The sequence below is a fragment of the Cavia porcellus genome, unplaced genomic scaffold (assembly GCF_034190915.1).
Source record: "Cavia porcellus strain 051 isolate PalLab524CR breed Dunkin Hartley unplaced genomic scaffold, mCavPor4.1 scaffold_6, whole genome shotgun sequence".
Lineage (NCBI taxonomy): Eukaryota > Metazoa > Chordata > Mammalia > Rodentia > Caviidae > Cavia > Cavia porcellus.
Genome location: NW_026947489.1, coordinates 1,740,001 through 1,798,746, shown reverse-complemented (window position 1 = coordinate 1,798,746; position 58,746 = coordinate 1,740,001). Strand labels below are relative to the sequence as shown.

Sequence of the window (58,746 nt, the reverse complement as noted above, 5' to 3'; positions counted from 1 at the left end):
CTCATCTCAGATGCCCATTTTTGGACTGGGTCTTTGAATCCGGAGGGTCTGATTTTTTTCAGTTCTTTGTATGTTTCAAGTCCCTTTGTCAAAGATGAGGTGACTGTGTCCGGAGTTGTTTCTGCATCTTCTACTCCGTCCCATTGGTCCTCGCATCTGTGTGTTTTTGTTGTCGTCGTCTTGTTTTGTTGCCAGTACCATGCTAGTTTTAGCGCAGTAGCTCTGTAGTATGACTTCAAGTCAGGGATTGTGATGCCTCCTGATTTGCCTTTGTTGCCCAGAACTGTTTTTGATATTCCAGGTGTCTTTTGGTTCTAAATGAATTTGGGGAACGTTTTCTCCAGTTCTATGAGGTATGCTAATGGTATTTTGACAGGAATTGCATTGAATCTGTAAACCATTTTAAAAGTATGGCCATTTTCACTGTGTTGGTTTTTTTCTACCCAAGAGCAGGGACACCTTTCCATTTCCTGATATCCTCTTAGCTCTCCTTTTTCATAGTACTATACTTTTCAGTGTAGAGGTCTTTTAATTCCTTTGTTAGATTAAGTATTTCTGTCTCTGTCTCTCTTTTTTTTTGTATTTTTTTGCGAGGGGTACTTGGGATCGAACTCATGACCTCCTGCTTGGCAGGCAGGTGCTTATGCCGCTAAGCTAAATCCCCAGCCCTCCCTTTTTGATGCTATTGTGAAAAGTGTAGTTTCCCTAATTTCTCTCTCAGTGAGTCTGTTATTTGTGTACAGGAATGCTGTTAAATTTTGAGTGTGCTGTTAAATTTTTGCATCCAGCTATGCTACTGAACCAGGTTATTAAATGTACAAGTCTTTTGGCGGAGTACATGGAGTAAGGAGATGGGGAGGAAGCTGTGTAAACGTGACAGCCAGCAGGCACAAGGAGGGGAGACCTAGGGCCAAGCTCAGGGAGTATGATAACTGGGTGGCCCAAGGTTAAGCATGCAATCTCTATCTACTAAGGCCCGGTAGGAAGCCCAGAGCTGCCTCTCAGAAGGAGAGTAGCTGGAAGTGGTGGTGCAGGCCTGTAATCCCAGCACCGGGGAGGCTGAGGCAAGAGGGTCACTGCCGGACTGAGGTCAACCTGGGCTCCAAAGTGAGTTCAAGGCCAGTCTGCACTGCATAGTGAAATCTTTTCTCAAAACAAAACAAAACAAAACAAAACAAAACAAAACAAAACAACACAATAACAACCAAAAGGGAGAGCAGTTCTCCTAGGCGGCTCCAAGGCTTTGCTTACGCACCCTAAAGGCTTGTACTGTGGTGCACCTTCAGGGCCTGGGAAGGCTCAGAAGCCCCCTCCAGCTGCTGGTGCTGGCTCGGCCGGCTCACGCTCCCAAGTGTGGAGCAGCTCACACAGCACCCTGGACTGTGGCAGGGCCTTTTCTTACGGATGCCAACCAAACTCGAGCTGGCTGTGGTTACTGGTCAGCGGGGCTGGAGCAGCAAACACTGGAGGAACAGTGGCCTCCAAAGGTCAGAGGCCCATGGGGCACAGTGCCGGCTCTGCTGACAGCCACCTTCAGAGGACTGGGATGGCGGGTCTCTGAGCGCCAGCTGAAGCGCACTTTCTCACTTCTGGTCAGTCTTCTGATCTGAACTTCTGGCTCAGAAAAGACATCTTAACATGCCTGGATTTCTAGACCTGCGACGTCTTGCTGGGGAGTAGCAGGTCCCTGCGTTTTCATGAGTCCTTTCCTACCTCTGACATATGAGCGTCTTACCGTGAGTCTGGAGTGGTTCTTCTTCCTCCCCAGCAGGACTAAGCAGCACAACAGCCTTATACAGCAGACTAGAGCAGCACAGTGTCTTACGGAAGGCAGAGGTAAATCACGTCACAGGGCTCAGCCTGAGGAAGGCAGGGAAGGTGTCACGGCCTCGCCAGACAAAGGCCAGTGGCTTCTGTGGGCCTATAGAAGAAGAGAGACATTTGCCAGATTAACAGGTGCACACCAGGTACCAGAGGATGCGGTCATTTGTTTAAGCAGCCCAATTTTACGTCACAGCAGCTACATCTGGTTAAGATTTCAATAATCTACTCATCTCCCAACAGCCATCCACAAAGCAAGTGGAATTAAGGATGCGGTGGGAATCACCACCCGTGTATCTTTTTTGTTGCTGCTGTAGATGGTTTTGAGACAGGATTTTTTTTTTTTTTTTTTTTGTCTTTTTTATCGGTACCCGGGATCGAACTCACGACCACCTGCTTGCAAGGCAGGTGCTTATGCCGCTGAGCTAAATCCCCAGCCCTTGAGACAGGATCTTGCTTGTAGCTCAGGCTGGCCTTGACTTCATGGCGATCATCCTGCTGCTGCCTCCTGAGTGCCTGAATTACCCATCTTGGTAAGTGCCCATGGTATGTGCCATGACGCCCATCTTTATCTCTGAAGTTCTGGGTGATGGCAGCATAGCTGCAGTGCCCCCGAAAGGTATGATTGCTTTAATACTCTTCTCCTATGCAGAGGCACTGCCAGTGTCCTCCACTTGGTCTTCCTCAGGGTAATGGCCCCGCTCCCTAGTGAGGGACTAGTGTGGGGATTCTGTGCATGCTGGAGCTGGAGAGGTAACTAGAAGACAGGTACAGAGGCTCAGGCCTCCGCCGTGAGCGGACGTGGCCAATGCCCGCTGACCACTGACTTCCACATTGCCAGCAGAAGTTCACCTCTCCCTGGAGTCTCTAGTCCAGCGCGTGCTTTTGGCTCCGTCCCATGCATGTACTGAGGTCCCGTGTGGCAGAACCACAGGGCCTCACCGCCAGCGGGGCTGTGTCTTCATCTGCTGGTGCTACAGCATTTTCTTCTGAACTCTTTTCTGCTTAGTGATTAATAGGTGCTTACTGTGAAAAGCTCCGGGAAAAGACACTGCCGATCTCTGTGGCAACTGCTGTACCCCAACTCCTCCCTCTTGGCTGGACCTGTGCCCAGGTGCCCGCTGGAAGCCTTTTCCTGCAGGCCTGACTCAGGTCAGGCACTCCCCAAGGCACTGCACTCCCAAACCAAACACATGGACCCAATGACGTAGCAGCTGCGTTCCTCGTACTCAGAACTGTGTTCACATGACACGTGTGCATGGACACTCACACCAGCTTTGTGCACAGCTGCCAAGTCCTGAGAGTGTATCCTGATAACGGAGTAGTGTTGGGCACTAGCAAGCCATGAAAAGACAAAGAAGCCCAGTGTGGTGGTACAAGCCAGTAATTCCAGTGCTCAGGAGGCTGAGGCAGGAGGGTCACTGCAAGTTTGAGCCCAACACAGGCTACCTAGGTAGTTCAAGGCCAGCCTGAACCACATAGGAATGCTGTCTCAAAACAAAGGAAAACAAAACAAAACAAAAAAGAAAAAAAAAAAAAGCCAGGGAAGAATCTTAAGTGCACATTACACATTGAAAGAAGGCCATTTGAAAGGACTCCCAGACTGCCAAGGCCTGGGAACTCGCACAGGGCCCGTGTGTGAAGGAGGCTGGTCCCCGGCCTGGGCCCTGCCCTGAGGAGGTGGCAGGGGCAGGCAGGAAAGCCACGGGGACTGGCGGCGGGCCTGGGCCTGGGCCTGGGCCTGGGCCTTCCCTCCCACCTCCCACCAGCATGTGCTGCCTGCCAAGAGGCTTCTGCCTCAGCAAAGGCGGAGCAACCAGAGCAGGGTGGGCGCCTGGGAACTCACTCGGGAGCCGGGAGCCCACATAAACCTTTCCTCTCCCAGCTGTCCCACTCAGGTGTTTGGTGACTGAGAATCGAATGACTTCAGTTAGGCAAAGCACAGGGACCGTGCGAAGATCACAGTCACCAGGGCTTGGGTGGAGGGAGGTGAGGCACAGGGAATATTTTAGGGCCACGAAAACATTCTCCCTATTCTGTCACGGTGGGTGTGATCATACACCTCCCCAAATCCACTAAATATGTAACACTCTTTTATTCTACAGAAATTAAATTAACAATCTGAACTAAATTGTTACAGGTTATAATGCTAACTGTAATCCCTAACAAGCACTAAAAACCTCCTCAAAATACACAGAAAAAGAATCAGTGAAATAAAAAACATGTTTTTTACACAAATGCAGCAGGGCAGACACAAAGATACATAAATAGGACTTTCAGAAAACAAGAGTAGCAAACAAAGCCTATCTTATCAGTAATTATACATATTTCTTATAGTAAATATAAACAAACTTTACAACTGAAAAGCACAGACACCTACAGATTTGCAGACATTAAGAAATTCCAACTGCTTGCTCCCCCACCAGACCCATTTTCCTTTATTTTGTCTTCTGAGACGAGGTCTTCCTGTGGCTGGCCTTGGACTCACCCACGCTCCTCCTGCCGCAGCCTCCCTAGTGCTGACATTACAAGTGTCCACCACCACACCCCGCAGTAGATACTCTACATTTGAAGCCACAAACGGGCTGGAGGTGTAGCTCAGGGGTAGAACTTTTGCAAGCATGTATGAGGCCTTGTGTTCAGTCCTTGGTACTGGAGAACAAAGATAAAAACAAAACAAAATCCTGTGATACAAGTAGGCTGAACCTAGAAAGATGGAGGGGAAAAAATAAAAAAATACAGCATGAAAGAGAAAGTAAAGGAAAATAGAAGTGGCGATACTATTATACAAAACAGACTTAGAGATGGAAAATTTTAGGGGAAACTAGAGACAGAATATGTGGTGATAATTAAGTCATTAACTCATCTGTAAGCTACACCAAGTATAAACATGTATCTAACTAACACAGAGCTCTAAAATACATTATACAAAACTTACAGAACAGGAGATTAAACAGACAATTCAGCAGTGATAGTTGGAGGCTTAAGAAAAAATGTCAACAACGTATAAACTAGACAAAGACTGAACAATTCCTTAAATCAACTAGATTATAAGAAATCTATACTAGTCAACAACAGGAAAACACGTATTTTCTCATGTACAACAGAAGATCCTCTAAAACAGACCATATGCCATTTCACTGACATTCTAAAAATATTTAAATTGCCAGGTATGGTGGCACACACCTGTAATCTCCTCGCCTGGGAGGCTGAGGCAGGGATTGTTGTGAAGTTTCAGAGTAGCCTGGCTACAAAGTGAGCTTGAGGCCAGCCTGAACTGCATAGAGAGACCCCATCTTACATACACACAAGGGGCCGGGGATTTAGCTCAACAGCACAACTGCCTGCCTGGCAAGTGCTAGGTCGTGAGTTTGATTCCTGGTACCCAATAAAACAAACACACACACACACACAAATTAAGTCATACAGAGTACACTCTTTGGTCAAAATGAATGAAATCTGAAATCAGGGACAGACGTTTGAGAACCTCACTCATACATGGAAATTTAAAAGCATTTCCCTAAACACCAGTGGGCTGCTGTGGTTTGGATGTGGTCAAGTGTTCTCTGGGGTCACTTGCTGGGGGCCCTTTGGAGGAGGTTAAGGTATTGCTCGGAGACCTCTGAGCTCTATACAGAGTGAGCCCAGCCCCTGTAACTCTCTCTTTTGTCTTTTTATCGGTACCGGGGATCGAACTCACGACTGCCTGCTTGCAAGGCAGGTGCTTATGCCGCTGAGCTAAATCCCCAGCCCCAACTCTCTCTTTTTTTAAGAGCAGAATATATTTACTGAGAGAAAAAGCTTCTGAGAGAGACAGAAGGGGTCCCAAGTGGCTTGCTGAAGACTGACTTTTCTGGGGTAAAACCGCCAAGTGAGGCAGGACTGGGGTCGGGGAAACATGGGAACTTGCAAGGTGGGCATGAGGGGGACAGAAACTTTGGCAGCAAAATCTGAAGCATTAAAGATCTGTTACCTAAACAAGTTTCAGTCCAGAGTCTATGAAACGAACCCTCACCTTCATCCAGTGATCTCGGTGGGAGACCTACAGGAACAGAACTCCCCATCTCTGGTACGAATTTATGCTCTAAAATTGAAGAATGAATTTTAGAAACAACAGAGGTTAAGGGCAAGAATGTATTTACTGGGAGAAAGCAAGCTTCTGACTGAGACACAGAAGGGCCCGAGCGGCTGCCTGCCTTTGTTCTCTGGTGATCGCTTCTTCATGCCCGTGCTCTTCCCGCCCACCAGTGGATCTCCACTGAAACCAGAAGCAAAAGGCAGAGGTGAGAAGTCTGTAGTTTCATCAGAAAGGAAGTGTCTGCAAAGTTGGAGCCACGTACAGCACGGTGGAAAATATCATTAAAAAGAAGCCAAGGACTTTGCATCAGGACAACAGGAAAGACTTTGAAGACATCTCAGGCAGGAATCAGTAGGATCCCACATTTGCAAGACACAAGGGTATGAAACTACAAAGCTGCTAGGGAAGAGCTGCGAGGGAATTTGCTCCCTGGGATTTTATTCACAGCACACAGCTATCCAGACACTCAGGCCTCTGCAGCCATGACCCAAGGGAGTCTGTCTAGTGTTCAAGGTACCGCTGACCTTGGTGTCATCGACATGGTCCTGGTTTTACAAGTTAGGGAGCTGTGGGAGCTTCCATTCACTGTTCAGAAGGCCTGGGAGGCCAGGCAGTCCGCCCCTGAGCAGGCAGTGCTGGAGCTAAGTGGGCAGAGAGGCCACGGAAGCTGCAGCTGGCAGTGCTGTGCAGTGGCCACCCAGCCCTTCGGCATCCGCGTCTCAGACTTGCCCCAGGTGTTGGTTATGGAGCTGAGGGTTTCGGGTCTACCCAGGTGGGTTTCTGTCTTGCTTTGGTCCCATTCATTTCTATTTGGAATTGAAATGTTAACTCTGTGACAGTATATGTTTACAGAGGGGCTCACAACTGTAACTGCCTTGATTCTAGGAGACTTCAGCAATGCGTGAGCTGTTAGCACTCTGCTGACCCTAGAGACGTACTAAATACATTTTATATGAGGTTGGCAGGCGGCTTTTGGGGGCCAGAGCCAGAAGGGTACAGCTGACAGGGTACAGGAAGGGACCGTGTGGTGAGGGGGGCACAGGCCACGGCCGGAGGGGTGAGCTCTTGGCCTGGCAGCTGCCCCTCCTTCTGTGCGTGCGGTCACGTGTGGAACACCGTCTCCCCCGCCAGGCCCCCTGCCCACCCTTTCTGCTGGAGCCAGCCAGCCCCGAGTAAAGCTGTGAGGCAAACAAATCCCCCTCCTTGAAGCTGTGTAGCAGCTTTTGTTTGTGACAGGAAAGTAGCTAATGCAAAGGTGCAACTGAAGATGACCAGGGACAGGGACTTGGGGCTGTTTCAGGAAGTGGGCAGCACATCCCCACTTACAGTACTCACCTGTTCTTGCAGTGGTGTCCACCAACAACTGCACACCAAAAATACACAAAGAAAAGGTCGAAAAACTGAATGGTAAACATAATTTATTATGAGACATAACTGGTTAGCTCACAGAAGTTTCTCAGAAATGCTGAACAATAGTACTTTGCACTGAGCATACTTGGCTATATACATTGCACGGTGTGGTATTTTCCATTTTGGGAATGTCCCCTGACATAAAAATATAAACACTTCCAGGTCAAATCTGAAACAACTTTTAGGGAAGATGAAGTACAAAACTCTACATAAAAAAAAGTCCTGTGATCAAGGTGCAGCAGAAACAGAAGAATAAAAAGAATTTTAAGAGCATTAACTTGCTAGTCCTGGAGGCCACACCTGTTATCCCAGCATTTGGGAGGCTGAGGCAGGAGGATCACTGTGAGCCTGAGGCCAGCCTGGGCTACATAGTGCATCCAAGGCCAGTAACATTACACAGTAATGTGACATTACAAAGTGAGACCCTGTCTCAAAAAAACAAAACAAAACAAAAAAGTATTAACTTACATTTAATATTGATAATTATATTCTTAAAAGGTATATAATTTTTAAAGGTACCAATGTTATAAATCTATAGCTTACAACAGAAAATGCAAGAGTAAACAGCCTTTATACACTGGCATTATGTACACAATCTTATTTACACACCTCTTTCCAGAGGAAACAGAAACTTGAGACATGGTTTCCCTGTGCAGCTCTGGTCTGCTCTGCTCACTGTCACCCAGGCTGGCCTCCCACTCGTGATGACCCTCCTGCCTCAGGCGGCTAAGTGCTAGAATCACAGGCCTGAGTCACCACACCCAGCTACTGTCTCTGAAGATGAACCAAAATAAAAGCCATCTCCTTCTCAGCTACGTGTGCTAGAAATGTCTGTGCATGAGGGTGGCATTTCAGGTGTGTACACTGCAGACACTTAATTCTGTTCCATGCCAGCCATCAGTGACAGAGCCAGAGATTCCACTGTGGGAAGAAAAGAAATAAAGGTTAAAAAAATAGGCTTATGGGTATTAAAATGTGTGCATATGGCTATAGCAAATTCAAAACTGAAAGTATGTATGTGATTTTTTTTTGAGACAGGGTCTTGCTATGCAGTTCAGGCTGGCCTGGAACACAGGGCAGCCCTCCTGCCTCAGCTTCCAGAGTGCTGGGATTGCAGGGGTGTGCCACCACACCCGGTGACACTCGCAAGTTTTTAAACATGTGTTTAAACATGTGTTAACTACAGGTGCTTTTTAAATGTATCATAAAGATGACTGTCTACTTTGCTAAATATAAACAGAAAAAGTCAGTATGACTCATTTCTATTTCACACAGCTTTAATTTTGCAAACAGAAATTCTAGCTATTTTCCTGAATGAATTTCCACATAAAATCATAACCTCTGGACCCAGCACTCAGGCAGGTGAGTCCTACACTGCACAATGCGTCCCCCCGCATGGCCGCCCCAGCACAAACTGCTGACCGTCTCAAGGTCTCCTCTCACGTGGTGGGAACATGGGGCATTTCAGGCTCTAACTACAAGGGGAGTTTCAACCTCATGTACTTCTTCACCAAAAGCCCGGGCAGAGTGCTCGCTCTGGCAGCACATATACTAATTGGAACGATACAGAGAAGATTAGCATGGCCTCTGTGCAAGGACAACATACAAATTCATGAAACATTCTGTATTTTTTTGAGATATTTATAAATAAATGGATGAAACTTGAGACCACACTCATAAGCGAAATAAATCAAACTCACATATATAAATATCAGATACTCTCCCTAGTGTAAGAAATGGTGAGAGGGGCTGGGGATTTAGCTCAGCGGCATAAGCACCTGCCTTGCAAGCTTGTGGTTATGAGTTCGATCCCTGGTACTCGTAAAAATCCAAAAAAAAAAAAAAAAAAAGAAATGGTAAGAATACGTAAGAGTTTATGGTTATCATGATTCCCCATTACATTGCTCTGAAGCCTTACGATGTGTGCATTCATTGGTTGGCATGGTTTTATTCAGTTTGTTTGATTTATTATGTGTGATGATATGAACAGCGATTTTGAAGAAAACAAGACATTATGGGCGCCAGTGCGGATTTAATATCATCTTGCTTTGAAGTCCTACCATGCTTTTGTTCTTCTGTTTCCATTGGTTCTATCATGTTGTATCTTATTGGATTTTAATATGTGAAAGTATAAACAAATTTTTTATGGAAAAGAGATATTGTTGTTTTCTGTTATTTGGTTCTGAATGCCCTGTAACACTGTCATTCATTCTCTTGAATGGTTTTATACTATTTTGTTATGTTTGATACTATTGTATGTGAAGGTATGTTCAACTATTTCAAAGAAAGACATTATGGTGGCTACTGTTATATTGGGTTGTCTTGTGGTGAAGTATGGTGTTGCTTACATAGTTTTGTTCTGTCCTCTTTTGTCTTAATCTCTTTAAAATAAAATTAAAAAAAAAAAAAGCCTGGGCGGGGTATCGCGCAGTCTTCCTTTGCACAGCCCGAGCGCGCCCTCTGCTCCGAAGGCCCTGGGAGCTCTCCACCCGCACAGGCCAAGAACGCGTGGCTGCGCGGCCTAGTGGTAAGCGGCAGCTTCAGGCTTTCACAGAGCTGTCCTCGGGAAGGGAAGGGAGTCCCAGAGGCCAGCGTGGCGGCAGCGGCCAGTCTACTCTGCCAGCTGTTCTGTTCCTTCTGGTTACAAAGCCGCTGAAGTAACAAATGGTAGCACGGAGAGCAAGACCTCTAGTGCTAGTGATTTCTGTTTTGTAATCATTTACCTCCCAGCAGTTCTGAGAAAACAAAGACTAGCACAACTGCTAAGAGGCTTTTCAGTTGGAAAATGGTGAGAAATTTAAATTTTTCATGTGATAAGTAAAACAGTGACTTAGCGAAGACTACAGGGTTAGCTACAAGAAAGCCCACAAGCAGCAACACTGAAACGTGGTGTACTCACAATGGGGAAAAGATCCTCTGCAGACAGCTTTGTTTAAAATAGTTACAAGAAACATGTGGCAATTCTTAAAATCGGACTCCATTTTCTCTATAGACTCCATTCTAGGAAAGAAAGTAAATTTCAGATTATACAAGTGCACAGAGTCTAATAGGTTAGCTATACAACAGCCTTGGAGTAATTTCAAATATATAAAGTATATACTTTATAATCATTTAAAATTCTAAATCTGAAGATTATAAAAACATAAATATAAAATATCCTGCTTTATTTTATGATAAAAGGTTCAGTCCGATAGAAAACTATGTTTTTTTCAGACAGTGTTTACTTCTGGATCTATTCTGTTTTCCTTCATACAGCTCTGTATTTTTATTTCTTACAAGCATATATTCTATGAAATAAAGAACTTTACATTAAGGACATGAAATTTTTAAATTTACAATTATAAAATTAAAAAAAAATTTTTTTTGCAGCACTAAACATTAAATCCCAGAGACTCTACACTCCTGGCCCTTTAAAACTTTTTAAACTTTTAGATAGAGGCTAAATTGTCCAGGCTAGCCTCAAACTTGCAATCCTCCTGTCTCAGCCTTCCAAGCAGTTTGGATGAGAAGTGTGTTTTTATTTTTAATTTTTATTTTGGTGGCACTGGGGATTGAACTCAAGGCTTCTGCACTGAGCTTTACCCCATTCCTTTTGGTATTTATTCTTGCTAAGTTCTTAGGCTGGGCTTAAACCCAGAACCCTCCCGTCACAGTGCTGGACGTGTACTGAAGGGGAAGGTCCAGCCCACACAGACAGAATGACAGCAGGGCCGCCCTCCCTTCGGCAGGGCCCCTCGCCAGCCAGGCTGCTGACACCTGTCAGCCCTCACAGTGTTCAGGAGAAGTCTGAGACGTCAGAGAGTTTTAGTCACAAACACACACTGTAAGTAAACACACTTGTGAAATCAGCCGTTCCACCCTGCCTGGAAATGTGTCACCACTGTTCCATACAGAGGACCGTGGTCAGCAGGTGCCCAGCGAACTGCACTCTGCTGCTCATTCCCTGTCCTGCTTCACGTGGGCCCGGGACCAGTGGGCGCCCACCCGCCCCGGCAGCTGGGGAGGAAACCGAACCAGCGCGAGCTCCGCAGAGCACATTCAGCAGCAGTTTCTCTTCCCCTCCGTGGTGACGGGAAGAGAGGAAGGGGTTCCGCACTGGGGGCCTGCAGTGGTACAGGAAGACTTTAGTTTCTCTCCCGGCAGTGTGATCTGGGCCATCTCAGCCCTTCGGAGAGCAGCCCTGGTTCAGGTGTGAAGGACACCAGCGCGAGCGGGGGAGACAGGACACAGGGCGCGTCGTCACGGGGACTCCTGAAGCAGGGCGCACACGCTGGGTGTTCTGTTCTACTTGTGCGTGTGTGTGTGTGAATATGTCTGTAATAAAAATATACAGAAATAGTAATAAAATCTTGTCCTAATTAACAGGCTTTGCATTCTTCTTACTATTCCACCTCTCTTAAAAGAAATGCAGGGGCTGGGGATTTAGCTCAGCGGCATAAGCGCCTGCCTTGCAAGCAGCCAGTCGTGAGTTCGATCCCTGGTACTGATAAAAAGGAAGAAGACCAAAAAAAAAAAAAAAAAAAAAAAAAAAAAAATGCAGCTGGGTGTGGTGGCGCACACCTGGAGCCCCAGCACGGGGAGGCTGAGACAGGAGGATCTCTGTGAGTTTGAGGCCAGCCTGGGCTACAAAGTGAGTTCAAGAGCATCCTGAACTGTGCAGCAAAACTCTCTCTAAAAAGAAAAAAAAGCCAGGTAAAAGGAGAAGTGGACATGGTCAGCATCTTGGAGATTACCAGGGAAATACTCACTGCCAAGTGCCCAGGCCTGCCTGCCATCCTTCTGCAAACATGAGGGCCAGGTTCAACACCTTCATGATGGCTTCCTTCACAAAGCTGACCTGGAAGCAGAGTTGTGGCAGAACACGGCCCTGAAACTGTGCTGGGCAGAGACCACGCCCTTCCCCAGTGCAGCTATGTCACACAGAAAACGCTCAGCAGGGCGCAGACTGCCCTCCAAGTGTGACCAGCGGTGCCCAGAACATGGAGGACCGGCAGGACACAGGGTCACCAGGACAGCAGGGACAAGCAGCTCTGAGCAGCTGTAACACTGCTCAGTCCCGTGCAGCCATGCTGGGTTGGACATCTAGAATCTGTGAGGCAGACACCGCTCGCTAACTGACCAGTGGGGTGCACTGAGCGCCACAGCAGCAGCATGGCTGGCGGTCAGGCGCACACACGCAGCCTCACAGGCCTGGCCTTCGCGAGAGAAGCCCGCAGGGCAGTGACACATGGTCACAGGGCAGATGCTCCCACGTACCCTGCTCCCCGGCCCGCTGGAGACATGGTGACACTATGTACCTTTTCCCTCAGCAGACATCGGTCGTGAATGGTGGACAAGTACCGATAGTGAATTTTAATCAACTGATCCAAGTCCTTGGCTTCCTCCACTTGATGCTGAAACTCTAGCCCAGTACTGTGGAGAATCTTGAAGACAGAGACACAAAGCCTACTGAGAACACGTTTTCTGTGGGGTCTGTGCGATGCACTCAGCTTCCATGGCCTGTGCTGCTCCCCTCCAGTGCTTCCTGTGGTAGGCAAACCCTGCTCTCCAGGCGGCTGGGGGTCCTGGTTCTGGCTCCACGGCCTCGAAGGGCCGGTCCTCGGGACGGCCACGTGCACACGAAGGCCATGCCTAGGTCTGGAGCAGCAGGCTTCTTGGCAGGAAGGCACAAGTTCACCAAACTGCACAGGAAGCGCACAGAGCTACAACAATCACCAGGCTGATTTGCTGTAATGACCACTATCGTTTCCTTTTGTTTCAAGACAGGGTCTCATTGTGCAGTTCAGGCTGGCTTTCAGTTCACTGTGTAAGCCCAGGCTGGCCTTGAACTCACAGTGCCTCAGCCTCCTGCATGCTGGATTCGGCCTGCACCGGCCCCAGGCCTGGCTCTCATTGTATTTATTTATTTTTTGAGGCAGAGTCTCATTATATGGTGCAGGATGGCCTTGAACTCATGCCATTATCCTCCTCAGCCTCTCAAGGGCTGGGATTACAGGTGGGCACCACCACTCCCAGCTGTCCTTTTAGTAACACAAATAACTCAGGTGAATTTAGGGTTAGGGACAGCCATCTGAGGGTAGGGTGCTACGGCTCCTTTTTTACCTGCAAATATATATATATATATATATATATATGTATGTGTGTATTTTAACTTTTTTGAGACAGGGTCTTGCTACGTGGTACAGGCTGGCCTCAAACTTAAAGCAATCAACCTGCCTCTGCCTCCCAAGTGCCAGGACTATCGCGTGCACCACCATGCCGAGCTGTAAACACAGCGAATCATTCTCCACAAGTGCTGCCTACATAGTGACACCAACCCGCGTCATGATGTAGTTGTGCAAACTGTTCACGAAGTGCATGAGCTTCACGCGGAGGAGGAACATGCGATGGATCTGCTGTCTGGCTGGGGCCTTCTGGGATCCGAGCTGAGCACTCAGGTCCTGTTCACACACAAGGCCTCTTTTAGGCTCGGCTTTTTCAGCCGTGTTAGCCAGTTCTGCAAAAGACAGAAAGAGCACGCATTCAACCCACCGCCCCAGTGCAGAGGGAACGCAAGGCGAGGTGGGGGTGGAGGTGGAGGCGGAGGCGGCGGCATGGGGAGCCCTGACAGCTGCTCTGGAGGAGGGTCCACGGTGCCCAGTCACGGCGTCCTCACTGCACGAGACACAGCCAGGTCCCAGCAGCTGCCCCTTAAGCTTTTTTCTGTCAGTTAAGAACAGCTGTCGGGGCTGACCTGCCAGTACATTTTTGTGCTTCAGACTGACTGTTCCTATAGTTCCCTGCGACTTCAGAGAGCTGAGGTCTGCACAAGTGCTGCCGTAAACACGTATCTGCTATCTGTTCACCCTCACAAAATGCTTTTCAGGCTAAATTTACATATAATTTATCTGTTGAAAAGAGATCTTACCACCAAAGAGTAAGACATCCAGACTGTATTTTGCCCATTTTATTTGCAAAAGGAGAAGGAACACTTGGTTATAAATTTTTTGACATTCCAAACTTATAACAATGTCCACAGGCCAGGGCACCTATGAAAACAAAAACAAAATTGGAACAGAAAATCCCTGACTCCATGCACCTTTTAGTGTCTGTAAAAGGAACAGGACCATTTACCTTGTAGCTCAGGGTCAGGCCATCTAAGACATGAACAGGCAGTTTCTTCTTAGCCGTGTCGACATTTTCAAAAGATATGGATAACCTAAACAAAGACATGCAGTTTTAGCTTGGGACAGTGCTATGTCCACACAAAATTCTTAAATACACTGTACTTCATGAAATGCAGACATGCCCACCAACATATTTTACAGCACGTACTCCAGAAGAGGGAAGAGGGCTGGAGGGGGCGGCATATGCCTGCACTCCTAGCACTCTGGAGGCTGAAGCAGGAGGACCCCAGCGAATCTGAGGCCAGCTTGGCCTACACAGTGCCTCAACTACATGGCGAAACCCTGTCTCAAAAAAACAAGACACATACACATACACAAGAGAAAGGAGACCAGGAAGAGGCGCCAAGTTTTTAAATAATGAGCTTAATGAGCTATGAAAAAAATTCTTAGCAACGGTAGGAAGTTCATCAGGAATGGGCTGGGCCTGGACCGAGCAGCCCAGCAGGCAGCTGGAACCAGAGGAGGCCACACTGCGGGCAGGTCACCTGTGCAGGAGGAGCGAGGCCAGGACTTGGACGGTCCGGAGAGCTGGACAGTGCCGCCTGACCACCCTCTTTCATTTAGCGGGTGAGTCACTGAGCTCCTTCCCACCTCGATTTACCCTTTGCTTACTCTCCTCCCCCATCTCCATTCTGAGATAGACACAGGTCTTGTTATATTGTCCAGGAGGGCTTCAAACTCCTGAGCTCATGCAATTCTCCTGCCTCAGCCTCTCGTGTAGGTGGGAGGGTGGGCATGCCTACTACCATGCCCAAGTTTTTCTTATTTGTAAAATAATTAGTAAAAGATAAAATAGCGATAATGAGAGGATAAAATACTCACAGAGGACCTCCTGCCACACGATTTACTTAGATTACTTAAAATAAAGGTGCTCCTGTACCTTACCGTGAACCATCTTCAGGGTAACGCTGTCCGACGGCCTCTTGGAGCTGGACGTTGAGAAAAGACACATTCTGCCAGGGTTCCTTTTCTCTTATCTTGTCAAAAATTGATGTGTAGAAGTCATACATGGTGTCCCCGCCTTCCATGAGGAAGAAATTCCTCATGGCCTGCAAGTACTCCACCAACCTGCGTGGGCAGAGCGCACTGACAGGCCCGCACCGCACACGTCTGTGTTAGAAACAGTGACGCCTGGCGAGACTTTCCTCCCCCAACAGTAACAGCTTCATAACCAGAAAGCAGCGTCATCTCACCGTAACAGTACAGAAAACTGGGCAAAGTCACAGAATAAATCAAACCAACACCTATCTGTGTTCTACTGCCCACGGGGATTTACACATTTGGGAATACTTAGTTCAGTCTTTGTCTCTAAGCATTTAATGAATTTTCAGTTTCCACTGTATTATATCCATTACTTTTTAGCTATAAGAACAGTTTACATTATTTAAAACTCTGTGTCCACCTATTTCTATGAACTTCACAAAATTCACACGTGGATACAGACACAGCACACTTTAAAGAACTTGTCATCCATTATGAAGTAATTTTATGTTTGCCATTCTGAAATTAAACTTTCTACAGATATTCATTTTTTTTTTTTAATTGGTACCGGGGATCGAACTCACGACCGCACACTTGCAAGGCAGGCACTTACGCCGCTGAGCTAAATCCCCAGCCCCATCTTTTGAGATAGCTTTAGAAATAAAGACTCAGATTTCACAGCACAGTTAAGGAAAGTAGCGATGGCTAACAGCCTCTCAGAAGAAGGCTGTTTACTACGCACCCATTCCCTGTGTTAGGGCTCCGAGCTAACAGGTCCCCAACACCTCAAGGTTTGGAATCACAGGGGGTTCACACGCTCGTACCCCGAGGTGCTCAGCGCTCACTGTGCCGTGAGGAGGCACGACCTGCTTTGGGGGTCACGGGAGCAGGACCCAGAAGGGTGCATTCCCGACCCCGGCCACTCGTCACGCGGCCTCCTGGCGACACCATCATGTCGCAAGCAGCTTTCTGCTGCTGCCCCCTTCTGCCAGGCCAGTTGTCCCGGAGCAAGCTGACTAAGGGCCACAAGGCAAACTGCTCTTCCCGACAGACACAGCGATCAGGTATTTTGTCCCAGCAGTGGGACACAGGCTAGTACACCTACCTTACTAAAAAGCTAACTTAAATACAAACTTTAGTTTCAGGCCAGCCTAGACTACATAACAAGACCCTAGTTAACCAAAAAACCCACCTCCTCCTCCCCCAAAAGGTACATGTTTTAAAGGAATTTTATGTAAGGCAGTGGGTTCCACTTCCAGGATCAAAACAAACAACAAAACCCGTAAGAGACCAACCAACTGTTCACTCACAACCTTGTGCTCACCAGATAGATGCTTATGCCACTGAGCTAAATCCTTGGCCCTAACCAGTTGTTCTTAAAGTACACTTACTTAGAGATTACTTCCAACATGAAGTTACTCCTTCTTACCTGTAATCTCTTTTTAGGGTTTGCATGAGATTTCCACAGCAGTCTAGATACTGCTTCTCAATATGTGGATAGAGGCAAGACCTCAGCGTTAGCTCAAAAGTCTGGCATGTCACAGATTCTGATGATCTATCCATACATATGTCGCCACCAGCAAACTTCTCATGAAAGTCACTTTGCTCCAAATACAATCTTCAAGACAAAAATGTAAGCCATCTATTCTATGAATTGTCAACAGAATTCTTTTAACCCCCAAGTCCCATTTTTACTACCAATTATTGCAAAGAAGGAACCTTCCTTTCCAGCGTATCCCCCGCTCACCCCCCAGGATTGAACTCATGACCTCATGCTTGCCAGGCAGGCACTTACACCGCTGAGCTAGGTCCCTGGCTCCAGAGTACTGTTTCAGAGGCATGCACACAGCAAGCGCCAGCCATCAGACAATATGGCAGCACGTGGTCAGTAGTGCCCCACACCCCACAGCTTATGTCTGACAAACGCCCAGGATTTTGCAAGCATATTCCTGGGTGACCCACACACTCCCAGGGGCCTGGGGGCACACAGACAAGTTTTCATGGTGAGGTCTGTGCACATTCACATAGAGAGGAAGCCAAACTGTGTATCTACTGGGTGAACACGGTGTCTCTCTGGTCCTCAGAAAGGACAGGCTACAAGACTTAGGTTCTTAAGGCTGGAATGCCCTATCCGGCACAAATAAATAAGAGACTAAATATTGTACGGATGCCGACCCTTCAGCCACTGAGAGCCTTGCAGGTGTGTATCACCTTGCAAAGTTAATGGCCAGCAGGGGGTCATGAACGTCGTCCAGTTCCAGATGCCGCTCTGCGATGGTCTGCATCTTGATCAGGCTCTCCCTGGTCGCCTGCTGGTCAGAGAGGACCTGTGGAGTAGAATCTTCCCCACATCGCAGGCGTGACTGGACTGACTCCAGAAAGAGGGTGTACAGGCTTTTTCTTTCTGCATCTGGAACACGAGGAAATGCGTACCGAGTCATTTGATCTGAATGAATGAGCCCGGTATTTGTTTGGTCTAGGAAGACTGTCCCTGTTTCTTTTACCTTTTCAGTGTAGCAAAACTAAAAATTTTATATTTGCCGTTAAACTACGAAGTTCATAGTTACAGGTCACAACATATGTGCTGATTTTACTTGGAATGGGGTGATCCCTAAAGTAGGACAGCTAAAGGGAAGTTACTACCACAGTGCATAAAGCCATGGTAAGACATACAGGAGTCAACTCTCATTGGACAAAACATAGCTAACACTGGCCTGGAATGCTCATTAGAGCTTACTATCCAATCAGAAAGGAAATATTCCAAAGGTAAAGTATTATTTAAAGTAGATACAACAATGTGAAGTTATTAATTTAACAGAGGTGACTTATAAGCCAAATAAGGTTACGTGTGTATCTTTAAAGCCTTTTTAGCCAGCTGATAAACATTTAAATAAACTGCATCAAAAAAGAAAATTATATCGAGTTTTCTTATAAGCTATGATCAAGTTTGATGTGTTCATCAGCAAATCCCTAGGTGCTGTGCTGCTAGGAAATGGCAGATCACACCCCATAATCCCTGCACTCAGGATGCTGAGGCAGGAGGGTTGCTGTGAGTTTGAGGTCAGCCTAGGTGACACCATGAGTTTGAGGCCAGCTGAACCATGCAGTGAAACTGTTTTTTTTTTTTTTTTAAAAAAAGAGCAAGCCAGTGAACTCTGCCTGAGGGATCCAGGGTAAAACAGATGGACATTAGCCAGGTGTGACAGCACACCTCTTATCCCAGCCCTTGGGAGGCAGAGGGAGGAGGACCAACTCAAATTCACGACCAGCCTGGGCTAAATAGTGAGCTCAAAGCCAGCTGGACCTCCATAGGGAGATCCTGGCCAAAACAAAACAAAACAAAACGAACGGAAAAGGAGGATGCACAGGTTTTGGCTTCTTTCACTGCCTTTCCGCACAAAGTGGGGCTGGATGACCATCCACTCATTCACCGCGACCATCTGTACTGTATCAAAAGGCCCTGGAGGCTCTGGAGGAGGACGCGCGGCCAGGCCAGGCGGGGCGGCCTACCTGGGGCGGCCCCGGGGCTCCCGGCGCGGCGGGCGCAGCGCAAGTTCTGCAGCAGCTGCATGGACTTGCCGGCCATGATGATCTGCTTGAGCACGGGCTTGAGGAAGGACACCATGGTGTGTTGCCTGCCGCCGCCCAAGGCCTGCTCGCTGCCCGAGCTGGCGCTGGTGCTGTCGCTCAGCCTCTCCTCGCTCTCAGTCCGCTCGGACACGCTGTACAGCGTGTAGGTCGCGTACCAGAAGTCTCTGTGGTTCACCGGGACGTTTTTATTCCTGTGGGGAGTCAGGGAACTGTTTCTCTCCAGGAAGCCAGGAACATGCTCACCTCCAAACGCAGCAGGGCCCTAGCCGCAGCGGTGTGCGCCACCCGGGAAGAGTTTCTCCAGCGGAGCAAAATTCTGTCGGACGCCTTTGTTTGAGAACTGAACGGTTTGCAAACAGAAGTGTCAGTGAGCCAAGGTTTTACTGTAATAAGAGGACAACAATTATCACCCTGTGTGTCACCTTCAAGGTACCGGAGCTACTCTCCACAAGACACACATGGCAAAGAGCCTCACACAAAGGAAATAGGCAATAATGGGAACTTTAAGATAAAACTTTTAGTATAAGTAAAACAAATTAGTATACATACTGAAATATTTTTAAAACAAGGGAATATGTATTTTGGGTCTCTTTGTATCTCTTTTCTGTTTTGCTCCTAATTTGTGTGTGTATTGTGTTTCTCATAGAAATCATGTTCTCAAGCTGTATCTATTTATCTATAAACGCCTCATTTCTTTCTTTATGGCAGTATAATATTCCAGTATATATAAGTACTTCATTTTCCTTACCCTTTGCTCTCTCTCTCCCCCCTCTTTTTTGGGGGCCTGGGGGTCGAACTCATGACCTCGTTTGCCAGGTAGGCGCTTATGTCGCTGAGCCAAATGCCCAACCTCCCACTGATCTCTTGATGGACAAAATGTTTCCAAGAGCCAGCTATTACAAACTGTGCTGTTATAAACATACGTGTGCGTGTACCCCTATACAATATGGTGACTTTCAGAAGAATTTAAAACTTTTAACTTATCTTCACTATAAATACAGCACATTCCGTCCTCACTTAGGAATACTGTCCACATAACCCAAAAACTTACACAATCAACTGTTTGTACAATGACGCCATCTTTACTGACCTCCACTTAATAGACAGCAGCAGACAAACACTTTGAGTACCATGGGCCACACTTCAGCTTCCTAAATTGGAATTAAAAGGTGACTAACTTGGAACAGAGGTTTCTCACTTCACTGTCTGCTGTGAGAGCGAGTCTGACTTCCCTGCCTTCCTGCCTTTGGTCCCGAGACTGAACTGGCTATGCGTGCTTGGCATGAGCTCTCTCAGGGAGCCCTCTCGGGTTCCCACCTGCCCCCTTTCAACAGGGAAGCCATGGACAGACCTCTGCTTAGACCGACAGTCAGAATCCTGTGTCCTTCCAAAACCCACAGTGGGAGCCATGGGACAGGCCCAGTGGCAGAGAGAAGCTGATCCGAGCTAGGTGTGGCATACACCTGTAATCCTGGCCCTCTGGAGGATGAGGCAGACGAATGTAAGTTTAAAGTCAGCAAGGACCATTTAGCAACGTCCTGTACCATAAATGAATAAATAAACAAGCTAATCAGGCAGTGAGATGGGGATGGAGCTGAGTGTGCAGGCCAGGGTGTGATTCCTCGTACTTGGGAAAAAACCAAAGGTTCAGCTGGCGGAAGGCCGGTCTACACTGTGCCCAGTGTGCAAGTACTGTCGCCTCTCTAGGCTCTGCACTCTTCCTTACACGGTCAGTGCATACTGCGCTCCTCAGCAGAAACACGGCTCAATGGGCTGATTACACCAAACCCAGGCCAACCACCCCCCGAACAACAGAAGACAAAGCAAACAGGTGTGGGCCAGCTGAGTGCTCACCCAGGACGCACAAGGCCTCGGGGAGGAAGGTCTGTGCTGTGGGACGCTGTGAACCGGTAACTGCATTTCCCCCCAGGCCTGGGAATGGGTTAGATTCCCAGTGCCCTCACCCCACCTTTCTGAGACAGGGTCCCGCTGTATAGTTCAGACTGGCCTTGAACTTGTGATGTAGCCGAAGCTGGCCTCCAACTCATGGTACCCCTGCCTTGGCCTCCCTGGTGCTGGCTAGTTCCAGTTCTTTTAAAACTTGTATTATTCAAACTTGTGATCCTCCTGCTGCATCCTCTCAGAACACTGGGACTACAGGTGTGCGCCACCATGCCTGGCTCACACACTTCTCACCGCCTGGTACCTCGCCTTCTCTACACAGGAGCAACAGAACACATCCTTGCTAGGGCGGCAACGCTCAGTGAAGCCAGGCCCAGCACCCTCTGCACCCCGGCCGAGCCGCACCTCTGTATGATGAACTCCTTGGCGCTGTCCCAGAGATGCCCGTGCGCGATCCACTCGTCCACGGTCTGCAGGTAGGGCCGGACCGTCTCCACCCAGAGGGAGAAGAGGAGCGAGACCTGGGGACAGCGCGGGGTCGGGTGTCAGCACGCGTTCAGAGCTTAGACCAGTCTGAGACCAGGTCTAAGCATTTCCAATTGCCTTAAAAGGTGACTGGATTTCTACTTCTTTCTAAAACAAACTAAGAAGTTAAAATCCCAATTATACACTGTAAAACCCTCATGAAACGTTTACACATGGGATGGTTATGTCGTCTGCCTTCATGCTAGGACCCTCCTTCAGTGACGACAGGCACAGCCTGGAGGTGGCTGCCCTCTACCTAGTGTACAACAGGAGGTAAAACACCCGCTAAGAATGAGGGCCCTGGCGTGATGGCACACGCCTGTAATGCCAGCACACAGGAGTTGAGGTAGGAGGATCTCCACAAATCCCAGGCCAGCCTGGGCTACAACATGAATTCAAAGTCAGCCTGAACTGCAGAGACACCCTGTCTCAGCAAACAACAAGAAGAAACACAGGAGAGAATGAGGAAGTGATCCCTCCTCCTGTGGCTCGCTCCCGATGCGGGGAGCCTGCATAGCTGGGCGGAGCCAATCTCTGCCTCCCTGAATGCAACACTAAGATAGTCAGAAACAGCAAGTCAAGTCAGCTCATGGAAAGACATCTAAAATGTACACTAGACTAGATCACAGTCTCCAGTTAATCTGTACTTAAAAAATACTTACCATGAAATTCAGCACCTTAAGCATTATAACAGTACGCTCAGTGGTACTGAACATTTACTGTATCGCAGTGAACCAGATCTCGGGTGCTCCCTCACGAGCAACCCTGAAACTCTACCCCCACCCCGCCAGGCGACTCCCCGTTCTCCTGCCCAGCAGCCTCCATTCCATCCATTTCTGCGGCTCCCCTAGGTATGGAGCCCTCACTCACAAAGGTAATCTGCGCTGTGATTCTGGGGAAGCTGGCCAGTCCCTGCTCGTGAGGAGAAGACAGCCACCGTTGTATCCGTCACCCAACGCAGGTGAATGGAAGCGAATTCTGCTGAATGCTTGTTTGTGAACCCAAATGTTTGTGAACAGAAGTACTTGTGAACCAAGGTATTCCTGTGTGTCCTATCAGAGACCCGTGGGCTTTCTGAAGTTAAAGGAGGCTTACCACAGATGCCCACCTAGCAGTCAGCCAGGTACGCTGCACGTCCTGCTCTGTCCTTGTCACACCCTCTGGGTATCCTGGCAACTCGAGCTAAAGAGCCGGTTTCCCACACCCTCAACTCTGAAGCCAACTTTAAATCTCTGGACAACTGCCCACTGCGGGGTCCCACGTACAGTTTGCTCAGAGGCTTCTCCCACGTTGTCATACTCAAGAATGGCCTTGTACAGGGTGTTGAGCAGGTGAGACGCCCGCACGACATTCCGAGTACCCGGCGGAACCTCGGCGACTCCAGTGCTGAACACTTTGTTCAAAACGCTGAGCTGAGCCAATCGAGGCGACAACTTGTCCACCACTATTGCGAGAGTGACTGTGGTATCTGCAACATCAACACACCAAATCAGCAGCAAAGAGAAACCTGTGTGGCACACGCGACGCACTTGCGGACAGTGCCGAGCCACTCTTTTGGCCCATGAAGGGGTGTGGCCAAACAGTGGGGGGCTTTCATCTCACATCACCAAGAGTTCATCTCCCCGAGAAGAGGGGAAAAGTTCAGCTCAGCAGCAAAGGAAGAGGGGGAACTGCCACCGCTCTGCAACGGACAAATGGTTCTCACAGACTCTCAGCCTCCCGAGAATACAAGGCTGCGGAGTAAAAGCAGGCAGGGGGCTGGGACCGCACGGGGTGGCTCCAGCACGTCCCTGAGGGGGGCAGCTTCTCATCCTGGATGTGGGGGTGGTGAGCTGAGTCCACAGCCAGGTGCAATGGCACAGCTCACAGAGATCCTGGATCCTCCTGCCAGATCCAAAGCAAGGAAAGCCGGGGAAGCCCCGGTGGGAACTGCGGTCCGGCTGACGGGGGGCCACCTCGGTTTCCCGGTTTTGGTCCCGTACTGTACTCTGCCCAGTGTCACCACTGTGGGAAGCAGGGTGACGGAAACACAGGACCTCCTGTCCCATTCTGCAGGACTGGAGTCAAAGGGAGGTAGGAATAACAGTGCTTGACCACCGTATCCTCGCTGCAGAGCAATGTGACAGGATCACGTGAGTCGTCACGTACTCCGTGACCCAGAAACCCCATCTGAAAGAATCACCCCACAGCAACAGGCTGCCTGCACGCGATCACTGGAACGTGTGAACAGCGCTCAGCAAAAGGACGGGAACAACATAGGGAGGAGTGGCCGCTCCCCACAGCCAACACAGCACTCTAAACTTTCCCTAAACTGTCATGGTGGAAGCCTGTAAGACGATCAGAAGAGAGGAGTGCAGTCACCAGCAAGCACGTGTGTCTGTCCACGCGCTGCCTCCGTGCGTCCACCTAACTTCTCCGTGGCACCAGAAGCCACGGAGCTGCGCCCTGGGCCGTGGACTGAGTGGTCAGGGAGCTCAGGCAGGAGAGGAATGTTCACCATGCATCTCATTGGCTTCCTGGCATTTTTTCTGCAGGGGAGGGGGATTCTTGCTATATGGTCCAGGCTGGCCCCGAGCTCACACCAGTCCTTCTGCCTCAGCCTCCCGAGCGCTGGCATTACAGGCACACACCACCAGCTTTTTAAGACTTGACTATCTTACAAATGTAAATTTAAAATAATTGTTTAAAAAAGTGAACATATTCACAAGAACTACTTTATTTGTTACATAAGTTTTAAATCTTGTATCAAAGTAGGAGCTGTGTCTTCCGCCCCAACGAGCACTCACATACCGTTACTGATGATGCACTTCTCGATCTCGGCCAGCTCTTCCTTAAAGCTAATGAAATACTTGTACAGGGCCCACATGAAAGCCTGGTAGGTTCTGAAGGGAGCCTCCGCTGACTTCTTGGGCGGGGAGCCGCTGCTGGGTAACGGGCTTTCAGAGCTGTGGCCCGTGACCTCGTCGATAAACTCCTGGAGCCGGAACACGACCTGGCCGTAGGCTGCTATTTGTTCCAGCACAGACCGTAAGCAGCTCTGTGAGCGAGAAGCGCACTGTGATTATCTACAGGTAGTTTTCTACAAATATTCACATTAGACTCTGCTTAATAGAAGGCAAAATAATACAGCAAACAATCTTATACTGAAAGGAAGAGTAAACATTAATTTCTATGTAATACAGAATTATGGCTTCTAGTTTTTAAGTACTCATAAACTATAGGCAAAAATATTTACAGTTCATAGCTTTCCCAAATCAAGGTAAAAGACAAAAAAGCAGAGAATGTGAAGTAAAGTTAAACATGTCATAAACAATATTGAAGAACTGTCTAAGTACTGTAAAGATGCACTACTTAATTTTGCTTTTTGGATTTTTTTTTGTCTTTTTGAGACAGGGTCTCGCTATGCATTTCAGGCTGGCCTTGAGCTCACTTTGCAGCCCAGGCTGGTCTCAAAATTGCAACGATCCTCCTGCCTCAGCCTCCCGAGTGCTGGGATTACAGGTGTGAGCCACCACATGCTTTTTGGATCTTACATGTATTTATAATTAATAATATTGTAATACGTTCTAAAATTGTATTGCCACATTATACAAACTCTATTATTTTAAAAATTTCAATAATGCACAAAACTTACATGTGTCAAATGAGTTACGATAATATTGTTTCTCACAGTCACCTTCCCATCTATCAGCTGAAATACAAAGAGCTTTTTTACCCCTGAAAGTAACCTGAAATGAAACAGGAGATGAGTGCACATTAAATCTAGGAAAGTATTTACCTTGTTATGCCTAAGACATTTTTATTAAAGATTGAAAATAGAGAATGAACAGCTTGGATGAGGAGAAAATGGAAGACAGCAATCTTTTTGTCCCACACCCTTCAGATCTGAGGTATTTCAGTGTCATCTTAGAGAGAGGTCCCAATAAGTGTCAACCCCACACTGAGCGAGGGGCAGGGACTGGCCCAGGCTGTGAGAACGTGCATGTACACCCACAGCAAGAGCACACGCAGGCTCCACTCTGGGCCTCCTTGGGCACTGGCGGGCCAATTCTCACCGATGAGCTCTGTCTCAAAACACCAGCACCAAACTCTGCTGTGAACTCAGATATTAAAAGTGACGTTGTAATCCAGTAAGATCATAAACTAAATGACTTATGATGCAAAAGGAGTAAACATACAAAGTCCCCCAACCTCCAGTCAAATCTGGTCTGCGCCTCATCGCTAATGACTACTTCTCTTTGCTGGTGGAAAACTCCTTCACACGTACAAAGGTAGCTTTGCTGCTCACTAATGAGGCCTGCAGACCACTAGTAAGACGAGCAGATCTTACCACAGAGTCTCCCGAATGACCTGGGTCTCAGTGACAACCACTCTGTCTTCTGGAACATACAGCGGGTCGCTGCTGTACAGGTGCTGGTCCCTAGGAGACAGCAAACATCCCGGGTCAGCAGCAAAGCTTCCCCAGCAGAACCACTCATCTCCAGAGCCCATCAGCTGGGCTGTGCTAACCTAACGGACAATCCGCAGAGCGGCACTAACTGCCGCAGCGATACTGCTTCCCACAGGACCTCCAGTTCCTTTCTTACACATTCACTGAAACTTTCTCAGCCAAGTGTATTTCCCAAGCAATTCCAACTGTAACGTACTGCTGATTTAAGTAAACATTTACAACTATGAAGAAATTTTTTGGAAAACTATTGTAATAACTTCACTGCAACAGAAATTAAATAAGGGTCTAATATAAACCAATTCATTCACATTGAAAATAAAATATCAAAACTATAAATAATAATTCCATGATTTTAATAATTAAAAATTGCTCATTTGTAATTGTTTAAAAATAGTACACCACACAAGTTTAAATTTCAGGACGTACTTGATTTGTCCCCCACGGCTGAGTAAGACTTGTTTCTTCAATCCCAGTTTATGGGTACCTTTTATATACACACTATGATCACATTCGAGAATCTGTACCTGTACATGATATAACTTGATTCTTTAACTTTCCTTCTGTCCTACCCTCCCATTCAACATCTCATTTAGAAAAGCTCTGTTTCCATTTTTTTCTTCTCTTCTCACTTTTTTTTACTTTTTCCTTCTTTCCTTTCTCCTCCCCACCCCTCTTCTTCCTCTTCTTTTGAACATTTTCTTCCTGTTTCACAATACCTAATATACCTTTGCTCCTTATTTACACTTTTGATTTTTCACACCAGAGAAACGATGCACTATTCACATGTCTGTCTGATTTATTTCCCTTAACAGCACGGTCTCAAGGAAGTACATGATTTAAATCACAAATCAAAGCCAAGTATTTCAACATCAAAGTTCCTTCCATTATTACGCTACACGAAAAGCTGAGCTTCTCACCAGACAGCAGCCAGGTTAGAGTGCAAATGCAAACTATGTGGACTCCGCGAGGACCTGGACGTCCAGTACAGACGGACCACGTGCTGCTCCAGCCAGCTGCGGCTACTGGGCTCTTCTACTGGGAGGAAAACGTAGTAAACATGAGTTAATGAGGGCTAGAAAGGTAACAGGATCTGGACCTCTACCGTTGTTCAAATACACATCTGAAATGGCTCTTTGACAGCTATTTAACGTACTTATTTAGGAGTTTCACTTAACACACTCAGAGTAACTTTAAGGCACAGAGCCACTTCCTTAAAGATACATATAAAGACACACATACAAAATTTAACTAAATGCCACTGGCTAGCAACAACTCAGTTGAGTAAAAAATTGCTCAATGGAGGGAGGTGCCAGGAATCAAACCCAGGACCTTGTGCTTGCCAGGCAGGTACTTATGCCACTGAGCTATATCCCTCAATTTTAAAATGAACTTTTGAATAAATAATATAGATGGTATATTTGAACAGTTCAATAACCATTAAAGAAACCAAAATAGTAACCAAAGACTTCCCTAACCAACTGCCACGCAAACCCGTTCCAAGGGTTAGCCTGTATTTTATACAGGTTGTTCTAAAAAAGAAAAAACTAACTTTTACGAGGCTACTATATCTGTGATGATCAAATCAGATAAAGATGTAATAATTCATCAAAAATAAAGATGAAAAATCCTACATTGAAAAGTAGTCGTTGGAGCTGGCTGTGGTGTTGCACACCTGTATTCCCAGTACTCAGGAGGCTGAGGCAGGAGGATGGCCATTAGTTTGAGGCCAGCCTGGGTTACACTGTGAGTTCAAGGCCAGCACAAACTACATAGCAAGACTTTGTTTAAAACAAACAAACAAACAAAAAAAGTAGCCAGTAACTTCTACCAGTCAATGAGAGGGATAAAAAGAACTAAAATGTGTTAGGTACTTGTACCAACTCCCCAACATAAAGGTAACCACCATGTACAGTAAATATGCACTAATAAAAGCAAAAGCTAACTCAGTCTAATAATGTTCTAAAAGAATGATCAAAGTTCAGCTCAGGAATTCAAAGATGGTTGATTATAAGAGAATTTATTAATGTAAACAGGGTGAAACAAAAAGTACAAGATTACTTCATAGAAAAAGAACAGCATTTGATTAAGTTTACCATTGGTTTACAATTAAACAGTTCTAGGGAAAACAACTGCCCGAACTGGATAAAGGCTACCTACTCAAAACTCACTACAGATAACCACCAGTCAGTGGAGGGGTCCAGGCGCCCTTGCACTGCTGCTGCTTACCTAGCCATTCCTGACAGTCCAGACTCTACGGCGTGTGAAAATTAACCGATTTATACTCGAGGGCTCCTGTTTTTAGGGTTTTGGAAACAGGGTCTTGTTACCACACTGCCTGACCTGGGGGCCCACTTGTGATCCTCCCATCTCAGCCTCCAAGACAGCTGGGAATATGGACCACTGTGCCTGACCACGAAGGTCTTTAAAAAGAAACATTCCAAAAAAAAAAAAGAAACATTCCAAAATCTAGTAAAACAGAGAAATACAGTAAGTGTAGGTTTTATTAAAATAAGGATGTTAAGTCTTATCAAAATTAAATCTGTAAGTTCACGGAAATCCCAATCACTTCCAGCTAAATTAAAGGAATTTACCATCCTGTTTTCAAAATGTCCATGGAAAAAGATGCAGGTTCACACATCAAGCCTGTTTTGAAAAAGAGCAAAGCGTGTGAGTGAAAATGTGCTCGGCATGCATTAAGAAAAAAGAAAGGCCCAGCAAGAGAAAGCCTGCTCCTGAGCAGACTGGCACCCAGGGAACCACAGGAAGCCGGGAGGCAGCCGTGTGTTTACGGGACGCGGACCTGCGGGAAAGGCGCATCGCAGAGGAATGTGGAAGAGTGGATGTATCTGAGATGTGGCTGGGAAAACGGGCTCACAAGGTGGGGAGAACCCTTCCCTTTCCCTTTGTACATCACAGGGGGCGCGACGGCCACGAGGGACCTCAGTGCACGTAATAAAAGGAAACACCACCAAATACAGCTTAGAATCACACGCCTTGCACAGTCCAGTGTGCAGGCACTGTCTTCACATTAAACCACGTGGGACACAGAGTTCCAAAACCCTCCTGCACCCGCTGCCAACTTGTAGCTGCCAGGGCAGGGACGGGCACTGGGCCCTAGTGCCCTGGCAGCAGCAGGGGAGATCAGAAGCTCACTTAGCTCCCAATTCACAACAATATAACCTAAACTTTTAAACCGTTAATGTGAATAAGGGTTGGTAATAAAGGAACTCCCTGGGAAAACTTCTACCAGTCATGGATGGGAAATAATTTAACCTGCAGACATTCCATACACACACAAAAGGAAAATCTGTATCACACCCTGTAACGCGCCAGGTTCTGTCACTGTACTGAATGAAAACATGATGATCCACCTTCTGGTCTTGAATAACTCAGAAAAACTTTCCATCTGCAATATTTTCAGTAGATCATCCTACATCAAGAATTAAGATAACCTGCCAGGTGTGGTGGTGCACGTCTGTCATCTCAGCAATCAGGAGGCTGAGGCAGGAGGACTGCAGTGAGTTTGAGGCCAGCCTGGGCGCTACAGTGGGGTTGAAAGTCAGCCTAAACTGCATAGTGAGGCCCTGTCACAAAAAAACCTCCCCAAAACAAGAATGAAATGACCAACACATTCAATGCTTAGAAAATGTAAGAAGCCAAACTGAGCTGTAACAATGACTAAAACAAATTAGGTGGGAAAGACTTCAGACGTGTGAAAAAGAAATCAAATTTGTCTGGCCTCTCTTGGATGAGAATCTTTTTTTTTTGTACCAGGGATCGAACTCACAATCTCACGCTTACTAAGCAAGCTCCTGAGCCACTGAGCTAAATCCCTGACCCTGGCTCTCTTATTAAATAAAAAATGTCATTATGAGTTACAACGTGCGCCCTATAATGAAACCGACTCACTTGCAGGTAATGGAAACACGGCAGCTGCAAACTATACAATGCTATGCAGAAATTAGGAACAAAGGGAGAATTGTTCACACAGTAACACAGGCGGATTTTTTAAAAGCTTAAAGGAAACAATATCAGAATCATATTTACACACAACACAATACCAGTTACACAACTGAAACATAAAACGCACATAGAGCATAGACAATACACTAGAACAGGTATCTGTAACTGGGCTGGCAGAGAAAGGGAAAGTTAGAGTCAGAAATAACAGGAGAAAGAAACAAAAGCCAAAGGCCCGTGTGGCTGCTGCTGACGATGCGCTGTGACCTGAGTGATGGACCAGTGTCACACTCTGCCCTGAAGGTCTAATCAGCAATTCAAAAGGAAAAAACCGTCAGGACCTCAAGTTAGCTTGCTATTTTTCTTTGAGGCAGGATCTCACCATGTAGTCCAGGTTGGCCTTGAACTCACGGTGTAGGCCAGGCTGATCTCAAGCCTGTGATCCTCCTGCCTCAGACTCTCAGACTGCGGGGATGACAGCACGTTTCACCATGTTGTCTCTGAAGCCAGTACTTTATGTAGACTTGTGAAGTTTTTGAGAGCAGGGAATGGCCTGGCTGCTGGTGTCGGCCTTAAGGTGGTACAGCCATAGGAAAGTCATCCTGTGTGTCTATCTCCAAAACGAAACGTAGGTTTGCACGATCATCTCATCTTTGCGCTTCGAACTCTTTCTTTCAGGTATTTATTTACAGACAGGGTTTCATTACGTGAGTCAGCCTTGCTTTGAACCTGCTATGGAGCTGAGGCTGGCCTCAAACTCACAGCCACCCTCCTGCCTTGGCCTCCCGAGTGCTGGCATGACAGGTGTGTGCCACCACACCCAACTGTTTTTCTGTACTTTAGAAATAGTTGCTCACGGGGCTGGGGATTTAGCTCAGTGGCATAAGCACCTGCCTTGCAAGCAGGCGGTCGTGAGTTCGATCCCCGGTACCGATAAAAAAAAAAAAAAAAAAAAAAAAAGAAATAGTTGCTCACTAAATTCACAATTGCTCACTAAAAACCGAATAAGCAGACATGTTAACACATAAATTATATAAATCTTTTTCCTTTACTGACTTCAAAAACTCAGTGTTTCTTTAATTAAAAAGTTAATGGAAACACTTAGGATTAAAGATATATCAGGACTATTCAAGAAAGCAAACCAAACCGCACTGTCAACTGCGCTTTCCTTCCAACTCTACAGAGCTGCTTCTGCCTTTTCGGTGGTGCTAAGGGTCAAGCCCAGGCCTCCTAGAGCTGCTGCTTAGCACGCTCTGAACAAGGTTCGCCAAGGGCTCGGTCAGCACTGCCCGCCTTAGGCACCCCGCCAGTCCCGCAGACCTTTCCAGCTGACGTGCAGCGCCAGCTTTCTGCTCGCGTCCTGCTCTTCCAGGGGAGTCCTGTCCACCTGGATCCCAGAGTCCTCCCTGCTCAGGGGCTGCTGCACATCTTCCTCTTCACTGTCTTCAGACCAGTTCTGATTTACAAAGGAAACACAGTTTGCCCTTGAGAATACAATCATCAGAGCTGTTTCGGGTTAAACATGAAGACACTTTAAGAAGAAATCCAAAAACTGGAGATAACATGCACACACACAAAAGCAAAGACTGAAGGGAAGTTTTCCTTAATCTCTTGAATGTACGTATTCCAGGAGGGAATGATTCTGGGTTCTAACTTCCCAGGACCACTGCTGTTTAAGGGCTACTTGTGTTGACCCCCTTCAACTTCCCAGTATTTACAGTCTGGTGCAGTCGTAGTAAGTCTCCCATGATGAACTATTTTAGCCTAGGAAGAGTATTCCCGTTTTAGTAGAACACTGCAGGTAGAAGGACCCCTTAAAATAACATACAGCATCTGGGCATGCATTTACATTTTCAACAACAAAACCACTCCAACCTACGGGTGTGTCTGTGTCTGGACCAAGGTCAATTTCTTCACCTTCCATCAAGTATTTTCCCCAGTCAAAATCATCTTCTTTTTCTAAAATGTAACAGAAGAACCTCATTAGCTTTATCATAAATATCTGGGGAAAAAGGTCTATGCAAAACTCAAAATACACTCAAGGAAACAAAATTTCAAAACTATTGAGACACCTTGATAAAGTGATATTGTATAATCTTTCACTTTAACTCACAAAAGTGACTTCTCTGCACATAATGAAGGCTGTTTAATATGTCCATGACAGGGCCATAATTCATGTCTCGCTGCTTGGGTAGCTCTGAACCACTGGTGGTACAAGCCTGTCCCATTGGGCAGTACAGGACAGGGATGCTTGTACCATGGGTAGTTTAGGCTGGCAGGAACACATTAACTTGCGAAGTGAGAATTCATATATTTTAAATGAAATTTTGCAGCCAGGTGTGGTGGTGCACACCTGTAATCCCAGCGCTCAGGAGGCTAAGGCATAAGGATTGCTACGAGTTCTAGACCACCCCAGGCTACAAAGTAAGGCCAAGGCCGGCCTGAACTGTATAGCAAGATCTTGTCTCAAAAAGACCAAAAAACCCCAACAACAAAAAAAGAAACTTCGCAACAACATCCAATGCAACAGAAATACTTAAGTTTCACAGATTTTTACTTTTAATAAAATCCCAATGTCTGTAATTAAGTAATAAAACAATTTCTCACATGTTAGACTGTTAACGTACCCACTTCTTTATCTCTCGGTGTTTCCACGTAACTGCTGTTTGAAGGAGAATCAGAAAGACACAGAAGGAGTGACAGAATGGAATAGTGCGCATCTGTCTACAGAAGAAGAAATGAAGAATACGAATCACTGAGGTTGTAAGGACTCTAAACTAGAGCAGTAGCGAAAAGATAATCTCATGACAGGTAGGTCCGCCTTTTGTTTCCGGGCCTAAGACAACATGAATTATGCCTGCACGAATCCTAACCTCTAGAACTTTTTCATAGCGTTTATCCATAAGCAACCTCAAAGTCAACCTGAGGTTTGAGCTCTGTATTTCTAACAAGATAGCTAACTGGATGACAATTTTTTTTAAAAATTGGTACTAGGGATCGAACTCACGACCATGTGCTTGCAAGGCAGGCGCTTATGCTGCTGAGCTAAATCCCCAGCCCCAACTGGATGACAATTTTTACTTCCAAAACAACTGTTGTATTTTTAAGAGTATGGTATCATTACTAAGAAATGGATTATTCTGGGGTGGTGGGCATCATGAAGCCTAACATGCTCAATAGTTTAACACAGATACACCATATTTCACTGCACCACTTTCATAGACTTATGATGCATCATAATTATGACAGTACGACAGTTTCTCTGACAAATTCCTAATAACTGAAATGCTAAGCCTGTTGGAGTCCCTGAAGCTGGGTACACGTGCAGGACTGTGGCCTGGCTGAACTGAGTGAGGAGACACCCTGGGGGGGGGGGGGGAGACAGGTCACAGTGAGGCCCTGGAGACTTTCTGGATGGTTTTCCTAAATTAGCATCGTCTGTTCCTCAGAGGGGTCTGTGATCCCCGCCCAAGAGCTTGCTCAGGCTTCCTGCATTTTCCACTCAGCTCCTTGCTGGTTTTGAATAAATACGCGTCACCTAGCAGAGCTACGAACACTGCGGAGGACTTTAGTCCTCCTGGAGCCCTAAAGATCGTGCCATGTGCTTGTCTCATTCCATTGGGCCTTCGCTGTGCACTTGTTTGGGGGATTAGAGATCTAGGCAGACTCCCACATGAGCCGCTATTGCCTATGGCGTATTTTTTTAGGCAAGAATATGCTGCTTCATAACAAACCACTCCCACTTTATGGGCATATGTAGGTGAGTATCTAGGAGATTCTGCACGAGCCAGTGGACAACGCTAAGACAGGGTGAACATTTAAATATTAACAGAGGCAAGCTGACAATGATCAGATTGGAAATCATGAAATACACAAAAAGATCGCAAAACTGAAGGCGTACCTTTATCTTCTCTACGCTGGGCAGTGATGCATTTAGAAATTCCTCAGTTAACCTCTTCCAACTGGCAGCTTTGCTGAGATCAGAATGAATGATGAATTTTTCATAAATTCTAAAATACAAAAAAAAATCAGCTGACAGAAATAAAACTATGCTAATAAAAACATGTTTAAGAAAATGCACTGGTTTCTGATTATGCACATACGTACCGAACTGACTTACCCTTCTATTGTCTTTTCTATTTTGTGGCTGTTGACATCCAAGAAACGATGAAATCTAATAAAGACAAAATTCAGTTCTATCACCAGGCTAAGCAGACTTGTCTCATCACTCTCCAATACCCCCATAACTATCTACTTTGTTATTCACTTCCAGAGGGCACCCCCTCCCCATTATCACTTCATCAGGCCTCGAACTGCGGTGTCTCAGAGACTGCTGCAGCATCCCTTTCTCAGGATGCAGGGCCAGCTCTCAACCCTGTGCGCTGGCTCCTTTGTCTTCCCATAAGGCCTTGCGTCTAAGCCCAGCATGGCAGTTCGATGCCTCGTGCTCCCAGCTTTTTAATGCCAGCAACAACGAACCCGGTGAAGCTTAAGGACCTCCTTTGGTGGGTAATATTCATACATGCGGAAGTAAAATACAAAGAAAACCAAGCAAAAACAAAACACTTATCCAACATTTTTTTGGAAACTGATTTTTTTAAAAAAAAATTAAAGCACTAAATAACAAGATCCAGTAGTGGGCTCATTAGCTACCATAAAAGTATCACTTAGAATTGAGGGAAATGCTACTTTTGAGTTAGATCTTATCTGATTTCTTATCCAAACTCACAAATAACACAATTCTATCTTCAGACCTTCAGGATATGAATCTCTGTACATCATCATACAATTAACATTTTGTCTCCGTGTTTCTTAAGCATAGAGGCTAGACTTTACCCCACCTCTGAATTTCTAGGACCTTGAAAATGGTCACAATCTTAAAAAAATATATAAACAGTTCCCTTTTCTGATGATTAAAGGATCACAAAATTATAGCACTGCTTACTTAACTCTTGCTTTTCATTGTTTCGTAGCAAAACCAGCTTAAATGAAGCAAAATCACTCCTACTTAGAACTACACTTAGCAGGTCCAGCCCAGGGGTGCAGGAGGCAGGAGAGTCCCAAGTCTGAGCCAGCCTGGGCACTTAGATCCTATCTCAAAAACAGATCAGTGGTAGTGTCCCTGGGTTCAATTAGCAATACAAAACATCAAGCTCATCCCGGTGCAGCTCTCTTGAGTCTCTCAATCTTTATTGTCTTTCTGAGACAGAGTTTCACCGTGCAGTTTAGGCTGGCCTTGAGCTCACTCTGTGGTCCTCACTAGGATGACTGGTGAGCGCTACCAGGCCCAGTCATTCTCTCAACCTTTAAAAAGTAATTAGACACTTCTCCTGCCTCTTGCAACTCTACAATGGTTAACTGGTTGTCACTCAGAAATTTTTTTCTCATTTAGAAATAGAAAAATTACTTTAGAAACAGCAATTAAGCTTCTGTGTTGTATCTGCTTTTTAAAAAGTCATTTTTAATTTTTATAAAGTCGTATTTTAATATATTACAATTAAGGATTTCAGAAACTTGGTATGCTGTTACTGACTTCGAAAGCTCTCATTTCTCATTGTAAGCCGAGTAGATTAATTTAGTCTGAGATTATTAAGGCAATTAATGAGTCTGCAAAGCAGCTCCCTCTTCAAGCTTCTTATTGAGCTAGGGGCGTAACCTACTGCGGTAAAGCTGGAGTTTAGCATGCAGAAGACCCTGGATTCAAGGTCCAGCACACAAAAACTGATGTTTATTGAAATTAAACAGATGCAGGGGACGTGGATCTAGCGCCGCAGCACCAGCGCCTGCCTGGTGAGTTCGATACCCAGCACACACACACACACGGAATCTGAAATTAAACAGGTGGACCAACCCTAAGCCCTCTCTTAGTAAGCGCTAAGGGTAGGAATCGCCCGACACTAATTTCCACCTTTCGTGCAGGAAGAGGGCTGCGCGCCGGAGCCGCCGTCAGCGACCGCGCCGCGCAGCACCCGCGCGGGGTCGCTCGGCCCAGCGGCCGGGCGCGGGAAGGCGGGCCTGCGGGCGAGCGTCTCGGGCGGGACCGCGCAGGCCGTGGGGGCTCGCAGGGCCCGGCGAGGGCGCGCGCGGTGCGGTCGGGCAGCCGCGCTCCGGGACGTCCCCGCCCCCGGCCCGCGCACCTCACGTTGGACCAGGCGAAGTTCAGGGCCAGCTGGAAGTTGGGGTCCGCCTCGTCCCGCAGGCCGGTGACGCGCCGGATGAGCGCGCGCAGGTCCTGCTCCCGCTGGCTCTCGGCCCTGCCCGCCGGCCTCCCGGCCCACGCCATGCCGGGACCCTGTGCCGGATCTCAGAGCCGCTCCCGCGCCGCCGCGAGGTGCGCAGTTCTCGCGAGAGTTCGCGCCGTTGGCCGCGGCTTTCCCAGAGCCTGGCGGTGAGGCCCGGAAGTGGCGCTTCCTAGCGGTAATTGGTGAGTACGAGTGGCCTGGGGCATGCGCCCTGCAGTTGAGGCCAGAGGCTCGCAAATTCCGGCGCGGTCTGGCGGTACAGCGAGTAGGCAAGCCCTGTGCTAAAGTCAAGGTGGCTGGAGCTGCCGCTGAGTACAAGGCCCTGGGCTCAGTCCCCAGCACCGAGAAAAGAAAAACGTCCTCGTAGAGCTGCTCGATGATGTCAGATTCATAGAGGTCTCCAGCAGTCTTGGTTGATGGTTTAAGTTCTGATTATCTGGAATGCGACCATTTAACTCTTCAGTTCACCTGGAGCGAACTGGTGGGGTGGTCATCCTCTCTAAGCCTTAGTTGTTACAGTGGTCACATGCTCCCGGAGCCATTTAAAAGAAAAAAAAAATTCTCTACACCATTTATCTAATGGGATACCTTCCAGATTTGGCTCGCTTTCAGAGTTCTTACAGTTTATAATGCTGTTTTTATTACAGGTTTACATACCTGGCTTCTTATTAAGGTAATGCTTAACGTTCTGATTGCCTAAATGCATGATGGATATCCAGTATGTTTTGTTGTTATTATGTAAACACCAGTAAAGTCACAAAAGAAAAACCGTAGGCTTTTAAAGAGTAGGAGATGCTCTTAAAGACTATTATGGGGATTTTGGCCCAAAAAAAGATTCCGGTAACCGCCTTTTCATATTGGACTTTAATCTCTGAGCTGCTGACATAACGTCACACAGATCCCCAGTTTGCAGAGAGGCTTGCTCAGGGGGAGGTTGCATTATCTGCCTCCCGCAGTCTTTGGCCCCCTTCCCAAGGACGCCTGTGGGTTAGTTCTTGGACGTGGCAGCACAATCTTAAAAGGGTTACAAATTGTCCCAGGAGTCATAGATAACGACTATACTGGTGAAATTGTTGTCATGGCATCCTCTATCTCTGGCCTAATTTCCATTGGCCAAGGACAACGTGTTGCTCAATTGGTGCTATTGCCTTTAATCCAAACTCCTAACGCAGCTGTGGCTTCCTACAGGGGAAATTCTTCCTTTGGATCCTCAGATATATATTGGGCTCAATTCATTTCCAAAGATAAACCCCTTATGGCTTTATTGCTCAATGGGAAAAGTTTCTCAGGGCTCATAGATACAGGTGCTGATGTAACAGTCATTAGAAAGGAGGACTGGCCTCCCACATGGCCCTTAAAAACCACTATGACGCATTTGCAAGGGATTGGACAATCTAAAAATCCACAACGTAGTGCCAGTCTACTTACCTGGAAAGATACAGAAAACAATCAAGGACACATACAGCCCTATATTGTGGAAGGGCTACCCCTTAACTTGTGGGGCAGAGATTTGCTAACTCAAATGGGAATGATGATGGGCAGCTCTAATACTATAGTCACCAAACAAATGCTCACTCAGGGATTCCTTCCTAATCAAGGTTTAGGTAAACAGGGCTCAGGCATTAAAGTTCCTATCTCCCCAGCCCCAAGCCCCCCTAAAACAGGCCTAGGCCATTTTCAATAGGGGTCATTGACACTCCTGCGGCCCATGCCAAAGAGATTACCTGGTTGTCAGACAAACCTGTTTGGGTGGATCAATGGCCCCTTACCTCTGAAAAGCTTGCAGCCGCACAACAGCTGGTGCAGGACCAGTTAGATGCAGGCCACATTGTCCCTAGTGATTCCCCTTGGAACACACCTATCTTTGTTATTCAAAAGAAGTCGGGGAAATGGAGGCTGCTACAAGACCTTAGGGCAATAAATAAGACCATGGTCTTGATGGGACCCCTACAGCCAGGCCTCCCTTCACCCAGTGGAGAGAGTCAAGACCAGACTTTACAGTGTTACCAGGCACTAAAAGCTGCCTTACAAAAGGCTGGGCTTCAAATAGCCCCTGACTAGGTCCAGCTTACTGACCCATATACATATTTGGGTTTTCAGTTACAAGGCACTCAGGTGTTTTCTCCAAAGCCTCAACTAAGGCTTGATGGCCTTAAAACACTTAATGATTTTCAAAAGCTTCTAGATGATATTAATTGACTTTTACCCTATTTGAAATTGACCAAACATGATCTACAACCCCTTTATGAGGTCCTCCGAGGAGACATTGACTCAACTTCTCCCCGAGAGCTCACACCCAATGCTAGAAAAATACTCCATACAGTAGAAGAGGCTATCGCTCAACAGACTGTATCCTTCATAGATTATAATAAGCCACTGCAATATCTCATTTTTAATACAAAACTTCCTTCCATGGCAGTATTTTGGCAATAAGCTCCTCTTATGTGGCTTCATCTGCCAGTCTCCCCAAAGAGAGTATTATTGCCTTACTACCAAGCAGTCTCTGACCTGATAATTCAAGGCAGAAGGCTAGGAAAATGTTATTTTGGAAAGGAACCAGACGCCATCATTCAACCCTTCACCAAAGATCAAGTGGACTGGCTACTCCAGACCACTGAGGCATGGCCTATTGCTATAGCCTCCTTCTCAGGGATCATTGACAACAGTTACCCTCCAAATAAGTTAATCGATTCTGCTAACCGTCACCCATTTGTATTCCCCAAAATTACAGCTTCACAGCCCCTTTCTGGTGCCCCAGTGTTTTTTACTGATGGCTCCTCCTCAGGCAAGGCTGCCTATGTGGCTCAAGACAATGTTTTCACCTTCCAGACAGACACCTCTTCTGCACAGCTGGCTGAATTACAGGCCATCTTGGCTGTTTTCACCGGTTACCCCAATCAACCCTTGAATTTGTTCACCGATAGTGCCTACCTCGCCCAGTCTGTCCCGTTATTAGAAACCGTTGCCACTATAAACCATGCCTCCTCAGCTGCAAGCCTATTCAAACAATTGCAGAACATGATTCGGCTTCGCAGTCATAAGTTTTTCATTGGCCACTTGTGAGCTCATTCTGGCCTCCCAGGTCCCCTTGCTCAGGGAAATCATTTGGCTGATATTGCCACACGGACACAGGTATTCATGGCCCATTCTGGGCCTATAGATGACTCCAAGATATCTGCGGCCCAACAGGCTCATCAGCTACACCATCTCAATGCCCAGACCTTCCGCCTCCTCCACAAAATTACTCGGGAACAAGTCAGGCAAATTGTAAAATATTGCCCCTCTTGTGCTGTTCATTTGCCTGTTCAACATCTGAGAGTCAATCTAAGAGGTTTGATCCCCAATGCCTTATGGCAGATGGATGTCACTCATTTTAATGAATTTGGCAACCTAAAATATATACATGTAATTGTTGATACATACAGCGGTTTCATCTTTGCCACGCTCCAGACTGGAGAGGCTACTAGACATATTATAGCCCATATGCTATCAGCTCTCTTGGTTCTGGGATGTCCCCAACAACTTAAAACTGACAATGGCCCAGGCTATACTAGTACCTCCTTCACCAAATTTTGTAAGTGCCTTAATATTCTCCACACCACGGGTATACCTTACAATCCTCAAGGACAAGGTATTGTTGAATGTGCACATCGCTCCCTCAAATCTACCATAGATAAAATAAAAGGGGGAACCTGGTACCCAACCGGAGGGTCTCCTAAAAATATTCTTTCACATGCTCTCTTTATTTTGAATTTTCTATCCCTGGATGCCTCAGGCTGCTCTGCAGCATCTCGCTTCTGGCATACACAGACACGACACAGTTCGCCTCTGTGTTGTGGCGAGATCCAATAACCAATACCTGGAATGGCCCTGACCCTGTTCTCATCTGGGGTCGAGGCTCGGTCTGTGTTTACTCCAAACAGGAAAAGGGAGCCCGATGGCTACCTGAACGACTTGTAAAGCAAATAGACAGTCCTTCATCTAAAAATCCAGATGACGCCCAGGAGTGATGCCATCTCCTGAGGCCCAAACCCTTTGTGCTCTCACAGACAATGCTGGCTTCCGTGTGGATCACTGTCAGCCTCCTAATGCAACTGCACCTGACAAAAGAGCACAGTGACCCACATCAGCCCTGGAAGTGGATTCTTGGACGTTGGGAAGACCGTAAGGTTGTCACCACCTGGACGAGATCAGGAAACCCAAACTTTAAAGCCTATTCCTGTGACCTTGTTCCTATAGATCCATGTCTCAACTTAATACCCGTATACCTTTGCCCTGCTTCCCCCGGGGGTAGAACATACTGCAATTACCCGGGACACTATTATTGTGCCTATTGGGGCTGTGAAACCGCAGCGACAGGCTGGACCCCTCTATTTGTGCAGAGACCTCCACTTAGGATGGTGGCCACGGGGGTGCACACCACTTGATTACTGGTATGGGGAAATTGTAACCTGTCAATATCTAGAAATCAATGTCACCACACCCAATGACCCGGCCTGGCTACAGGGACGAACCTGGGGTTTTCGATATTATGAACAGAGCACAGACAGGGGAGGCCTTATTTACATAAAAAAGGAGCCATTACCCTTACCTACTGTGAAAGTGGGCCCAAATAAAGCCCTTAAACCAAAGTCAGGCACCCCCCCTAAAGTCCCCAACCCTCCAAGGGCTCACGGTCCCCAAGCCAATCCCCCACCAATTCAGACTCCCACCTTAAACCTCCCCCATGCACCCCCATCCAAGGGCCCACTCATCCTTCAGGTTCTAATCTCTTTGACTTAATTTTAGGAGCTTATCATGCTTTAAATCTAACACAGCCTAATTTGACCCAGTCTTGCTGGTTGTGCTTGGCTGCCCCTCCTGCATATTACGAAGGAAAGGCACTCAATGCAACCTTCATTACTTCCCCTGACATGAGTGCCTACAGTTGGACCGTCCACAATAAAATAACCCTCCCCGACATCTCTGGACAGGGTACCTGTCTTGGTAAGAAAGATCACTGGCCCCAACATCAAAGACAACTATGTGCACGATTTCATACGGATTTCCCTAGTAACCAGTACCATATCCCACCCCAAGGAACACTTTGGGCCTGTAATACTGGCCTCTCTTCCTGCATATCAACCAATGTCTTTAATCAGTCAGCTGACTTTTGCGTTCTTGTCCAGGTCCTTCATCGTATAGTTTACCATTCTGACAATCTCTTTTTCCAGGATTTACAGGGTGCTTACAGAGTCAAAAGGGAACCCGTGTCCCTAACCTTGGCTTCGCTGCTAGGGCTGGGGGTCACAGCGGGGGTGGGGACAGGAACTGTAGCATCAGATGCCGACTTGTCCCAGTTACAGGCGGCAATAGACCAAGATCTAAAAGAAATAGAGACATCTATAACAGCCCTACAAAAGTCCTTAACATCCTTATCTGAAGTAGTCTTACAAAATAGGAGAGGGCTAGACCTCCTGTTTTTAAAGGAGGGTGGCTTGTGTGCTGCCCTCAAGGAAGAGTGTTGTTTTTATCCTGACCACTCAGGAGTTGTCAAAGAGTCCATGAATAAACTAAGAGAGCGCCTCAAAGAGAGGGAAAAGGAGCGCCTCGGAGAAACCACCTTCTCCTCCATGTGGGGGGTCTTTTCCCCTACATTGCCCCCTCTTGGGACCCCTCGCCGCCTTGCTCTTACTGCTTACTGTGGGACCTTGTATTTTCCAGAGGATCATGATGCTCATTAATAACAGGATTGACACATTTATAGCTAAGCCCATTCAGGTACATTACCATCGGTTGGAGATGGCAGAGCAACAAACTTATCAGGAAAGAACACCCACCGACGGCCCACATGATACTGTGGCACTGGACAGGCAGCCAGAGACAGGCAACTAGGACACATATGTTATGCCATCGACCACCTAAGACATGCCCAGGACCAACAGCTGTCCTGCAGGCCCATGATGGGTGAGGCTCGATTGGGTTCATATGAGGAGTCCTTGATCCAAGACAGGCGCTGTCCTCCCAGGGCCTGCCATACTCCTAAAAAATATAATAAGGGAGGAGATGTAGGGAGCAGCTCAGAATGGGTGCCGCTGTCCTGCCCCTCCCACCTGAGGGCATTTTGTGTGTCAGCCTACATTTCCCATGATCCTCCCCTTGCCTACAGTGCGCATGACGTGAGTGGCTTCCCGCTTCAGCCTACATCTCCCATAATCCCCTCTTGTTGACATCACATCTGCTTACCTATGTGCCTACATTTGACTTCTGCTAGTCTGATAGGCCCACAGCATATGAGAGGATCCAAGCTGGCCCATCCTGTAAGGCCACGTCCCCTTTAACTCTATAATAGCCATGAGACTCGATTGGAATCTCATCCTGTCTCTGTCTCTCTTTTCTCTTGCCCAGCCCTTCATCCCCATCCCTTCTCCAGGGGAGGCCCACGGACCGATCCGCGGGATGGATCAGCAAATAAATGATCTTATCAGGCAATAACCAGACCCACTTGAAGTTAGCTAGGGAAATGTACTTTCCTGCCATGCTCCTTAGTGACACCCACGTTTAGCTTGGAGCATTTATGGAAGACAGGGACCTTCCTGCCTCACCAGCCTTCAGAACTGAGGAATGAACAAAGATAAGGGGGAGACGGATTGTGGTCAAACCTAAACCATCACTCTAAGCTCATTAATTGACCTTGGAATAAACTAATTTTGGAGGTCACACAGCTGGGCGACGTGTTACTAGTCTTCCACTAGCTTGGCTGTAGATGACCCCCCTGACCAAAGCCAACTAAGGAGTTAAAACTCTTTTCCAGCGAATGTAGTCTCCCTGCACTCCAGGGAAGTTGCTTTTCTTTTATCTCCTTCCAGCCTTCAAGGAAGAAGTCTTTTGCTATCTTCCCCGGTTCTCCAGGGAAAGCATGTCTTTATCTTCTATAATTAACTGTAGAATTATTCTTGGGGAAAAGAACCAAAAGAATAAGAGTCATCAGATTTTCTAATTAGTAACTTTTCTTTAGATTCACAAACCCAGAACATCCAGTGACCTACAGATACAGCAGCCCATGTGTCAGAAAATAAAACCATCCAAAGCTGAACCGCACTTGTCCCTGCTTTCTGATGTACCTCCCCACAACCCCCCACTTAATCTCGTGCCTCAAAGCTCTAATCAAGATAGCAATCGCTTCTAACTTCTTTTGTTTGCTAGATTTCCAAATAAATTTTTCCTTGGCCAACAGCTTGCCTTGAGTCATTGGCCTTCTGCAGTGGTGGCAAAGAGCATGAGTTAACAAGCGAAATATCTCCATGCCAGTTGAACCTACCATGGAGCCAGAACTCTGCTTTCTAATTTCTTATAATGATGAAGTATTATTTAAAGCCAATGCAAAGTTATTTTTGAAGATTGAGATCATCACAAATAATGCCTTTCACAATTCCTAGGTCAAAGGCTCAGTGTTTTTTTTTCATAAGACATACCACAGGGTCATAGTACACACAAATAACATTTGCCAGCTGCTTCCTGCCAACACACAGTTTCATGCATCAAAGCATTTATTTTCCTGAAACTCCACAGGACAGACACTGGTATTCAGTGCACCTTACAGTGAGGAAACTGAGGCAGCCCTGTTCTAGTGAAGGAAGTTGAGTTCAGGTGAATTGATCTTAGTGCAACACTCCACACACCCAGGAAAACTCTTCAAAATAAAATAGAAGCTTTTCGAGCCTCTCTAAAGAAAGGGGGCCTGCTATGGTTTGGGTAGATGCAGTTGGAAGGCCCTGTGTTGAGTGTGGCCCACGAGGTGGCGCTGTAGGAGCTAGTGGGGGTTAGGAGTGAGGCCTGGCCCCCCCTGCTGTGAGGGAGGTGAATGATGTGGCCAGTTTAGAAAATGATAAACCTTCCCTGCTGTGAACTCACCCACTGCACTGCTAAACATTTGCTTAAGAAACGAGAGCATGTGCCCTCAAAACATTTTACATGCATGTCCGTGGCAGTTCTATTTATGTATTGCCAATAGATGAGTGGATGAACAAACCTTGGTATATTCACAGGACGGATCCCTGCTGAGCAACAGAAAGGAACGGGCACTTGTATTCCTCAGTTGAAGCACTGGGACAAACACCAGATGCTCTCAACTAAAAGGAGATTTATTTTGGCTCATAGTTTTGGGCACCATGGCAGAAATGGCCTGGTGGGAAAGCTGCTAAACCGATGGAGCCCCAGAGGAAACCCAGAGAGGAAGGAGGAGCCAGTGACTAGGACACATCTGGGCCATGCCCCCAGAGAGCCATCCTGGGCAGGCCCACCTCCTAACAGCACATCCAGCTCTGAGCCCTTCCACAGGTGAATCCCTGTGAGTATTGCACCCCCACAATGCAATCACCTTCCCCAAACCCACCTTGGAACATGTGAAACTTGGGGACATTTTAGATCTAAACTATAACAGTGCACAACATGGCTGTATATCGAAGTCACTGTGCTGGTAGAAGCCAGACATGAAAGAACAGGTACTGGGTAATTTCACTGATGAAAACTCAGAAATGAAAACCAAGCACTAGTATTGGGGAACACATTAGTGACTGCTTCGGAGCATGGGGATGGGGTGCAGAGGCCAGGGTGAGGGTATCTGAGGGAGGAGGACGACACAGGCCTGAGGAAATGTAAGACTAGTGTAAAGTCTCTATTGTACTGATGAGTTTTTGGGTGGCACAACATACCTAACTGTAGCCAGGGGTGCTGGCGCACACCTGCCATGCTAGCACTCGGGCAGGCCAAGGCAGGAGGATTGTAAGTTGAAATCCAGCCCTGATACCTTAGTGATTTAACAAAAGCATCTCAAAATTAAAAAAAAAAAAAAAAAAAAGAATCAAGGCCCGAGGCTGTAGCTCAGTGCAAAGGTCCTGGTTCACTGTCCAGTACCAGAAACCAAACCAAACCAAAACAAAACCTACATCTAATTGCACCTTTAAAATGTACAGTTTACTGACAGTCAGATATGCCTCAACCAAGCTGAGGATTTTTAAATCAAGTTGGAGTTGATGGGGAGTCCACTCACTGGACAGTACCAGCTGGTCAGATATTCTGTGAACATCAGAAAACACACAGTTATGAAAGTCTGTAACGTGCCTTTTTAGCTTCTGATGACTTTAGTCCTGAAATAAATCTTTGCCCGTCTTTATCTGGTGTCTGTACTGCTAGCTTAGTTATGTAAATGGCTAGCCTCTTGGAATGATTTAAAGTACCGTTACTGATTCCCACGGACAAAGGCTGTGTTTCATGGTACCACATCTCCTACCATATGCTTCATGAATCGTTTGTTTCTTAAGTATAGCAAAATACAACCTAAATATGGATACCTTTTCTTGCACAAAAACAACTTCTCTCTCCGTGGCCCTCTATGCAGCTTCCAAACAACGTTTTATGCTGGTTACTGTAAACATCAGTAAGTAAATAAATGGAGGCAAATATGTGCCGCTAAAAAACTACAAATGCCTACACACACGCTTCCACTTTAGTTTAGGGCTTTGAATAAACACTTAATTCCCAGGAAAGAATCTGTGAGTGTAGTCTCCAGTTTCCTTGAGCTTTCTGAAGTCCCAAGTTTCTGTGCATCTTGCTAAACTGGATGGTTTTTTTTGGTAGTGGACTTGAATTCACGACCTCACACTTAACAGGCAGGCGCTGTACTGAACTGTATCACCAGTCCCTACCAAGCTGGGTTTTTATTTGGAAGGAGTTTGCACAAGGGTGAGCCTTTCTGTCTAAAGGAGAATGTCCAGCAGCACCCAGGGCTTGAATGGGGATGGGGATGGTGACCAATCAGCTCTCTGCATCCTAAGCCATTAAATCAATCATAAAAGTGGTGGTGGTGGGCAAAATGTACCTGGGTTAGCACCGCTGCATCACAAGGTTAATTTTTGGTTGGAAAAGTGACTTAGGGTTTGAAAATAAGACAGAAAATGTCCCAGTCTAATGTTTCCCAAGCTCGACCTTTGGATGAATGTTGGTCCTTGAAGGTTCTCTCACACCTAGAAAAAAGGAAGATGGTATAAAAAATCTTCATAAAAGCAGTAGACTCAGTTTAAAATCTAAAGGTAGAACAAACACAAACAAGAACCAAACGTGAACTGCTACTTTAGGAAGGAAGCATTTTCCTTTCAAAGTAGAAGCACGCACTGTATACATGTCATCTCCACAGCAGCTGGGTTTCTAAGACTGTCAGGGTGATTCTCCTCTCCTGCCTTTCCCCAGTGTGGGCCTGGCCTGGTGTCTTGCCTGGAAAGGGTTCAGCACGGCACGAGCAATTGTTGCCCCTTGCACTATGACCACCCTCTGGGCTGGCTCTGGCTGGCTCCTCTTGCTTGCTTGCTCTGATGGAGCTGGCCTCTGGGGACAAGCTGCTGTCCAGTGGGATTTGGCAAAGGCTCAGGGGACTCTGGGGTGAACAGCCAGCAAGGAACTAAGTGCTACCAACAACCTCTCAAGGACCTGGAAGCAGGTCCTCGCCTGTCCAACCAGAGGACTGGATCCTGCAGGTAGCTGGGCTGAGCCCACTGGAATTCTGCCCCACAGAATCTGCTGGGTAATGGGGGCCCTTGCTGTGAGCCAGGGGTTCGGACATGGTGTGCTGCTCAGCAAAGGCCACAAGCCCGCTTACTGTTGCACCTGATACAGTTTGGCACTTACACACGTGGACTCACAGGGAGATTCTGTGACATGAGAGGAGGCATCATGTGTTTAGTGAACGTAGAGCCGTCCCTCAGTGTCCACGAGAAATTGGTGACAGGACACACACCCCTGCACACGCTCGAGTCCCTTCTATAAAATGTAGTATTCTCATACAATCAGGGGCATCTTCTCTCAGATTTTAAGTCATCCCCAGGTTACTCATGATATCCAACACAGTGCAAATACCATGTCACTTAGGATACAACGACAAAAGAAAAATCTGTCCTTGTTCACCGCAGACAGCTTTTCCACAGTATTTTGATCTGCAGTCTGACTTCACAGATACAGAAGCTGGAGAAATGGGGAGCCCGCTGTGCACTGTTTTATGCCACAGGGCAAAAGAAACCCAGTGGAAAGTAAGGCGTTTTTATTTCTAACTTTACAGTGAAACTAAACTCTGAGTTCAACAGATAAATGGCAAACAGGAAAATTCAACACAGTGATGAATTAACAGCACGCTTAGTGCTCAAACCCACATTGAAAAGAGTGAGAAGCGTGGCTATTAAACCCATAAAAGGCTCCCACAGCCCTTGAGGGGAAGACAGCTCCAAAACAAATGAAGTGTCACCTTTTTCGTCTGAACAGCTGACAAGACTAGAATGAATTGCAAACCATCTTTCCGGGAAGCGCTCAGGGAGAAGATGACTGTGATACACCATTTACAGAAACGGGAGCGATTTAGATCATTAGAAAACAAGGTTTTGGTCTTTTTGAGACAGGATTTCACTATGTAGTTCAGCCTGGCCTTAAACTCTCAGTGATCCTCCTGCCTCAGCCTCTCAAGCTGGGATTATAGACATGTGCCACCACACCCAGCTTATTATATTATTAAAATAAAAACATACACTTTATTCTAGTGTATCATGCCTGAGTCCCACAGGAAAAGAAACTTGCTTAACCACTGTCATGCACAAGGACATTTGTCGTGGAGTATTGGTAGTGGCCCCAACCCGGAGAGTCTTGGGCTCAGTGTGTTTGTAAAGGAGACGCTGGCTGAGGGCTGCCAGTGCAGCTACACACGAGCCTGTCCCTTGGGAAGTGACGGGAGCAATACGCATCCCACTCGTCTTCTCCAAGTCAGTGATCCTCCGGGAAGCACCTGCCAGGTTCTGAACCCACGCTGAACACCAGAGAGGTGACAGAGGGTGAAGGCAAGGAGAGCAAAGCTTCATATGTGTCTGCAGCAAAGGCCACATATGAGCATTTGTGCAAACTCCGGGTGTGCACATGCGCGTGTACACATGAGGTGCACAGGAAGGGGAAGGCGATGAGCCCCTCAGGAACTGACTCAGGGTTTTCTTCTCTCCCTGTGTGCTGTGTTATTTTTTCCCTCTCCCTGGCCATCATGTTATTTATGTAATCAGGAGGGGGAGAACAAAAAATCTCTTTTCACTGTGGAAAAGAAAGAACCCATTCTTCATCTTTACAGGATTTATATGGTAGAGTTCCACAGAGGGTTTCATTTAAAAAGAATTTTGCCACCAAAATATGGTTGCAAAGCCCTGCTTTGGAGAATTCTGCCGTCCTCTTTCACATCTCTGTTCACAGGGGAAGTGGTATTTGCACAAATGAAGAGTAAGCAGTTCTTTTTTGTTGAATTAAAACACTGCAAATTACAGTTTACAGGCAGCTACAGGCCACAGCCAGCTCACACATATTTAATTAGGTGAAGGTAGGTTTGCTAAATATGAATTCATTATCAGCATACAAAATCAGGAGAGTCCATCTTTTTGAAAAATGCAGAGATTGGGGCTGATTGTTTGTTTGTTTGCAGAACCCAAACTCTTGGCAATATCAGACCCCCACTCCTACCTGAAAACCAGTCAGCTGAGCTGATGTGACTCTCTTGGTGGAAGTCACACTTTCCCCAGGGCCCTTGTCTATCACCTCCCACCCTGATTTACCGGGGTTCAGGGACAATGATCCAGGACTCACTGTTGCATCTTCGGTGGGAGCTGTTCCCTGGAGATGGGCTTTGACCTCCCACGGGAGCCAAGAGTTCCAGGTTCTGGGACCCACATTCTCAGACAAAGGCCAGCGCATGTGGAAAGCTTAGCTTCCTGCAAGTGCACAGGTCAAACCTAGGAGCCTCGCTGAGGGGCCCCAGAGAGCCACGTTGCCCCTGCCACATGCGAGCACATAGCCAGGGGTCCGGGGTCCGGGAGCCAGAATGTGCCCCTGTCAGAAGAGACAAGGTCTCCACATGAAGGTTTAATTGGGATTAGGATACAGGAAGTCAAATTATAATTCAGGACACACAGACCACAGCGGCTGGCCAAAGAACAAAGGAAAAGGTTGGGGTTTTTCCAGGGAAAGCGGGGGCGATGTAGGTTGCTCTGAATGGAAGTCCAGGCCATTTGGGGCGCTGAGCTCTGACCAGGGAATGTCGCCGGCTGCCAGGAGGGTTTGCAGCAGGCAGGTTGAGGGTTTTCTTGCTGGCTGGGCTCTCGAGGAGCCTTTCGAATCTGGTATAAACAATGCAAGTGCCCTTCCCAGTGGCCACCTGCCTCCCGTTTCTGTTGGATAGGACACAAGCGACTGCATTTCATGTAGCTGACTTTCCCAGTCCTCACCAGCCACGAAACCAACTGGTGCTTTGATCTAGAGCTTCCCAGCCTCCAGCACAACGCGTGACACCTTTCTGTGGTTCACAAGCAGCCCGGTCCACGGCATTTATTTACAGCTGCTGAATGGTGCCAGAGTGCTGGTCCCAGGGCCTATGTGCCCTTCACTGGCAAGGATACACCTTTGCCCAACACCTGTGCCCAGCTCGGGCACTGGGAAACGTGGACTCCCTTCCCGAACCCTCCATGGGGACTTTGGGAGGAGAGCAGACTCGACCTCTTGGAAAACCTCTCTTTTTTAGAGAGGCTATGGCCTGTTCCCGTTCCTGCCCCATGCTGGGAGGTAGAATCCAGTCAGGACCCGTACAGGACAGCCTCGGCCTAGCCAGGACTGAAACTCTGAGTTCAAGTCCTTCCCTGACAAAGCTCAGGCCATAGCCGCGTCCTGCCCTGGCCCTGGGCTTATCTCATCCCCTTCCCTCGAACGCCCCTTCCTCACCCTGTGCAGTCTGATGCGGCTCCTCGAGCTGACTCGTAGTGTAAGCCCCAGAACCGACGGTGGCTTCCAGAACATCCCTAGCCTTTTGGTTGACACACCCCTGATCAGGACCCCCAAAGCAGAAGCTGCCAGGCTGTGCGGGTTTCCCCAGCAACCTAGTCCTGCTCCCAGCTCCCTGGGTAGCGCCGATCATTCCTCCTGTGTTGTGCTAGGATATCTGCGTCTATGGAGGACAGACGACTCTTACATGACTTAAAGAAGGAAAAGTTATGTATTCGGGGTCAAGTGCTTTCTGGAAGCACCCATGTGAAAGGCATCCTTTCTTCTCCAGTTCCTTCTGGTTTCTCCCTTAAAATGCTCTGGGGTTGTTAGATTGTTGCCATCCAACAACCTGAAGTGTCGGAGCCTCTACCTGCAGGTCATCCTAGAGAAACCCGACATCTCTGGGTTCCAGTTGTGCTATCTGTCCTCAGGAAACACGTGCGAGATGAGAGCTGCTTGCAGGAACCCTCTGCTACCTCAGTGACACCCACACACATCCCAGTGGGCGTCTGGGAGAGAACCAGTGGGGCGCAGAGGAGCAGACCTTGCTTCCAGGCGCTCGCAGGATGTAAGGGGGAGTTCTTAGACATAAGCAAGTATGATTTGGGAAATGAAAGCCAGGCCAGGAGCTGGGCGCCCCCCTGAAGACCTGTAGGGATCAGGGCAAGCCCCAGGGCCGTGTGCCTGCCCAGGTCAAGAGGAAAGACTGTTTCATGGTGCTCGGAGCAGGCTGCAGCCTCGGTGGACGCTGCGAGGACCTGCAGTCTCCATGAGCCTGGCGACGGGTTCTGGTGGCTTGGGACATGCATGAGATTCATCCCTCAGCCATCGCTTTTTAGCCACTCCGAGGGACCAGTGCCTCGTAGCTGGCAAAATAATTAATGATCTTTCTGGACTTGGTGGACTGTAATATCCTTTCTGTCCTCTGAGCCTTACAGGGGCTATTTGTTTTAGAGTAAAGATATTAAATTCACGCTTCAGAGTATTAAAGGAGGAAGACAAATGGCCTCAGATGAAAAACACGGCTTCTAAAGGAACATTCTTCTTGAGATGTACAGCTAGTCTTCAGCAGGCCATTCGGAGTTTGAATTAGAAGCTCTGTCTTTGGTGTTGCTCTTATTTCTGCTTTTGCATCAGCGGAGTATCTCGCTTCTCCCCAAATCTGTTTTTCCCCATTTTGTCTGAACTTCACAGAGCTGGGCTCAGTCCCTGCTCACACCCAGGCCAGTCTCCCTCCGACACGAGGCCGGGGGTGAAATGACAGGTCCCCTCATGCCCTGACGTGTAGGAGGCCCGTGCTTTTCCTGCTCGCAGCCTTGTGTTTGCACGTTACTGACCCCAGAATTGGAAATTAAAGTGTAAAAGTGAAGTAGAAATGAGTTAGAAAGTAAATTGGATTTAATTAGAAAGCGAAGTGGAACTCTCGAAGGTGTGGGCTTTCATAGCCCCATCTGGCGTGGACTGAGCTGCCCACGCCTCTCCTGTCAGAGGCATTTGCCCAGAGAATGCCTCCAAGTTCTTTCAGTTAATTAAAAAATACATGCCGTGACCTGAGCTCTTGTAAATGTGGCGCATTACACTGCAACGCACACTCTGAAAATTAAGGTGCCTTCAGCTTTCAGTTTTATTTACTATCACTTGGAACAAGTGAGGAAATTACACTTAATATTTCAGTGGATGGCAGAGGAAGCGAGATTCAGCAAGCTTGCTGGAAATTAAAAACAAAATTACGGCCCCGTGAATCACTCTCATTCAGGCACAAACCGTTTCTTCTGCACTTTCCATTTCCTAGCTCAGTCGCGCGTCAAGTCGTTACTCTCTGATTGTGAAATTGCTGGTCTAAAAGAATGAAGGGCTCGACCACCCCAGGAACCCCACTGCCTGTCATCTTGTCCCCACATGCCTGGCGAGGTGCCCTCCTGTGCCGCAGTGCTCTGTAACAGAAGCAGCTCCCCCACAATGGCACCAAGCAGCGCATCTCTGGGACAAGGCTTGTGTGTGCCCCCGGAGGGCAGCCGCTCTCTCTGGTAGGTCCCGAGTCCCCTCCGCAGTTCACGGGCTACATGATCACAGCTTTTATTTCTTGCCTCATTTTGAGCTCCACTCGCCACTCATTCACTGGGAATCCCAAGGTTGCTGCTGGCACGGCTGGTGCTGAGGACGCCGTGGTGAGCAGCAGCCCCGGCCACCCGAGAATGCCCGCTGCAGGAAAGCTTCTCTTCTCCTCGCCCCCTTGGTTTTTCCTCGTAGCTCTATGAGGGCTGCAGAGAACCCCCCTCCCTCCCACACTGTCAGAACAATGTGCCACCTTCACCTCTGCAGCCTCCACACCGTGCGGACAGCATGCAGGTTCTGCCGGGGCGACTGCACTGCCGGGGAGACTGCACCGGGATCCTCTCCGGATGGTGCTGCCCCCATCAGGGCCTCCATAACTGCGAGCCGTGTTCACTCACTAGGGGACACCAGGCAGTGAATGCCAAGGTTATGACAGGCAGCAGAGACCACTTTGATGGAAAGAAATCACGGAGTTTGAGGCCAATGTTTAAGTGACAAAGATAGAAAAGTTTTCATTTGAATAGTGGCACCAAATATGTGTGATATGCAGTGTTTATGGGTATATTTCCAGTAATATGAAGCAGAACAATGAGGCTATGCGGGGTCAGGAGGAAGTAAACTAAAACCTGGTGTGCTGAGGGCAGTGATTTCAACCGACCCTATCATCGACAATGCAAAGCACAATGGGTGGGAAACAGACCCACATGAGAGATATCAAAACTTTGCACATTGCCTGAGATATTGTAGGTGATCAATAACTTTCTTGTGTGTGTGTGTGTGTGCGTGTGCGTGTGTTTTGCACCAGGGATTGAACTTATGACCTCATGTTTGCTAGACAGGTGTTTATTACCGCTGAGCTAATCTCCAGCCCTTTTGTGGGTTTTAAACAGTTTACCAGCATCGCACTTGCAGGAGTCCAGGTAGAAGGGTTCTGACAGCACTGTACTGGCCCCGAGCTGTGGGGTCACGCAGGGCGGTGGGCTCTGCGGCAGGTGTGTGTCCAGGCGGAACTTGGAAGTTGGCGGCTGACAGACATCAGGTGGGAGCCCAGGGCCTCCCTGCAGACGCGCACTGGCTGGTCCCCAGCTCGGGAGATTCCAGCATGACACTGTCAGTGCCTCACAGTGAAACACAAATGGGAGGTCCTGAGGTGGAATCCTTACTGAGTTGACTTTGTGTACACAAGTGTGTGTGTGTGCAAGTACACAAACAATCACATAAAACTGTTCCTGCAGGACAAGAGGTCGTATTTATAAAAACTCATCTGAAATTTTAAGATCCAAATAGCAACCATTACTGGAGCCACATTTAACAGTTTTAATGCAATGAAACTATAAACTGTAAAATCAAAATTCTAACTGGATATTACAGTGCTGCTGCTTCAAATACTACCAGATGAAAGCAGGAACTATCACTACCCTGTGTTTATATATTGAACATCACCAATCATTACAAAGCATATTTTCAATTTTTTTTGTTTTTGTCTTTTTGAGACAGGGTTTCACTATGCAGTTCAGGCCAGCCTAGCACTCACAGCGATCCTCCTGCCTCAGCCTCCTGAGTACTGAGATCACAGGTGTGTGTCATCACACCCAGCTTCAAGTGTTTTTGACTCGGGGGAATGTTCAAAACACAACTGTGAGTTGAAAATTCATGAACAATCCTTATAGACAGCACATTATCAACTGGAGCTTTTCATGGGTACTGAAGATATGGGGCCAGCAGAGGCAAAGCAGACCCTTGACTTGGTGAGGGATGTGTCTTGATGTTTCCAGCAGCTTCTATCCTCACCAGTAATATTTAATAACCCAGATTACACCAAAATATGTGGACTGGGTGTAGTTAGCAGTACACACTTGGCTGCCATGCAAGAGGCCCTTGGTTCAATCCCCAGCACTACAAATCTCTCTCTGCCTCTGTAGTTATAGCTATAGACACATGGAGAGACACATCTGTGTCATCTATATCTTCTGTACCAATTATGTCTATATAATCTGTATGTCTCTGTATCATGTATGGCTATATCTACATCATCTAATTGCTTTATTTTCTTTTTGAGACAGGGTCTTGCTATGCAGTTCAGGCTGGTCTCGAGCTCACTTTGTGGCCCAGGCTGGTCTCAAACTCACAACGATCCTGATCCTCCTGCCTCAGGCTCTGGAGTGCTGGGATTACAGGCATGAGCCACCACGCCTGGCTTATCTATATCATCTGTATCTGTGTGTGTGAATGAGTGTGAATGTGGTTAGTAGAAGGGCGGGTAGCTGTGTGTGTGGAGCAGGCAGGTTGGATGCAGAGTGTGTGTGTCCCTCTGGAGTTTGGGAAGCTGATGGATGAGCAGGCACCGTACACGTACTGTGTATATGATAGCAGAGTGCTTTCCTTTCTCCCCGCACTTACATCAGTGTAGCAATTGGTGGGAGTGAGGAGGGAGCAATTTCCAAGAAGTTGCTTCTTCATTCCTCCCGAGCGGAGAGTGGAGAGTGGCCAAGCACATGAGCCACAGAGCTTGGACCCTTCAGGCTGCAAGTGGTGGAAACTGATGAGCTGATGTAGGGGGAAGGAAATGGGGTTCTGGTGATTGCAAACCCAGAGGCCACCACCTAACTCAGGCACAGCCATGTCCAGGTGCCCACACAAGGTGTCCTGCCAGCCTCTGCTGCCTGCTTCTTGTCTGCTGGTTCCTTTCCTACCATGCCATGCTCTGCAGTTAGCAGTGGTAACTGGCAGAGCAGACTTCCACCCCATGGGCTGCCCTGGCCAAGAGCCGTGGCTCTTCTCCAGCAGAAAGAAATGCCCAGGAGCCGGTCGGACTGGGGGATCTGTCCCAGAGCTGATGGGAAAGGGGCCATGCAAGCCGGCCAGGCCTGGGTGACTTGTGGTCCCTAAGCTGGGTGGATGTAGCTGTGGCACTGTTTACAATCACGTCGTTCCCACTGGAAGACATGACAAGCTACGCCCCTAAACACACTGTGCACACTCTCATCCACGCCGAGCACCTTCAGCATCCCTGGGATAGCAAGCAGGTCTGACATATAGGACCTGGGATGGAACTCAGTGGGAGAGCTCCTGCCTACCGTGCTTAGGGCTCCGACTACAATCGCTGGTATTGCAGAGAAAGAAGAGGGAAGGAAGGAAGGGAAGGATGGAGGAAAAACTTAAATATAGTAGTGATGGTGCCCATCATATGTAATTTTAATTTTTCTAGCAGCCACGTTAAAAAAGTAAAAAGAAACAACTCAAGTTCATCTCAATAATAGAGCTCATTTTATCCAAAATATAAATATACTATTTCCTCATTAAATAATGATTATCAAACCATTGAACATTTTCATGTTATCCCCTCAGTCCACCTGGCCACGCCACATGCTCAGGACCTAGTAGCTCACACAGCTAACAGTCGGCATCAGTCTGCACAGAGGTGTACAATGAAGTCACTAGAACAGCGTCTTTTCTGGAGCGGGGATTTCTGTGTTCTTCTCCGTATTTTTCTGTATCTTCCAAACTTTCTTCAGTGATCGCGTGTTTCTTCCTGAGTGCTGACAAAGCCCTGGGCAGGGTGTCAAATCCTGTCAGAGTGGCTCACGAATGGCTGACATCAGAGGATGGCTGCCAGGTCCTAACTGGCCCAAGGCTCTGGGCTTTGGCGTTCATTGTTGGGAGCCACTGGAGCTGGAAACTGACCACACGTGCAGGGCTGCAGCCTGGCCAGGTCAGCTCAGTTCCAAGAACAAAGCGCACCTGGACAAGCCACAAGAAGAAGCTTCGTCAGCCTAGAAAGCACCAAGCCCCTAGAGGATCCAAGCCATGCCTTACTAGGTAGCAGGGTGAAACTGACATCATCCTTTTGAGTATAAACACACGTGCTACAGTGGCTGAGCAGTTCCTTCCCCGCCTCAGGAGGGTCAGGGCTCCACCTGACTTCAGCCCTGTCTCTTCTTTCTTATCCTCTCATGGGCCTTCACCCCAAGAACCTCAGGAGCTGCAGGAGTTGTGGCGGTTTGTGGCTCAGTCCTCTCTCCCATGATCAGATTGAGGATGGATGAGTCCAATTACCCAATTTTGCCACTAATGCGATGCCAAAAGCCTTTGAGGCTGCTGTAGGTGCCAAAACAATCTCAACAAGCTGGAATGGTACCGTGACTGTAATGAAACCAAGCGTACACATAAAATAATATGCTGTCGGCGGGCTTCACAAAGCTGTCGCTCAGATGCACAAGCATAAACACCATTACCACACAGGTCATTATTCAGAGGACTCAGGACTCGGCATCAGCCCATTGCTGTTACAGGTGAAGCTGTTAAAGGTGAGTGCAGAGGCTGCGTGAACAGAAGCAGGGTCCGGAGCAGGGCAGCAGACAGCCTTGGTCCCCACACAGCCAGCGGGCAGCTAGGGGAGCTGGATGGCACTGCCCTGGGCTGGACAGGCCTGTGGGTGGGGTAAGAGGTGAGATCACACCTGCCCAGAAATCTAGAACAACAGCAAGAATGGAAGAGCGCACACTTAGCAAACAGGAATGTGTGGGCTTGCGGGCGTGCGCTCAGCCTCCCTCACTGAAAGAACAGACAGAGCAGGGCTGCAAGGTGTTTCCAACAGTCAGAGGTGGGCAGCAACCCACTGCCAAGTCCCTGGAGAGCCTGCTTTGACCCTCGGGCCAGGTCACTTCCAACCCCTTCCTCTGAATATGTGAAATTTTGCATTAGTGGGCAACACCAACAGAAGCTCAGTGGTCACTCAGAAGGGCGGATCGGTGTTGGTCTAGTTCTGAGTCACAGTTAACAGCAGCAAAGTGCACAGCACTGGTTTTTGTGTAAGAGAGAGTTAGGGTTTGCACTTAAGTGAATGAGTGTGTTTTACCCCAGAGATATGTAAAAAAAAAATCAGTGACAGTAAAGGTGGGTGAAGAGATGAATAGAAAGATAGGGAGAAAGGGGTGGGTGAGAGAGGAGAGAGAAGAAAAAGGAGAAGAGATGGAAGAAGAGGAGGAGGAAGAAGAGGAGGAGCAGCGGGAGGAGAAACAAGAGGAACCTCAGAGGACACAAATGTGGGGCCTCTCTGCTGAGGAGGCTCCACTGCGCACTGCGGCCTTCGTACCCAAGGGTAAAAGCGGGACCCACCCCGGCCTCAGCACCCCGTCCGAGGCAGAGGAAAGCGGGAGAGGGAAGGTTGTTAAAAGGCTCAAGCGGCCTGCTGTAAGCTCGGAAGCCCCAGACGAAGCCTGCTCATCCTGCTCTTGAGAGATGCAGAGGCCCGAGAGACCAGCGTCCTCAGGTCTTCTCAACACGAGTCACTGAGCAACAACTCCCAGCCAGGCCTCCTCCTCATAAAACATCGCAGATGCTACCACGCCTAGGGGTGAGCTGACGGCACCGAACGAATCCAGCACAAGGCTGCTCTGCCACGCTGACTGTGCGGTACAGATGAAGAGTGGCTGCACAGTTTACTCTGTTGAGTCTATGCTTTTTAATTAACAACCTATTTGCCTTGTCATAGTGATGAATGGATCCAGCCTTCCTCTCGTAGACTTGGAAATGTCCCAGAGACGTCCAGTAAATCAGTTCGGATGAGCTCAGTACAAAAGTTGAAAGAACACAGAAAGTTTACAAAAATGCATATTCTCCGCCTCATTTGACACCAGAAATTGTTTCTCATGATACGGGGGAATCAGCATTCTCTTCACAGCACGGAATCATCTATTATTGACAGTTCACTGGGTTGTGTGATTCAGCTGCATTGATTTTCTTCACTGCTGTCCTTCAATCATTCCAGCTGGCTCAGGCTCAGGGCCTCTTCGTACATCTGAAACGGTGGAATGCGAACCAACCTGGCCTTCAGATGCTTCTAGGAAAAGATACAAGGCTCCTGAGGGTACCAAAGGCCAGCAGGGAGCAGATCGTGTCAGTTCGTGGGCTTGGATACGTTTTCATGCGACAGAAAGTGAATTTGTATCTTTGCCTAAAGTAGAGGGAGGGCACCTTGGAGAAGAAGATATCTGAAGATCACACCTACGCTATCAGGAACTTCAATGCTGTGATTGTTTAGCACGCAGTACTTACACGACTCTAACATCCGAATCTCAGCAAGTATCACCATCAGGACATCCACTAAGATTAGAGGAAACTGGTCTCTTGGCTGCGGTGAGCAATGATCTCAAAAAGGAGCTGTTCTATTGTTGTAACTGCACACTTATCGAGGAAGTGAACACTTTTATTGGCACTGTAGTTCCTACGAAAGTCACTGTCGTGCCTATTTCTGCATTTTCTTCAAGAGTCACTGATTAAAAAGAAGTTTGATTTTAGAGGTTTTTAAGGCAACTACAGTCTCAGATTCACCAGTAAACAGCTGTGCTGTATAGGCTGTTTGTGTCTTTGATAAAATTTTATTACTTAAACTTCTTTTGTTTACTTTGCATATAGGACGTTTATTTGATTTTTTCTTGCATTAAAGGCACACTAGATTTGACTAGAATGTAATAACTTTTTTTCCTAGAGCTACAGTGAAAGAACGGAGTGGGAAGCAGTATGAAAAAGGCATTCCAAAGTTTCAGGATACAAGATCATAGATAGTGTTTTTTGGTACTAGGAATAAAATTCACAACCTCACATTTGTCAGACAGGCGCTGTGCCCTGAGCCCTGTCCCCAGCCCTAGGATACGAGATCCGTGTAAGAGATTCTGTTGTGTCTCTATATACTTGCAATGGACACCCTGAAAATGAGAAAACAATTCCATTTACAATAATATTAGAAACAATAAT

At 47.4% G+C, this 58,746-nt stretch overlaps 1 protein-coding gene and 1 non-coding gene across 5 annotated transcripts; one reads left to right on the top strand and one right to left on the bottom strand.

Annotated features, from left to right (window-relative positions):
- Nucleotides 1–7,300: 7,300 nt before the first annotated feature.
- On the bottom strand, nucleotides 7,301–36,186 carry Tubgcp5 (tubulin gamma complex component 5). 4 transcript variants are annotated; one of them, XM_063249791.1, is made up of 23 exons: nucleotides 36,022–36,186; nucleotides 34,005–34,058; nucleotides 33,786–33,894; nucleotides 32,512–32,608; nucleotides 31,764–31,843; nucleotides 31,205–31,340; nucleotides 26,842–26,959; nucleotides 25,805–25,894; nucleotides 25,109–25,202; nucleotides 24,265–24,511; nucleotides 22,740–22,942; nucleotides 21,355–21,470; nucleotides 18,967–19,238; nucleotides 17,668–17,866; nucleotides 16,886–17,074; nucleotides 15,361–15,543; nucleotides 14,423–14,507; nucleotides 14,217–14,337; nucleotides 13,627–13,805; nucleotides 12,607–12,732; nucleotides 12,058–12,146; nucleotides 10,209–10,309; nucleotides 7,301–8,230 (listed from the first exon to the last, which is right to left on the bottom strand). In XM_063249791.1, exons 1-23 carry the CDS (start codon nucleotides 36,165–36,167, stop codon nucleotides 8,184–8,186), a joined length of 3,081 nt encoding a protein of 1,026 aa, XP_063105861.1. In that variant the 5' UTR covers nucleotides 36,168–36,186; the 3' UTR covers nucleotides 7,301–8,183. The 4 variants fall into 4 exon arrangements, with proteins under 4 accessions (XP_063105861.1, XP_063105862.1, XP_063105863.1 ...); XM_063249792.1 differs by having other exon boundaries at nucleotides 26,842–26,956; XM_063249793.1 differs by lacking the exon at nucleotides 36,022–36,186 and having other exon boundaries at nucleotides 33,992–34,058.
- LOC111755545 (U6 spliceosomal RNA) lies at nucleotides 8,837–8,941 on the top strand. The gene has a single exon (XR_002790104.1). It is a non-coding gene; the product is annotated as a U6 spliceosomal RNA (small nuclear RNA).
- Nucleotides 36,187–58,746: the final 22,560 nt, after the last annotated feature.

Bases quoted from the DNA above. Each gene is read 5' to 3' on its own strand.
- Tubgcp5 (XM_063249791.1), bottom strand. From the start codon at position 36,167: ATGGCGTGGGCCGGGAGGCCGGCGGGCAGGGCCGAGAGCCAGCGGGAG. The intron at 34,059-36,021 runs GTGCGCGGGCCG...TGTCTTTATTAG, and splicing joins TTCGCCTGGTCCAACGTGAG to ATTTCATCGTTTCTTGGATG. The intron at 32,609-33,785 runs GTACGCCTTCAG...CTTCTTCTGTAG, and splicing joins CCAGCGTAGAGAAGATAAAG to ACAGATGCGCACTATTCCAT.